The 72089-nt window shown below is 41.8% G+C and overlaps 1 protein-coding gene across 2 annotated transcripts; it reads right to left on the bottom strand.

The window, feature by feature from the left end:
* Positions 1-18175: 18175 nt before the first annotated feature.
* Positions 18176-70194, bottom strand: LOC133213464 (mothers against decapentaplegic homolog 2). Of its 2 annotated transcripts, XM_061355679.1 has the most exons (11): positions 69974-70194; positions 60073-60355; positions 33755-33844; positions 32417-32610; positions 31833-31967; positions 28627-28701; positions 27294-27347; positions 25997-26209; positions 23784-23921; positions 23481-23625; positions 18176-20371 (listed from the first exon to the last, which is right to left on the bottom strand). In XM_061355679.1, exons 2-11 carry the CDS (start codon positions 60303-60305, stop codon positions 20248-20250), a joined length of 1401 nt encoding a protein of 466 aa, XP_061211663.1. In that variant the 5' UTR covers positions 60306-60355; positions 69974-70194; the 3' UTR covers positions 18176-20247. The 2 variants fall into 2 exon arrangements, with proteins under 2 accessions (XP_061211663.1, XP_061211664.1); XM_061355680.1 differs by lacking the exon at positions 33755-33844.
* Between the last annotated feature and the right edge of the window lie 1895 nt (positions 70195-72089).

Genomic DNA, 72089 nt, shown 5'->3' with positions numbered 1-72089 from the left:
GACCATACTCTCTTTTGTTAGGATTCAGAATTATTAGCTAAAGGTTTGCTTTGAATGCAGAATGAGGTTATCTTTGAAATCTACTTGTTTGGATTTCCTTGCTCTTCAAGCAAGGCTGCCCTTTGCTGCTGCGCTCCCTGGGCAGCACTACTGGGGCCAGCAGCTTTCCACCTGACACCAAATCATTGACGTGCTGTTGTTCTGTTCACTTGGTCACTGAAAGGTCATATGGATATAAATACTGTTTCCCAATTATTGTCATAAATGGGCTAGTAATCATGCGAAGACCAGCCAGTTCTTTAAAGCTAACAGTAGTAATGATTACCATCCAAATTTAGTCTTTCAAGTTCATACAACAACTCTGCTACTCTGTCACCATGCAATGGTTTTCAAAATGCTATGCTGGGGTTCTTTTCCTAATTGGTTTTTAATTTTGGTGTTTTGGAAGGCACCAAAAGGAGAGCTCAAGTCATCAGGGCATGAACTTGATCTCATGGGCATCTCTGCCTTTGAGATTATAAGCTTCCAGCCCTGCGTTGATTTTGGAAGGGGCTTTGGCTCACAGCAGCACCCTGTTCATGGAGTTCAAGGCATCCTCTCTCCTGTTTGTTGACCTGATCTGACAGCAACACTGGGGGTATCCTAAACGGACTTAAGGAGGGCAAGGGCAGGATGGGCTTTGCACTGAGCTGTGTGGCACCCACTTGGGTGCTTTTACCTTCCTTATGTCTCTGCACAGTCATTTAAGAGTTTAAGGCACTTAGAGATGAGCACTGTATATAACAGGTTGGAGGAGATGATGCTGATTCCTACTTGAGTCCTCCTGCCATGACTACAGCATGCTGTGTGAGAAGTAATGTGGGAAGGGACTGGGGGGCTTCTTGTAGGGTAGCCCCTGCTCCAGGGCCCTTTCCTATGCTAGAAACAGCTCTGACATCCTCATTGCTGTCCTGATGCCATTTCTGCAAGTGGGACCTGCACAGGGTAAGAGGAGAGAAAAATTGTTCTAAGAAAAAAGAAAAAAAATTACAGAAACTCTTTCTGTGCTCCCCCCATTGTCTTTTTTCACATAAATTCATCTCCCTTCTTGCCACAATATCTGCTTGTGTAGTGTCGGATATGCCACAAAGTCCTACAGACAACACTAATCACTGCAGACATATAGCAGATTTTTCCATTCTTTAGCAATTAAGAGACATAATAGTTGGGGTATAATACCAAAAAGTGTAAGTTTAAGACATAAAATGGGGGTAAATTGTTTTTCCACCTGGTGCACTTTATAATAGATTTTTTTAAATTTAACTTTTTTTTTTTTAATAGAAAGTTATTTCGCTTCAAGAGTGCCCCTTTGAGATGTTCCTTAAAGCTCTTCTTAAACTCCCTCCTGTGACCCAAGCAGTCTGGCAGAACAGCTGCCAAAAATCATATAATTGGGGTTACCTCTGGTTTCCTTCAATGCAACATGCCATGGATAGCCATGGCACCATGGCACACGGGAAGACCCACGTCCTTGCCTGTTCCAGCCAGCCAAGGAATGATGCTGATGATGAGAAAAAGCCATTTGTGCTAAGCAAAAAGGTGCTTGTTCCAAAGCGTGGTCACTGGTAGGTCCCACTCGATTCCCTTTGGCACCAAGACTTCACCTGCTGCTGAGTACTTCTGTCTCTTCCAAAACAGTCCCCCAGTTTTGCTTCTGGAGTTCTTACACTTGAACACCCCTTGGTAAGCTCTCAAATTCTCCATTGCATCCATCCATGTCCCATTCTCACTCTCCTCCTGAGAACCACCACGAGAAGCAGTCGCTGGACTGCAGTTCTATCCAGCACCATTCACAAGGGTAACCATGGACATTCACTCTGCAGCCACACCATCACAGCCCTCACCATGTGGGTTTGGAGATGCTGATGCTTGGCAGAAGCCATCATTCAAGCACACTGGGCACTTCATGCTGCTTATCTCATTGTGGTACCCAAACACTGCACGGCCCCTTCCTCTGCAGGAGGGCACAGAGATGCTGGTGGTGAGCTCACCCCAAGACACGGGGTGTCAGCTTTTGCCATGGGAAAGCCACAGCACCAAACGACATTCCACATTTCGGAAGTACCCAGTGCATGTTGAGCACTGGGCAGCCAGCTTGGCTACTGCTCACCCAGCTTGGGCCCTCACGGCGTGCTTCTGGTTGGAAGTGACCTCTGGAGATCATCTAGTTCTCCCCTCCTGCTAAAGCAGGGTCACCTACAGCAGGTTGTACCAGATCACATGTAGGTGAGTTTGTAATGTCTCTGAAGGAGACCCCACAACCTCTCTGGGCAGCCTGTTCCAGTGCTCTGTCACCCCCAAACTAAAGAGGTTTTTCCTCATTTTCCAATGGAACTTCCTTGTGCTCCTTATTGTACCCGTTGCCCCTTATCCTGCCATTGGGCACCACTGGAAAGAGTCTGGTTTCATCCTCTGGGCTCCCACACTTCAGATATTTACATGCATTGATAAGATCGTCTCATCTCCAGGCTAAACAGGCCCTGCTCCCTCAGCCTCTCCTCCGAAGTGGAATTAATTGCCCATTCCCTGTTCTCTGCTGCCATCAGGTGGTTGTTTGGTTTTATTCAGGTTAAACCTGAAAATCCCAATTTGTTTTCCCTGGCCCCAAGCCGTAGATTCCCTGGCCTTTGGTCACGCAGGCAAAGTCCTGACAGCCTGAAAACATGAAAAGAGCCCTGGTATTTTTGCCCTTCCCAAGAACAAGATGCTTTGGGACGCCACAGAGAGCTGGAATAGACTCAACAGGCAGCACCGTTGGGTCTTGCTGTTGTCTCTAGGTCAGTGCTCTGAATCCAGCCTCACCTGGGAGACCAGAACTATTCATTGCTCCCCTTAGCCAGCATCTCCCTTGCAAATTCCACCACGTGAGAGGCAAGACCTTTAAGCAGTGGTAGGAATTTAACGCTAGCAGCTGCCTTAGCATGACCCCAGGGCCAGGAGATCTCCTTCACATGTTTGGGACAAGGGCCTGTAGGGACAGGCCAAGGGGAATGGCTTGAACCTGCCCGAGGGGAGACTGAGCTGAGCTCTTAGGCAGAAGCTCTTCCCTGTGAGGGTGCTGAGGCGCTGGCACAGGGTGCCCAGAGAAGCTGTGGCTGCCCCATCCCTGGCAGTGCTCAAGGCCAGGTTGGACACAGGGGCTTGGAGCAAGCTGCTCTAGGGGAAGGGGTTCCTGCCTGTGGCAGGGGTTGGAACTGGGTGAGTTTTAAGTTCCCTTCCAACACATTCCATAGGATTCTGTGGTCTTCCTTCTAGATGGCCTTAGGAGATCCAACAAGACTGAGTATTTCTGATAAACACAACCTATAGTGATGAGCAGGTTCAAAAAGGTCATAGGAGGGGAGACCCCAGATGGACAACGTCACAAGAACAATTTTGCAAACTGAAAAACTACAGGAGACATTTTCAAGTTAGGCAGAAAAAGCTCAAAGATGCAAATCAGGATAATCAGGATGCTGGAGAAGGTATCTTCATTTTTCCCAACAGATTTTCGTCATCTGTGTGAGTCATCAAGCACTTTTCTTCCCATGTTGTAGGGAAAAGGAGCTGGGAAACAAAGCAACCACAGTGCAAAACCACCAGTGAAACACCAGCAGCACCTCTGCTGAACCACAAGCAAAGCATGGCAAAAGCAATACGAGAGAGAGAGAAGCAGCCACTGAAACTGGCTTCTTTTTCCAGGTATACAAAGCGCCTGTGGCCTGGAAGTCCTCTGTTAGCTCCTGTTTATCCTCTGTCCTAAAGTAAATGGGATTCTTGGGCATTGACCAAAGGCCATCAGCAAAAGGCAAGGTTAAAAAAGCAATAATTCAGCCAGTTAACTGCCATCGTTGTTCTTCCTATCTCTGCATTCTTGATAAACAGATTCGTAACAAGATTTTACTGCTCTGTTCCCTGGAGCAGTCTATTAGTCTGTCATTCAATACACAATACCAGTCGAAGCCGAACTCCCACAATACAACATCCCTTAAGATGATCTCCTTTGCATGCACTATGATGTAATTATGCTAATTATCCAGCCTGCTTTAATACCCTCATCTTTTCCAGGAGGTTTATGATCAAACCTGTTCCTTTAATTTACTTCCCTGCCATTGGAGCCAGAGTGTTTCAATGCACTCTGCCACACGTACGTGTCTCTATGGGATGTTATGGCTTGTCAAGGCCACAGGGAGCATGGACATAACTTTGGTCCAGCTGACAACTTTAAACATTACTTCTCCTAAGCAGCACTTAGCCAAGGTTTGGTATTTTCTGCTATCCATAACATTATGATGATAACGCCCGCACATCTCAAGGTTTCAGCTTCTTAGTTTGCAGCTTAGTAAATTTCATGGTAAACCCTCATGTATTTACCCTTCCACTTGAAATGAAAGCCTTGTCTCTTAAATTAACACTTATCTGCACAAAAAAAAAAAACCCTCCAAACCCTAAAAATTTTAGGAGATCAGATCTTTACAACTAGTAAAAACTGATGCATAGTATGAATTGATGCAGCAACTAAGAAGATGGCCTTTCGATGTCTGGAATGAACTGCTTTAAGTAATGCATATGAAAAATACAATTCCACATAAAAATCTCCTTATCTTCCAGACTGCCTAAAATACAGTGTGGTTCAAAACCCTGCCCTTGTGGAAGATGGAAGATCCTTCACATTCAATGAGTTTTAATTTACTTAGGAATATTTTCTTTCACATTTATCCAGTTTCAGTGCAAGTGCTCTGCAGGATATGTGTTTTGTAGCTTTTTAGTTGACGTGTTCATGCATGTTTTCTTTTCTTTTTTTAACAAAAAAGTTGAATATAATAAAATTTGAATTTTCATGGCTTGGGGTTACCACAAACCTTTTTCCCCTGTTAAATATGATTTAAATACCAGTTGGCCATAATCATAGTAAAATAACCAAACATGACCCAGATCTCTTTGATAGAGGGTTTTTTGGTGTGCACCATTTCCATAAATCCCTGGGGGGTGTGTGGTGGCCTTTAGTACTGTGTGATTTGAAAGTGTTTTCACAAACTATTTCCTGGGGTTTTTTCCCCCACTCTGTTACTGTTTATCAGAAGGATCTTGTGTCATTGCACAAGAAAAATGATGCTCCTTGTAAATCACTCTACACTTATTCATGGGCTGCACAGAGGGTTTGCACTACAAGTTCTGTGCCTCCCTGCAGCAGCTCTGGAGGCATGGAAATGGTACAGTGACCTCTGCAGAGCATGAGCCAGCACCAGGGCTACCAACAGCTCAGAGCACGGGCGGGTGGAGGTCCATCAGACCCTTTTTGTTTTCCTCTCAGATACAGAAACACAGCTCCAGCAGACTCCACGCAAGGTGGTGGGAATGGAATAACCAGCTTGTTCTTTGTGTACAGTTGCTTTTTGCCCATGCTGGATCTTACCTTCAAGTGACAACCCTCATGTCATCCCAGTAATCCCCCTATATGATTAATGCAAAGGGCAGAGTCTGTCCTCTGTGCCAAAAGCAACTGTGAAGCTGCACAGCTCAATGTTGAGGCTGCCCTCAGGACTTGAGAGACAGGATGATGCTTAGAGGATATTTGGAAGAGGACCCATGATGCACGCCAGAGAAGGAAGCACCTCAGCTTTTTCAGCTTGAACAAGAGCCATGGGGAGCAGGCATCTCAGCAATATGGCTCAATGCATCCCCCTCATCTTTGCTTGGGATTGCTGAGTTCTCATCTTGTAGCAACAGTTGGCAATGATCAATCAGAAAGACCTTAAAATGGGAGAAATTCCCTGGCATGGAAGGTGTGAGAGTGCCTTAGAGGTGTGAGGCTTGGGGAAGGGAACAAGATTAGTCTCTTGGATGAATCAGGCACAGCCGCAGAGAAAAACGTGTGTAAGCTCTGAAGGAAGAGAGCTCAGCTGTGTCAGCCATGAAGAGTCAGGCTTCCTGCATCCTCCCACCACAGGCTAAGGAATCAGAGGAAGGAAACTGATGCCCAAGCAGCAACAAGGCATGGGGACAAAATGGATCTTAGAAGAGACAAAGGGGAAGCCCAGGTCTCCCAAAATAGTCAGAAGCTGTAACAGAAAGAGGGGCAAAGCTGCTCCTACAAGACCTCTCTTCAGGGGAATTGCAGTTAACAAGAAAGACCTTGAGGACATGTCAGCTGTGAGGAACAGTGTTTTAGATCTGGGATGAATCAAGTGGACAAATCTCTGTCTCAGGTCATAGATTGTCCCATATGGATTTCAGGGACCTCAACCTCTTTGCTGGACTGTGATATAAAAACCACCTCCGAATTGCTTCACTGACCACAGCCATTAGAGTGGTCTTCATCATCCTATCTTCTTCACAGAGAAATAGTGAAGCTTTAGGAGAGTTCAGCCATGCAATCTGGAACATCTGTGAAAGACCCTGGGCACAAACCAATTCAAAAGCAGACACATCAATGTTTCCCACTCACATAGGAATTTATTTACATCGGGCTAGCCCCCATCATATATGCCTTTGAAATTGTTTCAGAATAGATCTCCTACCTGGGGGTGGGGAGATGCAAAACTGAACTCATCTCTAGAGCGTTCAAGGGCAAGCAGGAGGGGAGCTGCTAAGACAAGCAAATCCTGTTGTCTTTACACCAAACCCACAGGGAAATTGGGATCGCCTGATGGAGAAAAAGGTAATCTTTTTGATATAGCAAACTGTGGTTGACAGAGCAGAAAGCTTTGCATGAATGCCTTTAGAACAGCCCAGAGCTTTAGGGCATGAATGTGAAATTTCTGTGTCTACCAGCACTAAGGTTCCTGAAGTTGCCTGTATGAGCTACTCCAACCAGAAAATGATGGCGTTTGCTAACACTAACCTGGGGAGAGACAGGCCTTTGTTCCCAACCACGGAACAAGTCTTCCCACAGCATGAATGGTGACCAGGTTGTTGTGGGAAAGTCTGGCAGTCGAGTAAAGGGAGGCAGCTCCATCTGGGAACACCTGAAGCAAAGCTTATATATGAAACGTCATATGAAGAACAAAGACCATGTGCCCAAGAGCAACAGACACGATCTGACCATGGTGGTTGGCTGGGATGCCAACTGCAGAATCAAGTTCCATAGAACAGAATGAAGTTTAGCATAGTGGAAACCTTGCTCACAGGAAGCAGAAGTTTCTTTCTGGGGAGTCACGAGATGCTCTAACAAACTCCATTCTCACAATAATACATGACTTCAATCAAGATTCACACCTACCCGAGACCACAAAATCTTACCTGCAAGCACTGTAGGATGCCTTTGAAACAAGACTTGTAGATTTTTTTCCCAGATTCTAGCTGTCCTAGGCTTTGTGAGACACAGCTCTGCACAAACTGTCTTGAGAGGGGAAAATGATTCCTTTCAATGACACAGATCAAGAGATTGCTTCCCCAGGTTGTAAGGTAATGAGGCTGGAGTATTAAACAATAGCATACCACAGACAACTGTCGGAAGGCAAGATATTCCTGTTGCTAAGAGTCAGGGAGAGAAGCAAAAACCATGAAGGGGGTTAGAAGTGGCCTGAATTCATACAAAAACTTTGAGAAATGCTCACATGGAAAGAGAATTTATTATGCCCTCTGTAACAAAAGCAGGAGGAACGTTAGAATGTCCGTCCTATGTGGAGAGAGTCAGATCATTTCCAGAGAACCACAGAATGAATCATGTTGTGAGGGACCTTAAGGCTCATCCAGTTCCAACCCCTGCCATGGGCAGGGACACCTTCCACTGGAGCAGCTTGCTCCAAGCCCCTGTGTCCAACCTGGCCTTGAGCACTGCCAGGGATGGGGCAGCCACAGCTTCTCTGGGCACCCTGTGCCAGCGCCTCAGCACCCTCACAGGGAAGAGCTTCTCCCTAAGGTCTTATCTATCAGAAATTTTCTCTCAGAAGTGCCTGGCTTTTTCTTTAACCCAAAGCTAATAAAATTTGGTTGTTTCTCTTGTGTAGATTGAAAACTATCATCCAGCACTGTCTAACAAAGGCTTTCTTGATACTTTAAGTTCCTCAAATCACTGTAACCGGAGAAGCCTCTCTTTTTTTATAGTAATTTTCATATAATTGAGTTATTCTCAATACAACACTAAAGCCAAGCTGTTTATCTGTTTCGGGGGTTTTGTTCAAACTTCTTCACTCAAGCACCAGGTCATATTTAAAACCCTGATATCAGTGAAACAGCATGTGTCACTGGTCATTCTCACCCACCTTCTCTGTGAGGTGAGAACTGCACAGATGGTTTATCAGATTGCTCTGGAAATACGCACCGGGTTGGTGCCTAAGTTCAAATGATCCTGACTTACATAAGGAATCAAGGTCAGTGGGGGTCCTTACGCCTTGTGCAAAGCAGCTTTACCCTTATAGCAAGCAAGGGTGGCTTGTAGTAGTGTCACATCTGCAAATTCCAAGACTACTGAGAACAAAAATAGTCGGTCGACTGATGCACAACTAGTTTCATAAATATCAACACCTGTTTCTCATTATTTTGCCTCTTTGAAGAAGATACTTTCCTATTTCAGTTGGTCAGAAGGCCACCCCATCTTGAGTTACAGGCTGGTCACAGTACCTCCACCACCATCTCATTAAGTAAGGCCAGGAGATCCACCCTGATGAACCTCATTGGGCTGAAACCAGACCAACTCCACAAGCCAAAGGAAGGAGGACACAAAGCAAAACACATCTTTGTAGCCATATATGTGCCACTTCAAAGTTTCCATGACTCAGAGATATGGGCTGCCAATGGTGGTACCCTGTCAAAACAAATACTGTGGCTCAGAGAGACCAGCCTGAGGCTGGGAGGCAGGAAGAAGTGGGTTTTAGTGCTGGTTCTGCAGATGCACCTTCGGGTAACGGCAACCATGAAATTCCCCAGGATCTTAAACTCATTTGAAAGCACATAGGGTTGACACAAATGAGAAGTACCTGCGGACTCCAGCAAAACAGGGCCATAAAACACTACCCACTGACTGCACTTATCTGCTTTCCATCTGTACATAGATACTGTTCATCATACTCTAACCCTTGGCACTCCTCCACACAGACTTCTAACAGATCATTTTCCCTCTACTCCTCCACAGCTGTGGAGGTTTGACGCCTGCAAAGACAGAATCTGATGCCTCTGCTGAATAAAACAACCCGTGCAAGAACCTTTTAAGGGAGCGAGGCTGAGAAAAGAGATTTTATTTTAACTTCTCAATTTATGATCATGTTACCTCCATCACATTCAATATCAGCATTTCAGCCCCTTTTAATCTTCGCACTCAATTAGTTCTTTTCGGTGGGAAAGAGACTCTAAGGGACTTGGCTTGTGATATAGCTGGCATTGCCTTGACCACATGGATAACAAGAACACAAAGTACAATCCCACACTGCTCAATGAAAGGCCAGGTTTCATCAGTTCCAGCTATAGCACTGGGCATTTAAGAATATCAGAAGAGGAGGAATAGCTCCTGTACACCTCCAAAGGCACAGCTTAGATATCACTAGGTTTAGAATTAGCTCAGTCGTGGCTGGGGAAAAATCTCACAGCCAGAGCTCCATGGCTGCAGACACAGGAGTATTAGCATCTGATATGTGGACCTGGGGTTGAACTGGAACCAACACTTAAACATTTCACACCATGGGAAGAAGTTCATCCATTTAGTTAGATCATGGGCAGAAGCTCTTCTCTGTGAGGGTGCTGAGGCGCTGGCACAGGTGCCCAGAGAAGCTGTGGCTGCCCCATCCCTGGCAGTATTCAAGGCCAGGTTGGACACAGGGGCTTGGAGCAACCTGCTCTACTGGAAGGTGTCCCTGCCCATGGCAGGGGTTGGAACTTCATGAGCTTTAAGGTCCCTTCCAGCACAAACCAGTCTGGGGTTCAATGAATTCCTCGTTGCTTCCGTGTTGTTCTAATCCACTGACACGTTTTCTTAACTGGATGTCTTTCAATTTTTTGGCCTAATGTTTAGGAATACAAATGTATTTTGACACTTGGCTAACTCATTAAGATGGGTTTTGGCAGGGTCCTAGCAAATTTAGCCTACCAGCAGCCTCTGCAAGCAGACTGGAGCTCCTCAAGCCAGCATCTGAATCAGTGTAAAAAAAAAAAAAAACAAGTCAGTTAATCCATTGCCATCTGTCTTTATTTTGTTAGCCATCCAGTTGGATGCAACAGTCCCATTGTTAGCAATTAGTGTGGCCAGTGCTACCTGCTGCAGCACTAATTAACAGCATATTAGTTCTTCTAAACATACCCCTATCTTTTGACAGCACCAGACACAGAGGATTGGTTGAAGGCAGGAGGGGGAGAAGCATCTTTTGCTTCCCAAAATTATGCTCACCCTCCCAATGTTACGATAAATCATTCATTTGAACAACCTGCTCTAGTGGAAGGTGTCCCTGCCCATGGCACGGGGTTGGAAGTGCATGAGCTTTAATGTCCCTTCCAACTCAAACCATTCTGTGGTTCTATGATTCCTTCTGCTCACTTAAGTATCTCAGCTCACAGAGCACTCCTGGCTACAAACAGGTCCCACAACTTTAAAGTCACCTTTTGGTTCCCTAATAATGATGATGCTCAAGAGGTTTGACTCTAGTGACCACCCATGTGTAATCTTTAGGCCACAAAAAAAAGGCCACAGCTCAGGGAGAATACACAAATTATGGTCATTACCATGTAATTATGGTATTATTACAGCTGCAGGAAAGACTCTTGTTAGTCCACCTTGATTTGATCAGAAATGAGGTCCAAGAGGGTACATTTGAACACATACGCATACACACACACTCGAAATAGGAATTCTGAGTTGTAACTTGCTCCCTTAGGATGGTACCAAGATTAGAACTGCCTTCCCAATGCACCAAGTTCACGTCTTACACCACACATAATCAATTCAACTGGTGGCTGACTTGTTTTCCAGTGTCTTCACTGGAACAGCACAGCTTTGCCATACTGTTTGTCTGCTGAGTGAAACTACACACAACGGTGTCTGCTGACACAGCAAACTAAAAATATAGTAGACATTTGTGGCCAAGTGTCTCACACTTGAAATGAAGCCTCACTGAGCTTAAGTTCAACTAGGCTTTGGTCCATCACCCAGGCAAGTTTCAACCCAGTGCTCTCAATCCAAACAGGACTAAAATATTTAGACCGTTACCTGCACACTAATTCACTTCCTACCTTCCCCCCTTTCTTTCAGTAGATAACCTTCACACTGTTTCTTCCTCCCCTTTTCTAACATGACTTCTGCTATTGGCAAATGAGCATTTTGGGGAAAAGAATCCTCTTTCGTATTCTTCCTCCAGACCAAAAAGAGCAGTGTTTTCTCCATGTTTGATAGGCACGGCTGCTGATTGTGATGCAAAACTCCACAAACTTGGAATTTCAGTGTTTTTCTAATGCAATCAGGAGACAAATTAGTCTCAAAGAGTTTCAGTAGACCAGACTCTCCTGAGTCTCTAGAAAAAAAGTAAATATCTCTCCCCTCAAAAATTACAGAATCCCAGACCAGTTTGGGTTGGAAGGGACCTTAAAGCTCATCCAGTTCCAACCCCTGCCATGGGCAGGGACCCCTTCCACTAGAGCAGCTTGCTCCAAGCCCCTGTGTCCAACCTGGCCTTGAACACTGCCAGCGATGGGGCAGCCACAGCTTCTCTGGGCACCCTGTGCCAGCACCTCAGCACCCTCACAGGGAAGAGCTTCTGCCTAAGAGCTCAGCTCAGTCTCCCCTCAGGAAGGTTCAAGCCATTCCCCTTGGCCTGTCCCTACAGGCCCTTGTCCCAAGCCCCTCTCCAGGTTTCCTGCAGCCCCTTTAGGCACTGGAGCTGCTCTAAGGTCTCCCCTTCAGGAGCCTTCTCTTCAGGGGAAAAAACCCAGAATCAAAACCCACAACAGAACTCCTTCACTCCACAGGATGCAATACACAGTACACCTGCTGGGCAGCACTTGGAACACTCCAAGGATTGTCCAAGCATTCTGATTAAAAGAAAGCAAAATTGCCTTCTTCAAAATCAAAATCAATGGAGATGTTACTGCAAACCTCCTTCCACAGAGGTTCTGTGGGTTTTATCCCTATTTACTTGTAAGAGTGCTTCTTCTCATAGTCAGGTTGTCGACTTTTTCACCCAGGGCCAGGCTGCAGGACAAGTTGCATCAGGTCTTCAGCCTTGAACTCAAGCTACTTCTGAAGGGACTAGGTTGAGCCTGAGCTTTGACAATAAGAGATGCAAAACTAGATTCGTGCTCCCCTCAGCCCAATTTCCATTAAGCTTCCTCCTGTGCTCCAACAACTCTTTTGGTGCTCTAACAAAGGAAAACTAAGTTTGATGATCCTGAACTAGCGGATACGTATGAACAGTGTTCAGGTAGCTAGTAAAGTTGCTTTTGTGAATGTATGCCACGCATCAGAACTCTTTCATTCTTTTTTAGCTCCACCACTTTTCCTGTTCTACTAAACCTCAGCATTTCTCAGCCCTGGCTCTTTGCCCATTTTAATTTCATATGCTGCACAAGCATCAAAGTCTGAGTATGTTATGAAGGTATTTTGCCTCACATCAGTACTAACATCAGTGTTTCTAATAGCTGTGGTTTTTCCTCCCGTTGGACTCAGACTTCTGAAGATGTAAAAGAAAAGATAATGTACTTGTCTAAAGGGGATTATTGTTCCTAAATTAACGTTACCATTTCCAAGGCTTAACTACAGAAGGAGGAGTGGCTCATGTCAGCAGATGAGTGCCCACCACAGTGCTGTGTGTGTCTTCTGCAAAGTAGGATCCTATTGCTATGCTCTCCAGATCCTCTCCAGAGCAACTACACTCGTTCCCACCCCACCACATTCCTCACTGCTCAAGTCTTCCCACACTTCCAAGACAACTTTGCTTTTCAGATGCTTGACAGTCCTTCACCTGAAAGAGGATTTCATTTGCTCCCCACAACAGATCTAGGTTATTCCAGATCTTTCTCTACCAAAGTCAATGTTCTTTGCTATTCAGCACTTACAAAAACACATGGCAACTAGTTCTGAACTCTTTCTTCCACTACTGGACAGCAGTCTGGGCAGTGAGCATCCACCCTATCCTCAGGTGGACCTTGTTGAGCTTTTACCCATCTATGCTTGGAGTAGACACAAGCCCAGTTGCCAAAAGCCAAAGCCAAGCTCTGCAGTCCTTGGCAAGCTTTGGAAGCAAGCATGTGAGGAAGCACAGCGCAGATGGAAAGCACAGCTACCTCCACCTGTACGCAGCTTGGCTCAGGGCTGTAAGACATTTCAGTAGGACCTATACCCAAGCATCCCCTCTGACAGTGCACACTCCTTCTCTGCGTGGTGTCACTCGGATTTCCCCAGCTCACAAATACTGGTGCTGCCTGACACTGTTTTGTGGCGAGATAAATTCTGCTCTTCTCAGAACTTCAGCAGGATCAAATCTGGCTCCTCTCCTGAAAAGCCGGCCTCTGTTGTCTGAGGTGAGGCATGGAACAGGCTGCCCAAAGAAGTGGTAAATGCTCCATCCCTGGCAATGTTCAATGCCAGGTTGGACAGAGCCGTAGCTGACATGGTCTAGCGTGAGGTGTCCCTGCCCATGGCAGGGGGTTGGCTGCACACTCGAGGTTTCAGCCTCCCTTAGTAGCTACTCTTTGATCAAAGGTGACCAACTGCCTAGACATCCCCTGTCAAAGGTTAAGAGCTGAGGGACAGCACCCACTTCTTTATCCAAAGATAAACTCCAACTGCTGAGAACCCAAGTTTAATCACCTTCTACACTTGCTGCCACAACAACTGTTCTTGGAATCTTAGTTCAAAATGAAAAGCCATGTAGGCCAGACTTTAAAGTAAAGGTACATTTTAAAAATCAAATGGAATTTGCAGCCTCAGGTGCACATTGCTCATGAGCTCAATTAATTCATGAGGCATACGTAATTTTTTTACAATACCTTACTACAGCTTTAGATGAGCAAATGGCTAGATGCTGTTAACAGAAAAATCAAGTGATAGCAGCTTTGCTTCAACCTTTCCTGTTGCAAATCAATAGAACAACAGCAGAGCTGGAGCACCTATGTCCACTGCCACTTAGGAACCTATTCCAGAAGGAACAGGACAAGCAACTTGGCTTCACTGAATCCATCCCAACTAGATCTTCTACATGGGGGAAAAGAATCAAGAGCACTGAGGTCTGACATCTTTACATATCCACTACTTGTCATTCATTTTTCTTTTGCCAACTAACTAGATTTAATCCTGATTACAGTTAATGAGACAACAGCTAATGTAACATCAAAGACTGCTCTCAGCTTTGAAGCCTGGATTCCCGTATTCGTAGCTGTGACAATCTAGTACTAGGAACTTACTCCACAAACTCTGCTTTCCCAAGAGAAGGAACAGCAACCTTACTTAGAAAAATTTATACCCAAGAGAGGATGGAAAAGGGGCCAAGATGATTGAGGGTTATTTTTAAGTTGCTTCTTTTAATAAAGTTTATTACGGTCATCTACTAGCCAAGCTTAAGCAGTTGGGAAAAAATACATTTCATTAATAGCTTTGTAACAGCAATCAACTTTCAGACCAGTTGCAACCAAATTCCATTAGCAGACCCTTTTGGAAACACTTCCTAACACAGCTGTCATGTTACTTGCTATACGTGTTATTCTTCTAATGCAGACAGCACCCCATTGACTCTTCAGAGTGAGTATTGATGCTTTGGTTATAGTCAAACTTGTTTTGTTAAGAGCAGCACTGCTTTGTACTCAAGTAAAACATTGTGTGGGTGGAGTATAGTGAAATCCTGTATTTCACAATATTTAAAGTCAAAACCCAGCTGCAGTAAAATTTCAGTTTGCAATGCTAAAAAAAGCCGTAACCACAACGCAGTATGACAAGTTTGAAGGTTAAAACAAAACACAGTTCTCTGTGCCAACAATTTAGAGCTGCAGATGATTATCAAACTCCCAAAATTTCACACTCTCCCACTTCAACAGGAAAAGCCAAGCTGGACAGATGAAAATAAAAACCTTGGTGAAATACAGTAGTTGTGATTTGTGTAAACCAGTTCAAGACAACAGCTTCTCTATCAGAGAGCAATGCAGAGCCTGATATTCAGACTTCACCTCTCCTTGTTGATTCTACAAGGAGTCTGAAGTGAAGCTAGTTAGCACTGCTTGTCTGCAGTGAGTCTCAAGGTGGTTCAGTTCTGACGAAGCACAATGTCCTTAGTAAGAACCAGAAAACACCATAGCTCTCCCCATGTTCTAGATTTGTGTAATAGCATCTGGAAGCTAAAGTACTCCATGCAAGATGCTAAAGTAACAGCAGAGAGTTCTCATTGCACAGAGCTTATCACCCAGGTAGAAAACATGCATAAAAAGGAAGGAGGAAATACAGAGATGATGCTTAACTATCAATTCTCACAGTAAAGGTGAAACAGTCCAGGCATATGATGCTGCTCTCAAAGCCTTAGCCCTAAAACAACGTCCACATTAAGTTGATTTCTTCTGTGGAGGGGGAAGGATTCCGAAACGTTAGCTCAGTTTATCCAAGCTGCTAAAAGGCAACTCAAAAGTAATTTTGGGGCTCAGCTGTTTACATCAACTACCCAATTTTTTACTACTTGACTATGAAAACCAAGCTCAGACAGGGCTGGTGGTGACAAGAGAGAGATGAGAACCCAAGTGCATGGAATCTCACGCCAAACTCAAGGCAACAGTTACATACAGAGCTCTTTCAGCTTCACAATACAGGTAAGCAACTGGCTACCCATACTTAAAAGTATTTCCAGTTGAACACTCCCTGTCTGGTGTTTTATTTAACAAAATCACCTCACAAAACCACCAAGATAATCCACTTTTCATTTGACCTTCAGACATCAGTACTTTGACTGGCAGAGAAGGATGAAGTCGCTCTCCTTATGTCCTACAGGCATTCCGCATTAAGATGCTTGAGTAGGCAGGGGTCAGATTTTGAGGAAGAGCAGAACAGCAATGCGGTAAGTCAGAAAGAAACTTGAAGAAACAGGAGTAGGTTAAAATTACTCAAGAGCTGCCAAAAGGAATCTATATGAAATACAGGCAAACAAACATTCTGAATGCAGGTAAGTTCCCTTGTTCCACTAAGCTGTGGCTGAAACAGTGTCCTGGGTTCAGCAGTAGCAGTCATTTTTCTCCTTCTCAGTAGCTGGTGCAGTGCTGTGGTTTTGACTTTCAGCCTGGGAACAGCGCTGATAAAACCAGTGTTTTTAGCTGCTGCTCAGTAATGTTTGGTCTGACCAAGGACTTTCTGAGTCTCATGCTCTGCCAGGGAGGAGGGGAAACTAGGTGGAAGCAGAGACAGGACACCTGACCCAAACTAGCCAAAGAGGTATTCCATACCACAGCACATCATGCCCAGTATAGAAACTGGGGGGAGTCACCTGGAAGGGTTAGATCACTGCTCGGGTCGGGCTGGGTATCGGTCAGCGAGTGGTGAGCGATTGTATTCTCTTCCCTTGTTATTTCCGTTATCATTATCATTGGTGGCAGCAGTAGTGGTTTGTGTTATACCTTAGTTATTGGACTGTTCTTATCTCAACCCATGGGAGTTACATTCTTTTCATTCTCCTTCCCATCCCTCCAGGAGCAGGGGGAGGAATGGCTGTGTGGTTCTGAGTTACAGGCTGGGCTTAAACCATGACAAACAGTAACGACTGGAGAGGATAATTCAGTGGTTCTAACAGGAGCCAAACCAAGGTGACTCACAGACTGAGATGGCCTTGCAGGCAGGAAGCACCACAGGGCCACAGATAACATCTGCAGCATCCTTGTACACTATTTGGAAGCGTGCACTAAAAAGAGGGGCACAGTCAAGGTTATCACCATTTTCAAGGCAGAGCAAGTAACATTGCCATAACTGAAAGAACCACACAGAAATTTGTACAAGGAGGCTACAGAATTTGGTCACCCAACTGATTTGAGGAAAGAATGCACAAAAGCATAATAAATGCAACTGAGTCTTTCACAACCGCTCCTAAGAGACAAGTGGTTCTTGATCAGTTTCACAGGTGAAAGTACACATTTGAGCTAGTAGGATGCGATTTTGATTGTGGCAGAAAAAAGTAACTGCTTTAACAAATTTGATCTCAGCAAGTCTGCCAATGACACTAAGCTGCACTGTTCATTTGCTATGCTGGAGGGAAAGGATGGGATTCACAGGGACCTTGACATGCTTGAGAGGTGACCAATGTCAACCTCATGAAGTTCAACTAATATAAGGGGAAGGTTCTCCACATAGGTCAGGGCAATTCCAGGCACAGCTACAGGTTGGGCAGAGGTTAAGATGAGCCCTGAGTGGTGTCGAGTGAGGAGAAGCTCCCCATGACCCGGCTTCAGTGAGCACTTGAGCCCAGAACCCCCCTGTGTGCTGGGCTGCACCCCCAGAGCGTGAGCAGCAGCTCAGGGAGGGAATCCTGCCCCTCTGCTGCAGTCTCGTAGGACCCCACTTGCAGCACTGTGTACAGTTCAGGTGGCCTGAACGTAAGGAGGACAAGGAGGTGTTGGACCAAGTCCAGAGGAGGCCATGAGGATGATCAGGGGCTGGAGCACCTCCTGTTTGAAGACAGGCTGAGAAAGTCGGGGCTGTTCAGCCTGGAGAAGAGAAGGCTGCGTGGAGACCTCAGAGCAGCTCCTCCAGTATCTAAAGGGGGCCTACAAGAATGCTGGAGAAGGACTCATCATTAGGGACTGTAGAGATGGGACAGGGGTAATGAGGTCAAATGGAAACAGGGGAAGTTCAGGTTAGATACATAAGTTCTTTACTATGAGAGTCGTGAGAGACTGGAACAGGTGGCCCAAATAAGTGGTAAATGGCGGTGTTCAAGACCAAGTTGGATGGGGCTTGGAGCAACCTGCTCTAGTGGAAGGTGTCTCTGCCCATGGCAGAGTGGAGCTAGGTGAGCTTTAAGGTCCCTTCCAATACAAACCAGTCTGTGATTCTACGACTGGAGTAGAAGTCTGCATCACTGAACACACAAAGATCCAGAACCTCCACTATAGCTGTATAAAGAACTGGTTTTAACATCTAAACTACACTTTTCCAGCCACAACATGCAGGACACTCATGCCATTTATTTAGGTGGATTAGGGTGATTCCTATCCTTCAACAGAAAATATATACAGCAATAATATAAATGCTAATAAAACCCCACAACTATCATTGTGAGAATTAAAACTTTTATTAGTGTGTTCACATATTAGGCAAACGCAACACGCATGAAGCTTATTTCTTAGGTTCACAAGTTCTACCAATACATTAGTCTACTGGTAAAACTAGCACAAACTGCTTTGCCATTATTATTTTTTTTTAAACATATCTGGCCCATATTTTCAAGGTTTGATTTTTGGTATTGCTTCAATGTCCTCATCTTTATGGCATAAACATATCCACCACTATCATCAATTCGGTCAACTGATTAAAAGCTGTAACACTGGCCACATTTTGTTCTCAAAGCTGAAGTTATGACTAGATGTACTTGCAGAGTACAGTGCTAGTGCAATGGATGAAACGATGGGAAAAACAGACAAAGGCAATCCCGCTACTGCCACAATAACAAAAGAATGACAGACAGCTAGATCACAAGATTGTTAGTAAAATGTGTATTTTTCAAGTCAGAATAACCCTTCTATACAGTTTCCCAACCTTCCCCAAAAGACTTATTTGTAGGATATATTTCAGAATATTTTTAGTATGGTGCAGCTGTAGTGTCCAAGGGTTGACAATAACATGCACTGTCATGAGGAACCTGGAGGTCCTCCTTCGCTGCTCATACCTCAGCAACCACTATCCTAGAGGTTTTGCAGAAGCAACTACTTTTAATAACAAGGCCCATTATGACATAATGAATGCGTATGATCTGGTATGCAAGTAAGCTAAACAAAGCCACACGGTTCAAAAATTTAAATTCTATTACTGAAATATGTTAAGAAGCTGCATCTATTTAAAACTTATACGAAAGAGTTTAGTTTACTCTGGGAAAGGATTTTTAAAGGTATTTGGCTTCAAAAACTAAAAATGTTTAATGAAAAAAATACAGATGCAAGGAGTAAGCCAACCACCTTGTGTACTTAATCCAGTGTCCAATGCTACAGTAAAATTCTTATTCTATGAGGAAAACACACACTGATTATAATGAAAGTTTACTGTGAGGGTGGTGAGGCACTGGCACAGTTTGCCCAAAGAGGTGGTAAATGCTGCATCCCTGGCAGGGCTCAAGGCCAGGTTAGACAGAGCCTTGGGCGAACATGATCTAGTGTGAGGCGTCCCTGCCCATGGCAGGCGATCTGAACAACATGATCTTAAGGTCCTTTCCAACCCAAACCATTCTATGATTCTATGATTCTATGACTCTATGATTCAAAGTAGAAAAAAAGTTCCAAGTTACATCAGTACAGCAATACTGTTGGCAATAGATGCATCAATGCAGATGAGTAGAGAGAAGTAGACTCTTAGTGAGATGGACAGTCATAATTTATAGTATGAATTCATTTTAGGCCCCATTAAGTATATAAAGTGTCTTAAGACTTTGCAGATGAATCTCAAGACATTTCTCTTTCCCTTCCAATAGAGGGATTTTATTTTTTTATTTTTTTTATTTTTTAAGAAGGCAGCAAAAAGTTAAGCTTTTCTACAAGGAAAGTCTGTTTTTATGCTTAGGACAACTTGAAAACTTGCTTATATAAAAAATACAAAAGAATAAAGGAATAGAGTGTTGGAATTTCATGAGAGATTTGCCCCCCCCCAGACAAAAAACCCGAACTACTATTTATGAGAACTAAAATGTAGAACAGCACAATAGTGTGATATTTGAGATCATGTATGTATACTTAGCTATTCATGTTATTGATAAACCATTAGGACACTCAATTATATACCCAATAAAAACACCATTAAGAGTCTTTATAACTGTCCCTTCTTTCTGAAGGCATTTCTATACACTAAGTTTTCATCTAGTATCAGAGTATAGGAAACAGAATCCACAAGGTGCTTTACCTGATGAGACCTCAAGTGCTGTTTTTGTTGGGGTTTTTTTTGGCTTTTTTTTTTGTTTGTAGTTTTTTTCCTTTTTTTTGGTTTGTTTTTTCTTTTTTTTCTTTTTTTTTTAGAAACTTTTTTTATGGATAGTAAAGAGTTCATAGGGACCACACACAACTACTATGACAGAAGAGCAGTTATAGTAAGTCTGTTGATTGGACTCAGTATTTAACCCACTGATAAAGGAGGAAGGAGTTTTATGACATGCTGGAGCAGCGTACTGAAGGGGAGCCCATCTGAGTCAACACTTTGTCCAACCATTGCAGAGGTCCATTCAGATGAAGTTCAATCCAGCAGGGAGTGCTTGTTACTGTCTGCCGCCTATAAAATAAAGAATAGGGAAGTCAGGAAGTGTTGGCTGCCACAACTCTATGCTGATCATAAAGGTCTTGCTTTCTGGAGCAATCAACAAGATAAACGTAGAAGTGCTAGATGTTGTCAGAAAACCTATGTCAAAACAGACTCTGTTGTTATACTGCACTAGCTGATGCTATCTCAAAGGAACACCAAACTTTATCTCTGATTTGCTGTGATCTCACACTTCTACATGTGTTCTGTGCAACATGATAACACAAACAAACAACTTCGGTAAAAACTGCTCCCCTTGTCTTCTATATAAACTTGCCCATAATTTTCTCCTAATTAAACACCATATAGCAAGCCTTAGCAAAGATGAAGAGCTGACAACCATAAAAACTTCACTCACTTTGCCATATAAACTTGTTTCAGAGATCTGTTATTCAAAAATCTTCCTTCTCATCTCCAAAGTAAAGAAATCTGTATTTGACATACTCTGCTGAAAAATCCTGTTATTTCACTGTACCCACTCCAGGCATGGGAGTTTTCCCAACGTAGACTGGCAAGACTACTGTTGCTAGGCCAGTTTTTCCTAGTAATTCTAGCCACCCCAAAGTCAAAGCAAGGAGGCATTAAGATTCAGAGGCAGCAGATTAGTCAGACACAAACCCAGCCCCTACATTTTTACTGTTGGCACTGTAACCCTTTGCTTTAAGGAAATCTGTTTGTATAAACAGAGAAACTGAAAAGGCAGAAAGATTAAGGTAGCAAAAGGATGGGTTTCAAAAGTTGTAGTTTCACATTTTCTAGGAGAAGACCTGGGGTCTGTGCTCTCAGCACTCTAAAAAACATTGTTATCTCAGCCCCAAATGCCTATGCCAAAAAAAAGTGATCCAACAGAATAACAACCTAAACCACAGGAAATATAATTCCATTTACTCTCGAATCCTCTCCCAAAGAAGGAAGTTCATTATTCCACTGCTGTCAACTCCCCTACAATGTGTTCCATAACACACTTCCTCCAAATTTTACAACTGGTTCTGTTCAACAACCCTGGCTTTGCACTATGCTGACAAAGGTTGATAAAATAATGACAGTCACTTAGCAGCCAACTCAAAGGTAAAACTAAGCCATTTCTACCCCATGGACTTTCAGTTCATCTACCACTACGTCCCTTTGCTGTGATCACCTCCTACCTAACCTTCTTCAGAAGATGATCCTAGAGCTGGATAGTTTCTGTGCCAACGTGAACACTTGGCAATTAAACACAACTTCTACCATCATCTCCAATTCAAGTAAACATGTACCAAGCGATACAGGCTATTTTGTCCACAAGCTTATACGACGCAACATCTTGCCATACCTGCTCGTTTATGCACATACACCATATGACTTAAATGCCAGCAATGCTTTGACTTTGCCAAGGCCTGCTCAATAAGAAACATGAGGCATGGAAACTGTAATAAGAATGATGGATTATTACAGTGCTTTCTGGTCTGTTGACAACTCAGACTAAATTCATTACAATTCAAGGTTGTGCTTGCAGGAGCAACCTCTTCTTGTTTTAATCCAACTCCAGCATAACTCACAAATATACTGCATCAATAATTTATTAGTATCATCTTAAACAGAGACGCAAAGAAACTAGTTCAGCATTTTGTCAATAATCAATTTCTGTTCTGTTCCAGCAGTGTTTTCACTGCAGCTTTTCCAATCCTATGATCTCTGAATGGTTTATAGACTACTAAGAAGACCATTCTCTCTCCTTAAAAATAACTTTACCAAAAGCCTCGCCACTGTTTTAACCCAGAATTTACACTCCATTCACTTCAAGTTGTCTCCATATAATCTGACTGATTAAGCCTTTCTTCTGTTTGATTTGAATGTTGTATTTAATTATGCCTAAGTGTATACACAGTCTTTTAAGCCAAATCCAACAGTTCTTTAAACTTGAGCCAGACTCTTTCTTGTGTACCTCTTGCTAACAGAGAAGTACCAATTTATTCCATTACTCAAATTTCTGATTTCATCTAATTAGGCTTTTACAAAATTGGCTTCATGTAGCCAGGAAGCCTCCCCATGTACTGACACTACTATTTACATGTTTTATTTCAAGAGCAGACACAAGAATCAAACCCCCAGGATTCACAATGGAGCCAACATGCCATTATTCAACTTCAGAAATGATACAGATTAAACAAAAATTAATTATATATTGCAATAGGGTATTGGTATATCAGACTTCATTCTTTCAGTGGACAGTTTCTAGGGAGGTTTAAGAGATCTGCTTAAAACCACATTTCCAGCTCTCCAAAATAAAGAGATCTTTAATACCACTCAGTTAGAAGTCAATTTCTTTCCTTCCCAAATTCCCAAACTAGATTAAAAACAGGCACTGTCCTCAACTACAGCTCTTAAGTTTGCGCTAATAGAGAATGCAATTTGAACATATTCCAAAGCAGATAAAAGACTTATTTTTTCCACTCAGAAACCTGTTTTTAGCAGTTTTATTGCACAAACAGTCATTTCACTCCTGCAAAGTTTTTTTCCACTATGAGTCTCAAAATATGTCCCACCTCTTAAATGTATGTTCTCCAGCTGTTTTATTCTGCAGCATGCACTCCAAGTGACTCCGTTTCTATTGGGTACTATCAACTACTTCCCACACCAAAACCTGATGAACTTTTTTATAGTCCATATATATATACATACATACATACATATATATATATATATATAACAGGACAGAGGCCAAAATGACTGCACAACCAACAGACAGCAAATAATCTCACAGCACAAACTGTGAAACTCCCAGATGCTGTCAGTGATTTCCCCACAATAAGCAAGCAGGCACAACCAAGTGAGGAAACACAACTTTGATGTCATTCCTTGATCAACAGCCCACTTCGATACAATACTAAAATTAGTTTACCACTCTTTATGACTTCAGAGCAACAAAGCTGAGGGGAAAAAAAGGAAAATACAGGTTCAACTTACAGTAAGCATACCTATAGTAGCAGTGAGAACTCTGTATGTATAGGTTTCAAGCCAGAAAGAAATAGTGTATTAGTGAAAAAAAAGAAAAATTAACAACTCTAAAAGAAAAGGTTTTTTTGTGTTTTTTTCCTCTTACCGGTACTCAGCTCCCCATCCTTTAACAAAACTCATTCTAATAGTACACATTCTAGTAAGCTGATAAACTGCTTCAAATCCCTGATTCACAGATTGAGCCAGAAGAGCAGCAAATTCCTGGTTATTGAAGATCTTCAGATTGCATCCTATAAAGAAAAAAAGTCAAGAATACAATCAATGAATATTTGTGTTTGCTACAGAGAAGCCCAAAACTGTGAACAAGCTATCAACAGGAAATCAAATGTCATCCAGTTGAATGTATTCACTAGATACTTTTACATGAGACCTGTGGTAGGCTACTAACCTGGAGGAATTTTGCACACAGTTGCAGGATGCCAGCCATATCTTTGATTACAGTTGGGGCTCTGAACAAAAATCGCGCTATCACTTAGGCACTCAGCAAAAACTTCTCCACCGATGTAATAGAGACGCACTCCCCGGCCTGGAGAAGAATTTAAAGGAACTCTAATTATGATATGACCCAAGCAGATTAACAAACAAGGGAGTGTTTTCTTCCACAGAAGGCCAAGATTTTCCTTTACAGCAGAAGCAGAAATGTGTTATCTACAGGACCACACTGCTGGGCTCACAGCTGTAGCAGGACCAAAGCACAATTAAACTGGCATTTTCCTCCAATGAATACACAAAGTTTGAAGGAGAAGCAGAATGATTTTTGGTCAAGAGTGAGACAGAGTCTTCTAGCCATATAATGACTTGTAATCAAATCCAAGTTAGGAAGCATTTGTTCCCAAACAACCTTTTCATTTAAAGAAGTGCCAGAATTGAAGTTAAAAGGTTAGATTCAGAATTAAAACCTGTGCTAATATTAAGAAGTGTTACATGTGAAGTGTCACAGGCCACTATGGCAAAAAAAAAAGAAAACAAGCACACCACTTCAACGGTCTCAGCTTACATGCACCCACACTATTTCACAACCCACTGCATACCCCTTTTCTCTGTGCTACTTTAACAAAAACAACATGACTTTATTTAACCCTACTACAAAAATATATCCCTAAAATACCCTATTGTTCAATTTTAAATTGTGATCTTGTTCTCTTTAAGTGGAAAAAAACCCATATGGGTCATTTCTAGCATAATTAAGCAACGTACAACTGATCTTTTGATAAAGCAAACTGTTTATAATTGTCAGGTCTTTTAAAGGCCACAGTTTCTCTTCCTCTTTTTCCCTAAAACTATTTTCAGAACAAAATATGAGCTGCTCTATAAAGAGACAGCTCTCCTTTCATTTTTGCTTTTCCTCATCATTGACCACTTTGATTAGTCAGTACAGCCATAACTTGAACTTCTGCCCATCTAAGAATTTACCAGACAAGCATTTATATTTGGTATCAAGGGAGTCAGAAGGTTCTACTGAAAAGATTTTATTTTATTTTTTTAGTAAAAATAAAAACAAACGAAAATCTTGTGAGTGTGGCTGTCATTAAGCTGATAGTGGATGATTTAGGTTAGATCTTAGGCAGTTCTTCCTTGCGAGGGTGCCAAGCCACTGGCACAGGGTGCCCAGAGAAGCTGTAGCTGCCCCATCCCTGGCAGTGCTCAAGGCCAGGTTGGACACAGGGGCTTGGAGCAAGCTGCTCTAATGGAAGGTGTCCCTGCCTGTGGCAGGAGCTTGGACCTGGATGAGCTCTGGGGTCCCTCCAACACAAACCAATCTGTGGTTCTACTTCAGTGGTTGAACTTTTCTACTAAAAAGCAAAATCAAAAAAGATCTCATCAATTATGTTAAATAAAAGAATCCATGAAAAAATAAAGTAGTTCATTGAGCTTAAAGCTAAATTGCTGCATCGTGGAAAACAATATTCTTTACTAGCCACTACAAGGAAAACCTTTATGATGTTAAAACACATTATCTCAATGGCAGCTTTTCCCATTTCAGAAAAGAATTCAAGAAGTAGAAAGCCCATTCTATATTTCATAAATTAGAATAAACTAAGCAACATGTTAACATTTTATAATTAAAGCTTAAATTTCAATTATGAACAACTCTGAATACAAATGATACCTAGGGCAGTGGTCTAACAAGGAGCCTGAAAGCCAAAAACCTACCCCTCAGGATGCTCTGGTGCACTTTCTTTTTGCAGAACAGCAGCATGAGCAACAGAGATCCCATAGAGCTAAGTGGCTTCCTCTGGTGCTGCTCTCAACCTAAGAGCTCTGTGACTGGTGCTGCCTTAAGTGGCTACTGACTAAGGAAAGGCAGCTCCTTCCAGCTCCAGCCATCGCTGTAACTCTTCCCATTTGCAACTGGCTATGGTAGCAGAAGATGCTACATTTCCCCTCAGTTTCAGAAATGGTGACCTCTGTGTCTTTCCACTACTGTCCTTAGCAAGAGAGATCAAGCTCTCCTTGGAAAGCCATGAGAGAGAAGTTCAATGGCTGGCTGCACAAGGGTGAAAGGATCCCACGACAAAGGTCTACCCATCCTATGTGGATCATTCCTAATAATTCAATGTTAAAATGAAATTAAACAGTTAAAAGATCAGAGATTTTTACCTATATGTCGCCTTGTCATTTCCACCGTAGCATTTCGGTTCACATTGGAAAGCAGACCTAGACAAAATCGCTCTGAATTTGATGGATCTGTAAAGCCATCTACAGTCAGGGAAGGCTGTGATGCATGGAAAGTTTCTCCCACTCTTTGATTCAATTCATAATATGCTATTGAACACCAAAACGCAGGCTCCGAGTAAGTAACCGGCTGCAAGTCTAAAACCAGAAGAAAATTAAGAGACAAGCTTAACATAGAATTTGAGGCTGAAAAGAAGTTTATCTAACCTGCTGTTAGTCTCTTGTAGAAATGACAGCAGTAGTCTCCTCAAACTACTCATATTATGTTCTGATTGCTGTCATTTTCACCTACCCTAGTAAACAGAATGAAATTCAATATTCCACGAAGGAAAGGAGGAAGAACGGATGATCTAATCTGACCACAGCTCATTTCGTTTAGTACTTGCATCTTGCTCGGCAAAATTATTAAGCTAATGTTGCTGTGAGTGCCAGACATTGAGACATTTCTGTTGGCTTTTTATAACTTGCAAACATTTTAGCAATGTTAAAAGATTAAACTATCAGACACTGAACAACACAAAGAAAAAAATATTAATATTAAAATGATGTTCCCTCATATTACACTAGATCTTATACTGCCTCTTTATCTAAAGGCAGTTCTAATCTCCTTTTACTCTCCCCTACTAGAGCTCAGTACCTTCCCTGGGCATCCTCAGCTTTTCCTGTGCTGCTTCTTTTCACCAACCCTAATTACATACACAACTCTCCAAACAGCATTTTCCTATCATATATCCCATCACTATTCCTTAAACAAACTCAAAGGAATCTGATCTTCCTGATGCACTTATATAGACACACAGCAATGGCACCTGATCAAAGCAGGTGGGCAACTAATGTGAGGAAAACAACTGTGTTGTGGTTACAGGTGAAACAGTATGTCAGAGGAGAACACACATACAAGGGAGACAGCAAGTCTAGGCAGCACTATGGATAGGCTAATGTCCTTCAAACTATTTCTTTTATAAATGCTATTCCACACACAACCGTATTATTGTTTCTTCTTTGTTAGAATCTCAACAGTTACAGAATGAGAGTATTTGTTAGCAAGTTGTTAACCCAGCCCTACTATGTTTATTGTGAGGAAGCCAACTCAGTCTCCTCACTATACAGCTCTAATTTTTAAAGCACATTCTCATTTTTAATGTAATTATATATATGTGTACTTTATATATATATAAAGTTACTACACACGGGGAAACAATGAGATGCATTTCCAGCTTACCCAGGCTATGATTAACTGGAGAAAGAGTACTAGGAGACAGCTCTGCTGGAGATCCTGTTGAAGCAATACAGAGCACATGACTTCAGTGCAAATGATTCTTGTTATTTCAGATGGGTAGGCATAACCATTATCTAGATACAGTTTTATACTGCAATTCTTTGGAACTAGAAGCCTCAGAAATCCTACAACCAATTTTCTGGCATGTCTAAATGAAGATTACATTTTATTTTCCAGACTCTTGGGAACCTACACCTCCTCATAAAATTAAGATTTAATTAACATCTTAGTATTTGTTGTATTTGGCAGAGGTCTCGCTTCATGTGCACTCTGTGACCATGACTTTATTTATGCACTTCTCCAGTGAGAATGCAGTGATTTCTTCCAAAATTCAGTGGAAAAAGAAAGGTAAGATTAAGTGGGTAAAGCAAGTGGGAGACTGCCTCTCTGTTCTCAAAGGAGAGGGTTTATCCCTGCAACGGAACAAGCTGGATTTTCTCTTTTGAGGAACTTATCCTTTCTTGGGATGAGGAATGAAAACAATCAGAAAACCACAAACTCTCAAATGTGGTTTCCACACTAGCAGATAAAATAAAGAGAAGCTCTGCACAGAAACATACCTACAACAGCTGCTGTGAGGCTTTTTTAATTAAGGTACCTATTGTCAAATAGTGAGAAAATACTGTAGCTCTTACAGAAACTAGTGCAGTTGATTTCAATTAACTGAAAAAGGCTGATAACATTAGCTAACCAAACACACACAAGTCTGCCAGCACATAGCAGGACATTCTTACCCAGCACATCAACCGTGATTTATCCAAGTCTAAGGACAACCAAATTACATAGAAATCCTTTCATGCAAAGACACAAACACTTAATGTCTCTACTCTTCTTCCAATAGAGCCTTCCATACAAGAACTTATTTAAAACATGGCAGAAGTGGTAAGGTTGTCAGTTAGGAGACAAGTTCTCAAAATGCAGCATTTCTGTAACTTGTTTAGGCCAACGGACCTTTTGCTTCAATGAGCCTCTGTCCAGACAGTAAAATTAGGTATTAAAATCTATTTTAAGCCTTTCTGATGAAGACCTAATTAGACCTGTATGTTCTTATGAAACAACTGAAATGCACTTAATATGGCACAGAATATTTTAAAAGCATTCCCTTAGCAAAAATTACTTTGTTCACAAAATATCGGAAAGTGGTATTTTAAACAGAACACACCTGGTTATACAGAGGGTTATTGCCATCAGCATTCAGGCTGAATTCAGTCTGCCCCACATAGGGTTCACAACTATTAATACTATGTCTTGAAAGCAGCAAAAAATTAAATGTTACCTGTATCCATGCTTTGGTTCAGCTGCTGGTCACTTGTTTCTCCATCTTCACTAATATACCCTGGAGGTGGTGTTTCTGTTGGAAAAAAAACAAACCAACCAAAAAAACCAACAACCAAACAGAAATTCACCTATTTGGTGAATGACTGGGGAAATCTGAGGGATGTAGAATTCAGCACTCTTGTCCTCAAGCCTTCAGGGGCTCCATATCATGCCTGAATACTGAACTGGAATTTCATTTTGCTGTCCCTCTTCCAGTGGGTTAAATGTATTACTTGCCTATGTAAAATGTGACATCTCTTGTATTGCCAGTCAACTGCTCAAACATGTTATATAATTAGCAGATAATCCTTGTTTGTTCCATTACTTTCACTACGGCGAGTAACAATTTTGCTATTGTAATAATCAGATTTCACATTTAGTAGAATTACAAATGAAATGAACACCTATCTGGTGACTTGTAGGAAAAAAAAAAACAACCAACCAACCACCTGAGCTGTCTTTTTGTAGTATAACCATCAGATCAGATGCCCTCCCACACCTTATATAAGTTTCTAGATTTAAGTGTTATTTCTTAGTTCAGTCCCCAATCCATTTTACCTTCACTACAAAACAGTTGATTCTACTGATTCATTCATAACAACTACATTATCTAAGTGGTCACACTACAAAGGCTCTATCATATTCACCATCATTATTATCACCTCATTGCTAAACTCTATGAAAACTACAGCCTAGTCTTTTAACTAGCTTTCTTTAAGATGGAGTTTCACAGACTAAAGTAAGCTCAGTGATAAGTTGGAAGCATTCTGATACTAGAAACTGTGTCTAATTCCACAGAAATACCTTCAAAACCCAGGAGAGAATGGATGTTCCTCTTCTCTATTCAAAATGTACTTTGTAATCCAGACAATGCATTAACCAACTGCCTTTCAGGAAATAATTTTCTTTGAACTGAGCAAATATCTTTTCCTATATATTAAAGGCAAAACCTGGATTTCTTTAGTGAAAGTGTTTGAAGCTAACTATCTCTACTATCACCTCAAAATTGTCTCCAAGACATCTGAGGGATTAAATACATCTAATTACACTATTACCACACAGCAGAACTTTAAAGATGAAGCCTTTTGCTTAAAAATTAAAATCAAATTATATCAAATATTGTGTCTAAGATTTGCAGAAATAGAGTAAGATCAGAAGGAAGTCAGTGAGAGGAAGCCAGATTAAGTCAGTTAAATAAAAATGAACCAGAAGCACAATATCTTTGGGTCATTCTGTAAAACTAGTGTGCTAATTATAGACGTGACAAAATTCGAGTGAGCATTTAAAAGGATGATTTAGGGGAATTTCTGCTACAAAAAAGATTGATGACAAAAATCATACTTGTTCTGAATTATCTTTATAGAATTCGTTGTGACAGACTCCACACATCTCCAAATAATTTGTTATAGTTAAGCTCAGAGCCATGGTAGAAGGTTAATAACCACTTCCAATCCAACCCATGCCTCCTGTTTCCAGTTGCTAATATAGGCACTCTGGCACAGATTATTTTCCGCATGTAGTCTCTGTCTGAACAGGGAATATTTCCTCCACCTAGTATTAATACTATTTCAGGGTCACGGGTTGAGCACCATCACAGCTGGAAATAAATGCTCAAGTGTGGCATTAGGAACTCTTAGCACAGCTTGAACACTGCCAGAACTCTGAACAACTCAGGGCATCCATAACCTGAAAGGGAGCATACAGCCCCAAAGGGTCGCATCTTCATGACCACCATCTTCCCAGCTGTAGACAAAATCACCCTCACTGCAGACCAAGTTCTGAGAGAGTGCTGGGGTGAGAAACTACCACAGTTGTGGCAACCTACAACTAAGGAAAACAGTTCTCTGAAGAAGGCTGTCAAGACACACAAGAGTTACCAAAACTCAGCTAAGTACTCAAGATTAAGTTAGGGAAGTCAAATAAAATTAAGATGCCATGATATAACAGGAGGGTGTCAGTGACAAAGGGAAGGAGGCAAGGTTTGGTTAGCTGCATAAACATTGCAAGATCACACGAATACCTGCAATCACCTTGAACAGACTTCCTGCAAGTAACTACCTAGTTGCTTGAGCTCATTTCCACTGAAATGGATTTTCAAATGGTGGCTTTCCCACAAGCTGTTTGCAAATGCTAGCAAAAGCTCTCACACTGATTCAAAAAAGTATACATAAGTTAGGAAAGCAACACCAGCTTCTAGCACCTTAACGTCCCCGGGTGGCAACGAATGTGGCACCAACTAAACAGGTAAGATCAAATTAACTGATTTTTTTTGGTGCCATTTCAATTCTTGGATACACTTAACACAAGCAACATCCCAAGATGTTTAGATACATCTCAAACGTGTACACTGCATGTATTTGAATTTCAAGGCAGCCATCCTATCCTTGAAGAGTCCAGATTTGAATTCTGAGCTTGTTCATAACATAGCAGCAATAAGCATTTATGAGTAAACTTCACATTTGCTTGGTTTTACACTTCAGACAACTTCCTGTAGAGACAGGAAACAGGAAGCTGGGCAAGAAAAAAAGGTCACTGTTTTTATGTTTCAATAATGGTATAGACTTTCGGGTGCACTGTAACAGATTAGCCTGGCTATTTGTTTTGGGGTGGAGAACAGGGAATTCTTTAAGAGTTCAATATTGTTAGGTTGTCCTTTCATACTGAAAGGACAAGACTCCACACAAGAGAAACAAATACACAAAGCAGACCCTGATCGACTGTGAACTACAGGTAAAAACATTTTTAAGTCACTGTTTTGCAACTTAATGTTTTCTCCACATACTTACTATATGTGACAAGATCAAGCAGCACTTTGCTACTCAATCTCCAATAGACAGCATTTGGCAACCCCTATGTGGTTGTAAAACAGGCTTAAAGCATAAAGTGAAGGTCTACTTTGCACTCATTAGAATTCTGAATCTTAATTAAGCTATTGAAACCAATTAAGCTATTGTGAAACCACAGCAATACGGTTTCACACAGAACTGTGTCCTGCAAGCAACACTCTGTTCAGGTATTTCCATTGGAATTAATACACGCAATCTAATTGATTTAATTTACTGGTGCATCTTTCACGTAATTTGATCACTTAGAAGGATTAAATTATCTTTGTATCAGTGACACAATGTTAAACATACTGTGTACAGTTGGAAGTAGAAAACATACCTGGTATGTAATTGCTCTGTGGCTCAATTCCAGCTGGAAAGTTAGTGTTTTCAGGAATGGAATGGGTATAGTCGTCAAGAGGTGGAAGCTCCGTCAGAATCTCAGTGTGCCGTGGCACTAGCACAGGAGGCAAAACTGAAAAAGCAAATTTCAAAGCATCCGTGAGACCCTCAAAATACACACTTCTGTGAGCTAAAAGGGAAAAAAAAAATCCCCCAAACCAACTAAAACCTCTAAAGTTTCTTCAGATATTTTTAGATTTTCTAAATCTCAGTTCTGCTATTACTATAATTGTATGCTAGTTACTGGAAGAAATAAGTTTCTGAGGTGCATCCTTTTTAATACTTAGCCAGCTGGAAACTGCTAGCAGTATTGGAAGGGTTTATCTGGAGTATCCAAATTTGTAGAGATTTTTCAGTAACTTTGCTATTAAAAACTTTCAGGTGGATAGTATTCTCAAAAGTTGCATCTTTAAGAATATTGTACCTTTGGCAAGAGAAAGCATCATCTTCCTTTATTTGTCATCTAAAACATCATGCTGAACGAGTATAGGTGCTGCTACAGAAAGTCAGAAGTGTTCCTACCTGGTGTCTCCACTCTCTGGTAGTGATAAGGGTTTACACATACTTCATCCTTTTTAAGATTAAAAGCATATTCACAGTTTTCAATTGCTTTAAGTTCATGGTGGCTGTGAAGATCTGGCCAGCGCCACAAACGACAGTAAATAACATGCGGTAATCCTTTACGATGAGATACCTGCAGACGGCCATCGAGGGATCTATAGGGCAAAAATATTGAGAAGTATTTACAGACTGTATGCTGACTCTTGATTGCTTAAGCAACACTGTACACACACAGAGCATAGGTTGTTTAGTTATTCTGAGAATTCAGCGGGTTGACACTGCTAGTGACATTTATACTCTTATTAAAAGGCTTCAAATGGGATAGAAATGATGGTATCAAGCAGTGTTTTAACTTATTTTTGAGCTGCTCAAATTACTGCCAGTGAATTTAGACTTCATTAAAAGCCACTTTACCTCCAACCAAGTATTTAGGATGATCACTTCATACACTTTTTTTTAATTCAGAAGACAGTTGTTAAAAAAAACAATCACACATTTTAACAGTCCCTTCCACTGCTAAACCTCAAGGCTTTGCTGTGGCATGGATGTTTTACGTCTTTAAGCATAAGAATTCCCACAGTATTGCAAATAAGCCTATAAGCAGTCAGCTGCCCAAGTGATCCACATGACAGTATAACACACAAGCATGAAAGCACATCTTGTAAGGGCTGTACAGTTTATCTTCTTGACTTCATCTGCCTTGCTACCAGCTGAAAATGTTTTGCTAGTTTTAAGACAGACTGCATATGCTTACACAAATGCAGATGTTTATGATTGTTATGGGATGGGAGACAAACCTCAATACACAAATCAAGTAATGTGACATGAAAAAAATAAAGACCCTGTTTAGAATTTGCCCACCATTAACTACTGAAGAACTTACAAACAATGTTTTAGTAGCTTGTATCTGAGCCAATTAGCAAGATTTAACTGAAAGCTTGTGGCATACAAAGAAGTTTAAACACTTTGTAAGATTAGACCTAAAGAATTAAGTTTCCCAATTTTGTTAATATAAATACCAGATCACATTAGAGCTTGCATTTAACAAGTCTTCCCATTCTTTCCATAGCACTGGTATGAAACAGGAATATTGAGAATTAAGAGTTTCATTGGTCAAAACATCAGCTGAGAACACTTGGATTTCTATACTGGCAAGCAAGTATTTTAAAATGCTGTACCATGAGAGGCCCTAGGAAGCATTTTTGTCTTATTTTACAACTAGATCATCCCATTACAGACCCTCCAAAGCGAATCCCTCCCACAAGATTTCTATGATGCGAGAGAGGGCAGAATATTCACCTGGTTTGTTCACAGAAGCTGTAAAGGCCTGCTGTATCCCACTGATCTATCGTGTTTGGTGTACTCAGTCCCCAAATTTCAGAGCAAGTGCTGTGCATAAATTGAAAACAAAAACAAAAATTTGATATGAATATGGAACATGGTTATTCAAAACACCATGATGTCAAACATGGAAAAATGTACAGAACACTTCCTTTCACATAGAAGATAGAGCATTGCTAGGCTTACATTTAAACTGACATCTCATGCTATATTTTCTATATGAAGGAGGCTATCAAAATGGAACACATGATTCAAGGTAAATGATAATGTTTTAAGAGGTGAACAAGTTCTCTGTTTTCAAGTAGTAAATACAGTTGTAATGCTCCTTAAAACAGGCAAAACTTCCTCAGCCCAGGTCTTAACAAAATTCAGTTTTAAAGGGTAGTTTCTGGGCTTTTTTTTTTTTTTTTTTTTTTTTTTTTTTTTTTTTGGTTTTAAACATAAGTCTCCCTAAGACTTCAAACAAAGGCCATCCAAAACTGAGTGTCACAGTCTAACTCTCAGATACCACCAACTTAAGCATTACTCTCCTTCTCCATGCACATACCCATTTGCTGCTTTTCCCAAAACAGGAAAACTTGGGACTCCACCATTTTCTGTAGTCTGCTTAGTTGAAGAACTACATATCCTCTTCCACAGTATACAAAACACAGTGTTTAACACAAGTTTACAGCATAGTATTTTAAGACTCAACTGTAGAATAATAAAACTTTAATCGCTAAATCAAACAGGAGGAAAGGAGAGAAAACTAATTCTTTCCCAAACTGATTCAATGACAAGATCACAACAGGAAACAAAAAGGAGCCTTCAGTCACAGGCACAAAATAAAAGCAACAGCAGATTTAAGCAAAGCAGGAAAACAGCATGGGCTTATAAATGGGCAGCAGACTTTCAGAAGCATAAATCAAGCTCAGCTCTAATGTATACTTGCTCTGCAACCATTGAAAACTGACAGCTTATATAAGTAATACACAACTAGACTTTGCACCTCAAAGAGAAGCTGGTTTGCAAGTGATTTCCATCTCCACTTTGTTATTACAAAGCCTGAAGTCTGACTGGCTGCTACACTGCCTTCAAAATAAATAACCTCTTTAAAGAGAAGGCAACAGAAAGAAAAGACTCCAAGTTCACCAAACTCCTAGTTTTAAATATAGGCATTGTGATTTAAATTTAAACTCCTAAGCTTGGCAAATACACTTACAAGTTTGAATTGAGTCCTTAAGAGAAGAGGGGTGAGGTAGGTCTTCTTATTTCTCCTCCCTGCACAGGGAGGATTTATTAGTGTTATGAAAGAAAAGACCAGACAGCACAGCACTGTACTTAAGACAACATTCAGGGCTGACACCCATCTCAATTCCACTGTCACTTTAACAAAACAGAAGTGTGGGCTATTGATGAAGAGAATCAATGGTTCTTATTCCCTTCTCGCCTGCCCGTGAGAGGCCTCATTTCTAATACCATCCCCAGGAGGATGAAGTGTCCGTACAGTTGAGCAGCAACCCAAACCAGTAAATTGGCTAGCTGATCACAGAACATACCTGATGAAAATTTACCTTTTGAGAGCTAGGTTTCAGCCACATCAGTTCTTCTGTGAACAGTGGAACTACACAAGCACTACAAAGGTGGAGCGAGAGTGTAATTCTGAGCAGCAGCTTGCATTTATCACAAATACAAGTATTTCATATAATATGGCCTTTGATATTTTACTGATTATGTACACAAGCAAAATTTCATACTAGATGCCTTTTTGCCTAGAGAGCAATAGAGAGCCACAAGCAGGCCCATTCGCTAACATATATTCAGTGCTTCAAAAAGCCAACTCTCCTGAACAAGCTACATCTTATCTCAGACACAGGCACCACCACAGCTCTCCAAGAAGAGTGGGATAAAGAAGGATACTGACCCTCACTGTATCACCAAAGCCTGTAACCTCTTTTTTTATATTCCCAAAATGCTTCCATAACAGTGGGCTGCATGAAAGATTGAAATAGTTGCCCTGAAGGCATGCAGACAGCCTGTGGGACACAGGGGAGCATCCCTGCACTGTATTGTCTTTATATATGCACCACTACTGGTGGTAAGACAGATCATCATGTACATTAAATAAGAAGAACAATTAGCAGACACAAAGCCTCCTGCATATTAATTGATATAGTCAGCTCTGGCAGGATACTACCTTTGAACAACAGATCCTTCATACAAAGCAGCACTCCAAAGCTGATGCTGTCACTCAGATTACACGTTCCCCAAATTGTGGGGTGCATCACTGGTGCAAGCATGACATGCCACGCATTCGCTTCACAAGACTTTTAAGATAGCACGTGCAAAAGTAAAATTTCACAGCCCCTGAGAAAGCATAATGAACAGGAACAGTATTTTATATTGCTAACTTCTTCTCTCTATAAATATTCAAACTATTAACATTGACAGCAGATTCTACAACCTATGGAAAGAAAACCATACTGAAGTGGCTGTGTGATGAAGCTGCAGCTTGCAACTAAACTAGGACACCGCAAAGGGAGGGCAGGCCAGGAGGTACAGAAAAAGATAATCAGTTAGAGCAAAACTGCTCGTATAATCAGCAGCTTCTATGATACGCTGTCTTGCAGGATGTTTGTCTCCTTTGAGCTCGGATAAATACCAGTGTTTTACTAGCTCATCTACTCCAGGACTACACTCAAACCAAAATAACCTGCAACCAAATACTGAAAAGCATGCACAAAATCATCCAACATGATCAATAAATCAGCTGAACACAGCTTTTACTGTTCACTGGAAAAAACACTGGAGGAAATAAAGTGGTCTCCCCACTTCCCTGCTCACATAAAAGATTCACTGCCTAAAAGATGCAAGACCGTTCCCCCCACGTCACCCAGACCGTAAAGTAGGGCTCTGAATATTCACACGCACACCAAATCAAAATTAAATGCCTCACAACTGTGAAAAGCGTATTTCATACACAGCACTCCCATGAAAGGCCACAGTATGCTCATTCATACACAAGCAAAAGGCTGATAGAGGGCACACTAGTCTACTCATCCCTGGCAGCTAGAAAGGTGAGTGCATTCTGAATGATGTTCAAACAATCTAAAAGGGAGGTACAGACTTTTCAGTAGTACAGAATTACTGCCCCAAAATAACTAGGAGGCATTCTCTCCTAAACCTCCCTTTCTGAAGCACACTAGACCCCTTGTGATATGATGAGTCCTTCTATGCCTTAGTTCATAAAGAACTCAGAAGATTCAAGGACTAACATCTGCACTCATAAGTTAAGTCTTGTCTGGAAACATTCCCAGGCCCTGGGAACATGATCATGTATGCTAGAAAGCAGCTAGGACATTCCCCCAACACTGGGCTGTGCCAAGTCCTGTTCTCCCACACAATTCCCAGGTTTGTGAGTCGCACTCCATCGGGATTCACACAGGGCAGTTCAGATGCAGCCACCCTGCCCTGGCACCTAAGAGTTTAAAGATACAGACACGGCAGTCCTGAGCCAGTTGCCTACAGTGCCTGGGAACATTTCCAGGCACGTTTAATTTATTAGGAGGGAGGCAGCCAAGACGCATCACCATTTCACCTTTACTAAGAAGACTGCCCTCAAACTGAAGTCTAGAAGTACCCTTCAGGCTTTTTATTTTACCAAACAGGGGTGTTTGGCTTTGAACTCTCTGTATACCACAGCACTGGTAAGGCACCACTGTTTCCAAAACGTAAACTGGCTCCTGCATCCAACCTGTACTTAAATCTTTCCTGTGTAGACAGCACTTAAATGTACTCCAAAATACAAGTTTAAAGCTAGTATCTTCCCTCTCACCAGAGCAGACACTTTCATTCCAAGGAGCATTATCACTGTTGTTCTCAAAACAATTTGTCTGTTGACAGAAATGAAGTTAATTATACAAAAGCTAATATTTTCATCCTTTTGACACTAGCTCAGATTAGCAAAACACCATGTCCTGTGGCCTCTAGCAGTCTAAGAGCAAGCCATCAGATTGCCGCTTTTGCAGACCCCACAAAATTAGTAAGTTTATTATCAGGCACTTCAGGGACACAAAGCATCACACTGGTTCAGCTTCCCAGGTGTTCTGAAGTTCTAACAAGGGAAAACTATTTCCTGAAGAAAGAAGAGATGCTCAAAGGATACTTGCAAGGAGTAACAACTGCCCTTTGAGACCCAGGGAGAAGTCAAAGTCTAGCAGATATCTGGTTTACCTGCTACACACTAAACCTGGTGCAACTCAGTCCCGCTATTCCTATCTCAGAATCTCCTAGAACGAGTCATACAACCTATTACTGGGTTGAACCAGAGATGCTTCTGTTAGAGACCTTCTCTAAGTGGAGAAGGTTGCAAGAGCTGGTGTATCAACCTGAATTTTCATCTTCTTCTAAGGAGCAGCATCTCAGATGACCCTGTATAGTTCTGGCAAGAATAATCTTTAATGTGCAGCAGCACACAGTATGCCTTCAATTCTTCCATCATTTCCTTTAACAGGAAAATCTGAGTTGCAAAAAAAACCCCTTGAATGGCAGCATTCAAGGCAAGGTTGGACAGGGCCTTGGGCAACATGGTCTAGTATGAGGTGCCTCTGCCCATGGCAGGTGAGGGTTGGAACTACATGATCTTAAGATCCTTTCCAGCAGAAACCATTCTATGATAAAACTGGACTATCAAGTCCCTATTCAAATACAGATGAATTCTTGATCTGCACATGAAGAATAAACATGAACAAACATGGTCTGCATCACACTCCTAAGTGAACAATTTGATTTGCTTTGCTTTAGTGTATCATATTCCTCTGAAAGGAATGAAAGTCCATATCAAAATCTGTAATAACCAGATATAAACTACATGGGATGATAAGAGTCTAAAGTAACATGCTATAGTCACGTTCAAGAGTAAAAAAATACAGATGGACTCATCTCAACTGGAACACACTGCCCAAAAATAGATTCTTGTGTTTGCAATATGATTAGGTGGCAAAGGAGACTGACCATCTAGATGAAAAAAGGAACAGGGTAAGATGACCATTGCTAACCAGCATATTAATTAATGTTAGTCTGTGACAACATGACCTCATCTTACTGAATATAGAAAACCACTTGCATCCTGGCTTCCAGTGGTAGCAATTCTGAATTAGAAACTTCAGTAGCTGGAGATGCAACTACACAGAACAAACCATAATCCCCACACTGATGTCCAGATGCCAACTAGTAAAGCCACCTGAGGTTGGTACTCAACCTAGAGTGCTTAATCAGGTTCAGTTTCTCAGCATGGTTAAAAGCCAAATGTACAATTTGCAGATCCAAGCAAGTATGGGCAAGTACTGTCCAAACAGTCATAATAGCCACAGCATAAAATAAGATGGTGCTTACTTGCACATACTCCAAGACATCCAAGATATCCCTGCAATTTCTCCCAGTGTATTTGCAAAACAGAAGAAATACCAGAGATAAAAGTGATAGGTCTCATCAGTAATGCCCAGTTTTATAGAGATGTTTTTTTTATTTGGGACTATAGCTGAAAGAACCTGAAGCCAGCAGAGTTTAAAACTGTACCCTATGTGCACTAGAACTGACACACACACACTTAGGCTGGTATCTGTTGGCCTGGTATGTTACTGGTTGTTGTTACTATTAATATATTACCAGCTTTTACTGAGACACAGAATGAACAAAGCAACTATCCTACCACTAATGCTATTTACAGTACTGGCAGTGCTCATTGTTCTAGGTACTTTTTGTACTAAATGAAGTGCTTGCAACAAGTACAACATCAGATGAAAGTAGGCAGAACCGCTTCAAAGATATTTACATATGAAGTGCCAGAAACTCTATACAGAATGTGTTAATATTGCCACAATTCATGCATATCTGCAATTCCACTTTCTTCTTCAAAGTCTTGCAAAGTGGAACAGCTTTTAAAAGAGCTAAAAGGCAGAGTTCAGTTGACAGCCTCCTCAAATGAAGTGGTAGCACTAGAAAGATGACAAATAAAACCTGAAATGCAAAGAGCATCATGCTATTCAAAGCCTCTATTATACAGGAATCGTTATGGAATGGTCCTGGACATTTAACTTGCTTATTTCTGAAGTATTACACAGAACTCCTAACACCTTTCCTGAATCCTTCACATCTTTCAGAATCTACAGCCACTAACACATTTGCAAGTCCATGTTCAAGGCAATCTTCTCCATTTGTCTTTCTCCTGCATCTTAAAATCATGAGGCTTTCATCCACCGAATCTAGTTTGTCTGCCCCTACATTTTCTGAGGCATTTACAGTGCTGGAGCTGGGACTGAAATGAAAAGTAATTTCAGTAAACTGATAGTACAACATTTATCCATTTTAAAGTGGGAGATGCGAACAGAATTTTCAAAATCTAGACTTCTCATGCAAAGCCTTCCCTATAGACGTGAGCCTAACATTTGTTTTCAATCACATTTCACTCAAAAGATTAAACAAGAAAAAAAACACAACAGAAGAAATGATTGGGTTTTCACTTGAACTAGAGAAATTATTTATCACAGACACACAAACACCTTTATAGGAGTTTAACATTTACAGGACTAACTACCTTGACTGATATTGTGTCAAGAGGGTGGAAAAAAAGTGCGGAATTTGCTTCAAGATCTACACCAAGCTGTCCAAAACGCAGTTAGAGTAGTAAGAAATGGCCACTAGATTTCTGCAATCCAATTTCCTATTTTGGACAAATGCCATTGTTTTAACATTGCTCATAGCTGCTTCTGTTAAATTTGCCTGAGAAAACAGGTTAAAATCTACACAATGAAGATGTGATGGCTGGGGTAGAGCAGTTGATGTCATCTACCTGGATTTGTGTAAATCGTTCGACACTGTCCCACACGACATCCTTGTCTAAATTGGAGAGACATCAATTTGATGAATGGACCACTCAGTGGATAAAGAACTGGCTGGACGGCCGCACACAAAGAGTTGTGGTCAATGGCTCAATGTCCGGCTGGAGACCAGTAACGAGTGGTGTCCCTCAGGGATCAGTGTTGGGACTGGTCTTGTTCAACATCTTCGTCGCTGACATGGACAGTGGGATTGAGTGCGCCCTCAGCAAGTTTGCTGATGACACCAAGCTGTGTGGTTCGGTTGATACGCTGGAGGGAAGGAATGCCATCCAGAGGGACCTTGACACGCTTGTGAGGTGGGCTGATGCCAACCTCATGAAGTTTAACCATGCCAAGTGCAAGGTCCTACACCTGGGTCGGAGCAGTCCCAGGCACAGCTACAGGCTGGGCAGAGAAGAGATTCAGAGCAGCCCTGTGGAGAAGGACTTGAGGGTGCTGGTCAATGAGAAAATGAACATGAGCCGGCAGTGTGCGACTGCAGCTCAGAAATCCAACCGTATCCTGGGCTGCATCAAAAGGAGCGTGACCAGCAGGTTGAAGGAGGTGATCCTGCCCCTTTATTCTGCTCTCCTGAGACCTCACCTGGAGTACTGTGTGCAGTTCTGGTGTCCTCAGCATAAAAAGGACATGGAACTGTTGGAACAAGTCCAGAGGAGGACCGTGAGGATGATCGGGGGTTGGAACACCTCCTGTATAGAGACAAGCTGAGAAAGTTGGGGCTGTTCAGCCTGGAGAAGAGAAGGCTGCGTGGAGACTTCATAGCAGCTTTCCAGTATCTGAAGGGGGCCTGTAGGGATGCTGGAGAGGGACTCTTCATTAGTGTGATAGGACAAGGGGTAACGGGTTAAAACTTAAACAGGGGAAGTTTAGATTGTATATAAGGAGGAAATCCTTTCCTGTTAGGGTGGTGAGGCACTGGAATGGGTTGCCCAGGGAGGTTGTGAATGCTCCATCCCTGGCAGTGTTCAAGACCAGGTTGGATGAGGCCTTGTGTGACATGGTTTAGAGTGAGGTGTCCCTGCCCATGGCAGGGGGGTTGGAACTTGATGATCTTAAGGTCCTTTCTGACCCTAACGTGTCTGTGATTCTGTGATTCTGCAATTCTGCGATCTGAACCTTGCATACTAACTTTTTTTACACACAGTATCGTATTCAGCACAAACAGTTCCTACCTAATCTGCCTGACCACGGTTTCATCAAGTCTGGGTTTCAAATGAAAACACATTAGCTGCTTTTCTATTCTAATTTGACAGTTCTTGCTATATGCTGGCAGTTAACATTTCTCCCTAATACAGCCTGAAATGCCTATATACCAGCTAGCAGCAATGCTAATTATATTACCTGCCTTTGCAAACAGTATCTCATCTAGCTGTACAGCAGGCTGTCTGAACAAAATCTTACTGTAAAATGTAATTTGGCTCAGTTACTGAAATGTATGTTGCTCGTGGTTTCTTTTCCCTGTGCTGGGGGTGGCAGGGGAAAGGTTATTTTCACTGAGTTTACTTAGAAAACATTAAAGAGATCTGCAATAACAATGCTAATGTTAAATTACTCCCATATCTGCCATACTACTTTTTGACTCTTAATCACTTTGCACCGCTGCAGAATTGACCAACTTTTTTACTTGCACCTCCATCATCTGGTATTACAGTGGCAAAATGTTGTCTATTCATTTATATCCTTAACCAGGAATACACATTTTATCAAATGGTGTGACTCAAAGCTACAGCAGTTCATCCCTGCTTGTCAACAATGTGAAGTAACACAAAGGTCCTGATCTTGTTTACTTGCATTAGAAAACATAAAGATTCTGTAATTCAGTAGGAAATAATTACTCTTTTTCTGAGTACTGCTAGAGGGATGAGCTAGTATCTTACCCAATGCCAAATATAAAAGCACAAGTGTAAATTCTTCTTAAGAATGATTTACACAGATCCACTGAGTCACTCATCCTTAAAAGGAGCTGGACAAGATTCCTCTGTGGGGAATTTCTGCTAAAAGGTAGTATCAGCAATCAGAGTAAATGGGTATTTACACGTGTTGTAAGTTCAGGTGGGCTAGTCTGTTAACAGATTCTTTCTTTCTTCAAAGGAGAAACAGACCCTGTTAAGTCTAGGAATATAATATTAAGTAACATCTAAAAGAGCTCTAAACTCCAAGAATCTTACAGAACTGAAAGCACAGGTTTCTCTTTCAGAACAAGAACAGTAGTAAACCTGGCAGCTAGGGCATTTGGATCCCACAGTTGAGTTCTCCCCCAGTTGTCTCCAACCCTAGATTTAGGCTTATCTAAGCAAAAAAGCTTGGTTTTCCCTCTTTCCCCAAATCCAAAAGCAAACCTTTTCTTCTTTGAGCATATGCAATACAAAGATTACTGCTGAAAACAGTAACCTTACCTTATCTCCCTGCCTCCTCCCCACACAGATATTCAGGACACGCTACATCCAAGAGAGAAATGTTTATGTATGTGCATATTTAGTGGAATATAAATCAGGAGCCATTACACAACTTATCATCAGAACCTTTTCAGGAATAAAGTTTACATAGAATTTTATACAGTATATTCAGTATCATTACATCAAACACAAAATATAGCATTTGAACTGAGGAAAATGACTTAACAACCTTCCTTATAAATGAATGCATGCTAAAAAATTAACACATCAAAATAGCCAGAAAAGCAGGAGGCACAGGATACAATTAACCTCTCTAACACTGTGGGAAAGAAAAAAAGTCATTGAACAACTGCCATTTACTTCAGCTTAAACTTTAAGAATGTCCACAGGGGATGCAAAAGTGGAACCTGAGGTACAAAAGACACTCTGTCACAGTCTAACATCTTAGCTGCCCATAGCTCATTTCAGGGACAGTAGCTAGTTTCTTCCAGTTTTGAAGAGTGCCAGGCCAACAAGTCATCCTGATGAACATTATAATCTTCTGTTGCCCTTTCTAAAAGACCCGCTTCTTCCTGGCTGCATGTGTGACAAGCTGCCTACAAAAGCAGGAACACAGATACAAGGTAGGCCCCTTCAAAGCACTTTATCCTCCTCTTCGATATATCCTGATGTGCTAGCCCCATGCTGTCAGACAAAATAAAACAGCCAACATCAGTATTACCTTTATTCTTCTCTCAATGCTAGGAAGTGCCAGAAGAATAGTACTTCAAAGTTCAAGAGCAATTTTTCCAGGATGCCATGGAAACCAAGCAGAAGTAAAATATTTATTTCTTTTCTCGTTGTCCGTATGGTCTGTCCAGATGCAGATTCTATCAAAGAGCCTTTACTTCCTGTTCAAAGTCAGGTGGACAGCAGCCTGCAAACTTGTAGGTTTCTAAATTGCAAAGGTCAAGCAGCACAGAGATGGCGACTGAGAAGTAACAGGTATGCAGTACAGCTCAGCCTCGCTCAGGAGTCGGCAGGGAGCTGGCCACAAGTCTCATGCTCAGAGACAGAAGGTAGGGAGCATGCAAAAACAGCCTATGGAAATGATGAGCTAACAGCTTCCCTGGGAAACGTGCCCTACAATTCCCTACTCTCAATGTAACACCACAGCCTTCAGCAGCTACAACTTGTACATCTCAAACTCTGAAGCAGCCTTACTGGAGACAAGATGAACCACAATACAGATTTACTCTCCCTAATCACATGTTAAAAAACAAAGCCATCAAAACCAGTGGCTTCTAGATACCCTGCATCTAGTGAGGATGACAAGTGTACAATAGGATTCACAATGGCAGCTCCCCAGACACAAACCAGGCGGTGGTAAGGGAAACCCCAAACAAAAAACAGGGAGAAAAAAAATAAGATCAAGTGGACCCACGAGCTCTCAGGACAGATTCTCGTATTTAAGATGACACGCTTGAAATAATAACTTGGAATCCCTAAACTGCTTTCATTGGTTATGCTATTATATCCAATAAAGGTTGTCTGATTGATGTATTTGTTTTTCCTATCTTTAGAAATGTAAACACTTCAAACAGCATTCAAGTTTGGAAGTTTGAAACTCCCATAGCCAGAAGTACCATGTTCATTACCTATCTTTAACATTAATTAGCTCAGTCATATCTGTATTTCACCTGAGAGCACGACATTGGAAAATGTCTTTGGACTTTCTGACAAAAGCTTTCCAGAGAAGTCCAATACCTCTTATTAGAGATAAAGGATCAAAACTGTATTATCAGAGTAAAGGAAGCATAATTGGAACACATACTCCAAAAGCACCCATGTAGGAAAAGAATCAGAGCTCCACATAGCTAGTGAGATGCTGCACCACTTCAGGTAGAAGGCAGCTATGAAGCAACTGTGTTCGGCAACTCACTCCAGCTGAGAAATCGCCATCTAGTCCTCTGCTCTCATTGTATGAGAGCCTATGAAAACAGTTGATCAAGCAATTCCTTTCTAGTGCTTAAATTACCACCAAAATGATCCCACTCAACAGACAGATGACTAGCATGGTCTTTCACACTGGGAGCAATGTCAAGCTGTTAAATACCTTTCTTTTACTTACAAATTACATAAGAAATGAAGAACTCAACAGATTCATCTCAATTTCATCTCACACCATATGTGATTACTTTTTTTCTGTTTTGCATTAGTAAGCAATACTACGTGGTGGGTTTCAGATGACACCCAATGCAATTTCACAGATTAATGCTCTGTATCATCCTTAACGCACCTCAACAGAATCAGAAGTATCAAAGGACAAAGTGTTTTTACAGGAAGGCATACCTATCAGAATACTGACTGATCTATCAACTACAAATTGGTTTGTTAAGAGCAGATAGCAATCTCCTAGAAGATCATACTTTCAAAAAGACGTAACCATGGCTCAGTGCACACATTTCAGGATGAGCACAAGACAGACATTAGAAAAAAAATTACCTTTACCTCAAGTTCTCTGGCCACTATTAGTCATAGTAGGTGCGGTGAAAGCTCTTCCCACAAGCACACACGTACAGCTACCAAGGGCTAAATCAAATAATTTGTCTTAAGCAGTCCATCATTCTCCAAGTGGGTGAGCAGCTGATGCTAATGCATGAGTGGGCTGTTTTGCAACTGATGGACAGCTGAGAAAACGTGTGATTTTTTTTATTAACCTTCTCAAGCTACTGGGTATTCGATTTAGTGAGGGGGAAGGATTAGCACTGCAAGACATTCATCTTGTCCACGTTCCTTCAAAATACGCTGACATGGCAAAATAATAGTTACAGGAACTTTTAACACCTCATTTCAAACTGAAGCTGCCTGTGGACAGCTTCCCCTATACACCCATCCCGAGAATCCCAGGAAGACAAATAAACACAGTATATATAAAGTACTCAATCTATGGAATCCTCTACACCCAGAATGACCCAACTGCAGCCTAAGCCATTCATACCCAGCAGAAAATTGGTGAATTAGAACACATTACACTTGATCCACAGCCAAAAAAACAGACTATCTCTAAAGAGGATAGATACAAAACCTCAAAGAAACAGGAGGTATTATACTACAAAGATGTGCAGTGTTTCCTGTAAGGTATTTCAAATGAAGTTAAGGGTTGAGCCATAGAGAAAGCTTCCCAAACAACACACCAGAGAAGAGAACTGGATGGTACCTTGTGCCATGACTGTTGTATTATTTTTCTAAATAACAGAATCACAGAATAGTTTGGGTTGGAAGTGATCTTAAGATCATGGGCAGGGGCACTTTACAGTAGACCATGCCACCCAAGGCTCTCTCCAACCTGGCCCTGAACACTGCCGGGGTGGAGCATTTACCACTCCTCTGGGGAACCTGTTCCAGTGCCTCACCACCCTCACTGTAAAGAGCTTCTTCCTTATATCCCACCTGAACTTCCCCTGTTTCAGTTTAAGCCCCCTGTCCTATCACTGTGGTCCATGATGAAGAGTCCCTCTGCAACATTCAAATACAAAAATTAAATCAGACAATGACATTATCATCATCCACAGCAATGTCCATATTTTATGACAACTATTAAAGAAAGTTCACAATTAGAAAGGCAGCCATACAGGCATGAATAGTTTAAATGTTCTGATACAAGAACACAGTATCTTATTTTCAGAATTAACTTACTGCATTTGCTGGGATATATTGTCTTGTGTGTTTTACAAAGGCAACAATCAAGAAAGCAACTTAATAATAAGGTGTGTCCTGCTGTGCCTCTGCTCTCCTCAGGCTCAGAACAAAATACAGGACCCCATATTAGACACTGTTGACAGAGAATGTGCATGCAGGGGACAACTTCTGAACAAGAATTAAAATCTATTCCTTGCTGCCTAGAGGGAGACAGAAAGGATGTGTTAAGATCACAAACAAGTCCTAAAGTCTTCAGTATCTTGCTCATGATCCACACCCAGAACACACAACCGAAGACAATGCCCACAAATGCTCTTGCCTCACATGCAATTGCTTAACAGTTAAAGCACTTTCCCAGGACATCCAATAGTTCCTTACCCCACCTAACACGAGTCAACCCTGATCTACCACCATCAGCCCACTGCTAAGGTGGCAGCTGCCCTGCTCTGTGTCCTATTCATGGATACCCTTCATCCTTTGTCAAGGCAAGGTTGGATGGGCCTTGGAGCAACCTGCTCTAGTGGAAGGTGTCCCTGCCCATGACAAGGGGTTGGAACTGGATGAGCTGTAAGGTCCCTTCCAACACAAACCAGTCTGTGATTCCACTGTAGCCAGAAAGATGAGAGTTTCAAAGGCTTGAGGAACATTACCACTCAAGTAAAGAGCTATGTGGCTTCTTGCTGCAAAGAGAACTGCTTAAATCCTTCTTGGAATGTTTGTCGTTATTGGCCAAGATGTTGAAGTGGTCCCACATAATGAACAAACACACTGACACTTTTTTTTACTGTTTGTAAAAACATCTTCCTAACATGGAACAGACTATTACAGCCATTTTAAATTTAAAAAGAAATAAAATTAACATGGTTGCCAGCAATGCAGCTTGCAACAGACACAACCACTTAAGTGAGCCTTTTGTCCTCCTACTATATTTCATCTAATTGAGAGACAAAGGCAACAGCAAAACATTGATTTTTTTTTTTTTTTTGTTACTAACTACGCTCAGACAAGGCATCAGTCTTCATAGAATTACAGAATCGTTAGGGTTGGAAAGGACCGTAAGACCATCTTGTTCCAATCCCCCTTCCATGGGCAGGGACACCTCACTCTAAACCATGTCACACAAGGCCTCATCCAACCTGGTCTTGAACACTGCCAGGGATGGAGCATTCACAACCTCCCTGGGCAACCCATTCCAGTGCCTCACCACCCTAACAGGAAAGAGCTTCTTCCTTATATCCAATCTAAACTTCCCCTGTTTAAGTTTTAACCCGTTACCCCTTGTCCTATCACTACAGTCCCTAATGAAGAGTCCCTCTCCAGCATCCCTATAGGCCCCCTTCAGATACAGGAAGGCTGCTATGAGGTCTCCACACAACCTTCTCTTCTCCAGGCTGAACAGCCCCAACTTTCTCAGCTTGTCTCTATACAGGAGGTGTTCCAACCCCCTGATCATCCTCACGGTCCTTCTCTGGACTGCTTCCAACAGTTCCATGTCCATATGTTGAGGACACCAGAATTGTATGCAATACTCCACATGAGGTCTCACAAGGGCGTGGTTGAAGTCCCCCATGAGGACAAGGACCTGTGAGCATGAGGCTCTTCCTATCTGTCTATATTTTACCATGCTACAAAGCTGCAGCAGTCCACATCAGCTGGTATCAGCCTTTCTTCATATTCAAAATGAGGCTACAGCATGAACTAATTTTATATATTAGAGGAACTTGACTTGAAGCCTCCCACGAAAGAGGAAGTGGAGACCAGTTCTAGGATTTAAGTCACCAATTCATGTAACAGCAACTTTAAAATTCTGCATTAAAGCAAAACTCAGTTTGCTGCCTTTGCATCAGGCTTTTCTCTATCCAGTACCAAATAAAAGATAACTTAAGCACCCAAAGAAGTAGCCAGTTTATCTACAATTTCAGGCAAAACCTCTGAAAGTAAGCTTTAAATTCCTGACCTACTGAAACCTGCTTGTACATTTCAGATTCAACAGCTACAATTTGGGGAATCTCTTCTGAACAAACGCTGAAGCCAGATCACTGGGTAGCACTTGTTCAAGGGGATTTTCCCAATCTCATTGTTCTTTTGCCAATTTTGAAGCATATGCAGTGAGATGTGAACTCACTCCAGCTGCCGATTGTTCTCTTGTATCCTGCCGGTCTGCTTCAAACAATGCAGCATGACAGAAGCCAACGAAAGCTGTTCATGATGAGACTACAGCATTGTATACTGTAAATTTTAGGAGTTTTCCACCAACCAGCACTGTAACCAAGTCAGAGTAAATGAACAGAAACAAGTAGTAAACAAGACACGGGAAACTGCTTTTATTAAATTAGCAGGTGTAGATTACAAACAGGATTAAATCAGTAGGGAGCCCATTAACTAGCTATTTGTGTTCAAAGCTGCAGCTGTAAAAGAACTGCAGCATGTTGTTTATCCTATAAATTCTTCTTAGACTAACAGCCTGAACTACACAATTGGGAAGTTTCTCCTGTAAAATTGCTCTGGTTGTCATAAAACATCCACACTAGTAAGAAGAGCTCTCAGGTGTTTTATTATAGAACCAAGAAAACTAAATTGGCTGACTTCTACAAAAAGAATATAATAAGGAGAGAAATCTTCATCACACTGAATAGCTAGCCTGATACAAAGATGCTAATTACTACAGTAAGCCAGGGAACAGTTTAGCATTGACTTGGGCTGACTAAAGCACTGATTCTTTATTGGAAGAAAAATAAGTACTATTTACAAGATAACTTGGGACTCAATAACTGACAATAAAGCACAGTCAACATTTTTCTTGAGTGACCAACATGACTTCTTCATGTGTCAGACACAGGTATTATTCTTCCTGGTTATAGCTTTTTACCAGGATCCACCAAGCAGGTTAAGTTACTAAAGTAATCACAAGTAGCTGTTTTTTAATTTGCTTAAAATTCAACAGCCCCAGTATCAGTTGTAACCTGACAAACAATTAATGGCATGTAAGAAGCAAGCTTTAAGACTTCTTGTTCTGACTCTTCTTGCTTCTTACCTAAGGCAATCCTAATGAGGAGTAACAGCAACTTGAAGATAAAGAGCTTTCATAAATTCCAACAACTCATCACCCCCAAATTTGCCTTCCACATCACTCCAATGGGAACGATGCCTTAAACTTACATTCCCTAACCAAATAATGCAGCTTATACCGGTGAGGTGAAGAAGCAGCATTACATACACTTTACAAAAATTAGTCTCAGTTTATAGACTGAAAAATGACAGCAAATTAAAAATTTGTAAGGTTACCTGGGAGAAAGCAGCAGAGGCAAAGCCAGAATCCATATCCCCCAAGCCTCTACCCAGTGCTCCAGTTAGTATACAATACAGTCCCCAGAATTCAACAGGTTTACCTCGTGACTCAAGAGGAAAGCTTCTTTTGAACTATGCAGCATTTTGGTATTGGCTAAGTATCTTGCTCAATTTCTGTTTTCACATGCTGGCCTGCCTGAAATGACATGCCAATACTCTTTGCTTGGCACACCATTTCTGTAACAAATTATGTGGGTAAGTCACATGGCTTCCTGAATTGCACGAGCTTAAATCTGGCAGCCCTAAGAGTCTTTAATACTCTAAGACTTCCTTTTTCAGGATGACATCAATATTATAAGATGCTATAACCTGAACTATGTCTACACTAAAGCTTAACCTTAGTAACTGCAATGCAGCCCTCCACATCAGCCACAGCTATGCAACAAACCAAGCTAACAGTTATGATTTAGTACTTTCAATAAAAACCCACTCAATTACACTTGAACACAATCACTACTCTTAATTTCAATCAGCACTGCATTAGAATACTAGTCTTCAAATTAATTTTTAAATCCAACTAAAGAAAGGTCTCAGCTGCTGTTATATGCAGCATCTGGGCAATGCCTTCTCACTGATGCACATGTATTGTTCTGTAAACATCAGGAATAGGGTCTTGCTGCTTAGTGGTCATTCAAGTAGGAAGCGTTGGTAAAAGAAAAACATGCTAGTAGGGAAAAAAAAAAGGCATTATCTTGCACTCATACTAATCCTTCATCCTACTCTACCTACAACATACACTAATGCTATGAATCAAATAGGAGAAAGCAAAAACAAAAAATAAATCTACTCTTAGGCTTTACTGTGGAAATTATGTAGAAAGGGTTAAGGAAAGAAGGAATGACAATATTTAACTTCTTGGCTTACTCTGCTTTGACCATTCACCATACTCTGTCACACCCCCATCCACAACAGTTCATCCTAGTGAACAGGACCTCATGACAGCATTGACCAGTCCACAAAACCTTTTATCAAGAAATGCTCCAAATACTGTTTTCACAACCAAACGTCAAAAGGCATTTGTTTCCTAAGACAAGTACAATGGAAGCTGCACAGCTGTCCAGCTCCTTCCTTACACATAATTCAGTAATATTAACACCAGACAGGCTGGTATCTCCACATAGTTAGTTTGCATAAACAGACTTATTTTTCTTTAATCAGCTTAAAAGAAATTGAGAATGTTGAGACCACCACTTACCTCATCATTACATTTAGTTTTGCAATAAAACACCAGTTAGAACTATTTCTAAGATAGCTTTGTAGTTAAAGAAAATACCTAACAGTAGTTTTCAGATGCAGGTAATGTCACCAGTACTGTCTTACTGACTGCTAACCTCAAGTTCTGAAATTTAAGTTTGAGACCCGAAGTCAAATTTGGCATGAACTTCCATCTCCCATTATATGTCCATGCAGTATCTAAAGGCTGCATAAGCCTCAAGAGAACCAAACTCTGCAACCTAGAGTGAGTCTGCACACTGTACTTTACACACAGAGAATTAGGGCCAGTATCCTTCTGTCTATAACCACATTATCCTAAACTTTCAGAAACAAAGAAGAGCTGGATCCATTTGTCTTGGGGCATGATATGGTCTTGGAAAACCAGGTGCCACCTTCTGCCACATCAGCTGTAATAAAGGCTCGAAGGAAATTAGTGCAGTCTCTCACAGCTCTCTTGCTTTCCCTGCACATGCTAATTCTGATTGTGCAATACAGCACTACAGAACACATACCAGGTGAAAGCTGTCATTGTAACAGTTGAGTAACTCTGAATACAGGTTAAAAACACTGCAAAAGGTCAGAAAAACACCCCTAAAGTCAACTGTTTTGCACTTGACACTTTGAGCAACAACAGAAAAGGTGTAGAATCACCTTTACACAATTTATATTCAGGCAATGCAGGTGGAGTCTACTCACCTGGCAAGCAGCTGCTTGGCTGTTAATGTTCAAGCAATGCAGGTAGACTCTATTCACCTGGTAAGCAGCTGCCTGGCTGATGATGTTCAGGCAGTGCAGGTAGACTTCTATTCAACTGGAAAGCAGCTGCTTGGCTGTTGATGTTCAGCCAATGCAGGTGGACTCTATTCACCTAGCAAGCAGCTGCTTGGCTGTTAATATTCAGGCTGCACAACACCATTTATGAAGAGGAGGCTACATTGCAAGCTGCCAGAGGATTATGTACACAAAGCACCAACTGAGGTAAAGAGATGCCATACACAACACAAAGCTAGTGCAAAATACACCACTGCTTTGCCCCCATCACCCTGTGGTATGCAGCCTCTCACATGCAGAAAGGACCAAGAACTTCCTCTACTCTGAGAGAATGCAGAGACAACATCCCAGTCCCCCCCACAATTAGGGGACTGAGAAGAGCAAGGGCAACTTGATCCTACTACTAGGTCTCTCCAGTTAACACATCCAAAACCTTCACAGCACCAGCTATCACAAGGAACATCAGAGGATTTCAAAGCTAATCTTGGCCAGCAGTCTCTGAAATCTCAGCCATCTCTTGTCATACTTTCAGGAAGAAAACTCTTCAGGTTTGTTTTAAAGCAGTATTTTTTTGTGAAATTTCAGCAAGAGGGAAGCAGAGGGGGCTCTCTACTTTATCCTCAGTAATCCTATATTGAGAAAAAGGAGTCAGTTTATCAACAAACAATTTAGAAGCACACTCTTCCTGTAATCTCAGCAATAAAAATGGTGCTTTAGTGTATTCAGATGTACTGTCTTAAATATCTATACTTATTTTAGAAAGCTTACAGTGTTCCACTATTGTCTTCAAACGTTTATAGAACCAATTTAGGTCTAAATGAATGCATCAAGACTGAAATACAGTGTCTGGTTCGAAAACATTCTTTGTACATAATAGTTCTCAACTTGTGAGCTATGATTAAGAATCAATGTTCATCCCCAATTTGAATAGTGAATTATTGCAGCTATGCTACAAACTAACAGTGCCAAGTCCTGTTTCTGCAAAAACAGGCTTCACCTTTGTCTGGATTCTAATGTTATTTTAGGATCTACTGTGCCAACCAAACTGCCTGCTGTTGTCCTCTTTGCTAACCCACTCATAGCTTAGCAGCAAATATTGGGAACTCTCCTACAACAGTTTCCAGAGGAACCTCCCTGCCCTCAATGGGTGACTGTTGAAACCACCCATCTCCTAGAGCTTTAACCTGAGAAGGAACAAAGGAATTTATGTATTGTTATCCTCTGAAATCACTTATTTTGAGGAAAGTTCTTAAAGTTTGAAAACAGTCTATTCCAGATGCCACATTAACTTGACATCTCTACTTGTGATCAAAAGCATCCTTAAAACTAGGCTACTGCATACAGCTATGCGATCACTTACCTGACAAATATTCCCAAGGAATAAAAAACCAACCAAACAAACAAACGATAACTGGTAGCATACATTATATTCCAGAAAAGCTGTGTCCTTTATACCTAAGAGTCACTCTCCAGCACCCTTTAGGTCCTTCAGATACTGGAAGGCTGCTGCTATGAGGCCTTGAAAGAGAGCCAACGCTCAGGAAAACAAACTTCAGTTCTCAGAAAGCAATTTAAACATCTGTTGTAAGCTATGCTACTTATTTATCCATAGTGCTAAGTCACCGCAGAGTTTAGAGAATTCTGACCCCATCAAATAACCCTAACCCTTCACATGCTCGATGAACTTTCACCAGATTCTGCAGTTTTAAGTATCTGAATCCTTGCAGAATATGTAAGAAATGAGACAAAATTAAGGTGTACTGGACTTCCTGGACACCATAAGCAAGTGCAAGAAAAGTGTCAATATCATTAGTCACTTTAACACCCAGAGAAGTCTTTTAAGCTCAGAAGTCTCAGCCTTCCATATTCCCAAAACCACAGAACCCACTGTAGGGTTTCTTCTTTGCCTCTGGATGGTACAGAAGTTCAGAATGAACCTTGTTATCTGAAGCAGAAGCAAGGTGCTTAAGCAGTCTAATTGCTGATTGCAAATTCCACAAATAGCTACATTCTGCAAAAACCTACTGTCTGTCTCACTTAAGTCAGTACTGAGAGGCTGCAGAATACAAAGCAAAAATAAGCCTCTAAAAAACCAACGGATATAGCACAAGCATGCTATTCTCATGTTAAGCAAGGACAGAGGGCACATTTTCTGCATACATACTGAACTGTTAAGAAAGGAAAAACCTTTTTCAGATAATACCTTCTAAAACTCCAATGGCACAGCAGGCTGGGAAGCAAGGGTTTGACAGGAATATTAGCCTTCTCTCCACACTAGAAGCAGATGCTGCATTTCACCTAAGACTCGAAAGCACTTGCATGGTACTAGCACCACAGCAAAGCATCTCTGAACCAGCATTTACCCAGCCAGTAATCTTCCAGGTCACTCTTTATCAGCATTTAACATCACTCTGCTTTTGCGCTGTTGTTTCCTCTAATACTTGAGTAGTGATAAAATTTAACTCCTCTGCAGAAACTCAGGACTTCCCATTAAAGCTAAGATTCAAGGATTTCATAGAGTTCCACATATGGTATCAAAAGCCACTTTACATGATAACTGTAATATACTACTAATACCATCAATGAAAAAAATCATCTGCTAAAGAAGAAAGTTTGCTAGGTATAATCAGGAAGTTAGCTGATGCTGTATTAAACCCTTTTACAGCATTGAGATGAGCACATGAACATCTTGGAAAAAAATGCTAAAATGAATAAAAAGCTAGAGATGCTGAGACTGATGGGAGGCACCTGTATCTCCTTAATCCTCTTGTATATACTGAAAGGGAAAAAGAAACAAAACAGTGGTCTCATACAGCTCAGTTCAGCACTGCATCATGCAGACCACGTCAGCGGCAGAACAGGGAAACTGCCAGCAAGGAAATGAGGTACAGCAGTGCTCTATGGTTTCAGCAACAGCTAAGCAAAAGCACAGTGCAAGACACAATCTTCTGGGGAAGAGTGAATGGATTACCACATGCAACAAATGAGGACTACAGTTGTACCTGGGGATTACTCCCATATAGGCAGATTATATCCATTAGTACTCACACTTTGTATAAGATAAAACCCTACTACAGTAGTCACACTACTCAAATGTCAACATATAATCTGAATTCAGCATGAGAAACGGATGCACCCAGTTACAACTCAGGAAGAACAGCTTTGCATTAACTTTCAGCTACCACAGAATGCCAGACTGGTTTGGGTTGGAGGGAGCTTAAAGCTCATCCAGTTCAAACCCCTGCCACAGGCAGGGACACCTTCCACTAGAGCAGGTTGCTCCAAGCCCGTGTCCAACCTGGCCTTGAACACTACCAGAGATGGGGCAGCCACAGCTTCTCTGGGCACCCTGTGCCAGCGCCTCAGCACCCTCACAGGGAAGAGCTTCTGCCTTATGTCCGACCTGAACTTCACCTGTTCCAGTTTGAACCCATCACCCCTTGTCCTACCACTTCAGTCCCTGATGAAGAGACACTCTCCAGGTTTCCTGCAGCCCCTTTAGGCACTGGAGCTGCTCTAAGGTCTCCCCTTCAGGAGCCTTCTCTTCTCCAGGCTGACCCAGCCCAGCTCTCTCAGCCTGGCTCCAGAGCAGAGCTGCTCCAGTCCTTCAGAGCTTTTGTTTTTTTTCTGAAAACTTAAAAAAAAGAAAAACAAAACAGGAGCTACAACAACCTAGGTCAACATTATCCCAAACCTGCCCCCATGTAACTCTTATTAATTGTTCATTATCAGGCATTTTACAAAAGCAACTCCATTTTGCCAAGTCTTGCTTAAGAAGCATGAAGAAAGCATGAAGAAAGCATGGAGCTATACTCTTTTTAAGCCAGAAACACTACACAACTGATGACACCAAAATACTGGGACACTGAAACTACTGATTTTTGTTTCCCTATTTCCAGTTCCAACACCTCACTGCCACCAATGAAATGACTTTTTAAATGACAAAGACAGTGAACATGCCAGTTGACTACTCACTATGTGGCATGGTTTTATTTGTTAAAGATTGCTTGGATTTTAGCTATCACTAGTTGTAAAGTATTTGTTTCAACAGAGCAATTCATATTCATAAGGAATAAACTGCTCCAGTGGAAGATAAATTGTATAAATGAATGCTTAGGCTTTTTTTCTTCACTGAGTGCTTCCTGCCCCCCGTTTGTGTCAAAACTGCAAGGGAGAGCATAAAGACAGGATCTTAAATTCTACCAAGTTCATTATATATTTTAGAAAAGTGAACTCACGTGCCAACATTTCATTTCAGAATACACAGGGATTATGTGATTAGAATCCTACTGGTTGGCTGGGAGGATTCAGCAAGATAACTACAAATTACTCAGAGGGCTAGTGTCAAAAGGACCTCTGTACTTATTTAGCCCCTGCTCTAGATTACTGACCCACTTATGAAGAGCTAAGCACCCCTGCTGTGCAATGCCAACACCAACCCACTCCATCTGTTTGCTTCTGCTTTCTCAGAACCTCTATTAGTCTGTGTAAGAAGTCATGTTAATTACCACATGAGCAGCTTTGGCATACTACACAGCATCAGCCTCACTTCATATGTAGTCACCTTGACAGACAGAACAGAAACACAACAATGCTAATCTCAGCACGACTGTCAAGGACATACAGTAAATACATGCATATTTCTGAAGGGGCACTGTAACTTAACTCTTGTCCAAGCTGCTCTCAGTTTTGAGAAAAGCTTGTAGGTGTCTAGCTGCTTTGCATTTCAACGATGAAAGAGTACATTACAGTTAAGTATCACACTCTCTGGAAAACTCCAAGGGGACTAGAACCATAATTGAAGCTTCTGTTGAGGCAACAGTGGCAAACAGAAGCATCCGACAACACTTGTCAGTATCTATGCTGAGTTAAACAGTATTAGTAAGTAAATCTAAGCTAGTTAAATAAAACCAAACGCAACCAAACAAAAAGCCCAGCTGTCACATCAGAACTGCATCTCAGTCTGCAGCTTAGAACCTCAAACTTCCTGCTGACTGAGATTCAAATTCAGCATTTTATTATTTATCCCTGCTGATCAGCAGATCTTCATGACATTCATTCAAGTGGGTCTCAAGCAGCAGTTTCATTAACTTACTAAATCCAAGAACAAGAAACTCCAAAAGTCATTACAGTACTGAGATGACATTTGTTCTCTCTTGGGAATCCAGCCTACTGCTGTCAAAGTGAAATAATATCAACAGTCCAAGAGCCAACTATGAAGCTCAAGAATTCTGTGCTGCTGGCAACCCTGGTACCATCTTACCCCTTAAAGCCACTTCTTATTTTAAAATTAAACCTTGTATAATAGCCACCATTACTCGAAGAGCTATCTAGCTACCTACTTAGTACTAAGGCAGTCAAGAAATGTAAAACCAAGGTCTACTCCTTCTTACAGCTGACAGAAAGAGAGAACCATAGAATCAACTAGGTTGGAAAAGCCCCTAAACATCCAGTCCAACCATTGCCCAGCACTGCCAAGGCCACCACTAACCCATGGCACCAAGGGCCTCGTCTCCACAGAGTGTGAACACTTGCAGGGACGGTGCCTGCAGCCCTGCCCTGGGCAGCCTGTTCCAATGCCTGAGCACCCTCTGAGGAAGGAATTGTTCCTCAGCTCCTTCTAAACCTCCCCTGGTGCAGCTTGAGGCCGTTTCCTCTTGTCCCATCCCTTGTTCCTTGAGAGCAGAGCCCAGCCCCTCCTGGCTCCATCCTCCGGTCAGGCAGTTGTAGGGAGCTGTAAGGTCCCCCCTGAGCATTCTCTTCTCCAGACTGAACACCTCAAGTCCCTCAGCCATTTCTCATCACACTTGTGCTCCAGGCCCTGCACCAGCTCCTTCTCTGGAGCCCTCCAGTAATAAAATACCTCTCTTGTAATGATTGGTGAAAAATTGAACTCAAACAAATGAGAACAGTACATCAAGAACTGCAGGTCACAAGAGTTCTACAGGGTGTAACAAAGGCTACACAGAGTATAACAAAGTATTTGTATATTTAACTTCATATTGTTTAAAGAATTATTTTCTACTTGACATGACATTTCCTACATGACAAGAGGTCATGCAAACAGAAGGACAAAACAGACCAGGAAAACAAAGATACACAATCATAGAACAGTTAAGGCTGGAAAAGACCCTAAGATCCCCCAGTTCCAACTCCCATGCCATGGCAGGGACACCTTGCACTAAAACATGTTACCCAAAACTGCATCCAACCTGGCCCTGAACACTCCCAGAGATGAAGCTTTCACAACTTCCTTGGACAACCCATTCCAGTGCCTCACCACCCTCACAGTAAACACCTTTTTCCTTATATGCAACCTAAATTTCCTGTGTTTAAGTTTTAACCTGTCACCCCCTGTCTTAACCACTACAGTCCCTACTGAAGAGTCCATCCCCAGCATCCTTATAGGCCCCCTTCAGATACTGGAATATTAGAATACTGTTTCTATCTTCTAACATCATCTCTGAAATTAAATTTAGACAACTATTTTTCTGAACTAGCAGTATTTACTGTCCCAGTAGCCCTAAAAGGGAGCTCTTGGAATTCTTTTAAGAGCTTGAGCTCTAAAAATTAGATGCACAAAGTGAATCTCCACATGACATATTCAGTTTCTGCTTTACAAAGCGTTTTTCAGTTAAGCATTTGGTCTTTTTCATGGTAAAGCCTTGCTAAATACATAGAGTCATCTCATGTCAAGTCAAATATTATCCCTAATCTTTAGTCTACCGATACACATTAAGACAAGAATGCTCTAATGTTTTATTTCTGATTGTGTTCCAGCTGGCAAAGGAAAAAAGCAGAAGGAAAACTCAGAATCTGGGGACTGCCCTAGGGAAGAAAATATAAGCAGAGGGCAGCATTAGAAACAAAAGGTGAACAGAAAAGATAAGGAACAGAATTAAGGTAGTCATTCATTCACAGCATACTCATAGTTTTCCCAGAAAGCAGTGTCAAATCTAAAAGAGAATGCTAAAACCATTATCAAATAACAGCCATAACACATTTAATATATGGAAATCATTACCAACACCAGTCCAATCTAGTATGTGCTATGATTAATACAAAGTCTAAAAGTAGCTGGATCAATGTGCTAATTCAGATATTAAGGTCATAAACCAGATGCAGGTCCACTCCCCTAGAGATTAAGTGTCCCGGGGCAAAATGCCCACAATACTCCTGTGCCACCAGATCTTTTACTTTTGCAAAGACAAGCACTCCTGTGAAGTGGTGTGATACTTGTATGTCATGTAATGCGCTTATACAGGCACCCTTGTGGGATTTCTGTACATGAATTGAGAGCAGACTTCATCATACTTACAAACGTAACCCTTGCCTCTCGCACAGCAGTTGCTATGAATTAAGTTGAGAAAGTCAAAGGGGTAGAATGCAAGTCATTCACCTACATGTAAATATGTATCAGGAGTAGAATTGCAGCACTAGAAATTTTCCAAGTTATTAAATAAAAAGCACTTCCATTAACCAGTAACATATTACAATAAACAAACTGGTCTTCAGGAAACCTGCCTCCAAAGATACAATTCCCCTTCAAAAGGGAGAATGCACGCAGCTTATACAACTTAAATGAAACTAGCAGACATAACTGAAAATAATTAGATGACTGAAGTGTTGACCAAGGAAAAACAAGTCTTTTGTGTTTTTTTTTCAGTGGAAGTGTAGGTTCCATTATGCCCCTCCGATCATAGACAGGGTTATTAAGTAAAAGCATAAGGCAGTGCTAGGCACCAGCAGAGCACATACAATCTGGAATCTACTTAGTAATGAAAATTTAAATGTAAATATCTTATTACAAATTGTGACTTCACAAAGCATTGATTCAGTTGTAAGCAATCATTATATAAAACTAAAAGAATCTAACGAATCAAATGCACGGAATTGATTTTTTTAGCCATTTTTTAAAGGAAAGCCTAAACATCCATTTAATCATCTCTGAAGGGGTTGCAACAATTTCGAACATGACAGCACTTACCTTGGTATTGTCACACATTTTGTATTGCAATTCTGGGTGGTAATGGCCTTCTCCAGCTCATCCAGCTGTCCTGTTTTCTTGAGCTTCTTGACCAAGCTTTTCACTGCTTTTTCACACCACTTTTCCTCCTGACCATTCTGCTCACCACCACCAGCCCCTCCAGAGCTACCAGCAGATTTTTTCCATCCCAGAAGTCTCTTCACAACTGGTGGAGTGAATGGCAAAATGGACATGACTTTCACCAGACAGGACACTCAGCAAGCAAGAGACTCCCGTTCGATCCCTAAAAACACAAACCAAAGCAGACATTAACACTGAGGTTTCACACGAAACAAATACCTTGCTTAGGACCTTTAATTACCAAATGCCATAGGACACTGCACCCTAGAGCACAAGTCAGATAACAGTTCAGAAGTAGTCTGAATCATGGTTAGGTTCTTCTTCAGGAAGGTTCAAACACAAGTTTGCTGCAGACTCCTCAACACTTAGGACAGACTAAGGTAACTGTCGGATTAAACACTGAATTTGTCCTCAAGACTTCCCTGGCTAAAGTCAACTCCAGAAAATACAGAAGTTAACTAGAATCTAACTTTGCATCTAGGCTGGCTGGTTTTAAGCACTAAAATTTTCCACAAGTGACTGACAAACCACATACACATATATACACATTCTGCCTATCTCCAAATTAACTTAGCAGGCAAAATTGTGTTTGGAATGTCATTAGTTTGACAGAAGTCTTCCAGCAGCCAGCCATTTCACAAGCTTTTTCTCATTTTGTTTGTCATGTTTTCAACAGCTACCAATTTTTGTTCCATGGGGGACAGCGATTTGAAATTCACTAAAGTCTGGTAATAAGGTTATTTCCATCTTTCAATCTTGAGTTCAGTACCCTACTGAAAATGAATCTTATCAACTAGCAGTATTTAAAATCATTAAATCTTTCAAAATTCATTAAAGGATATTTAAAGCCTTAGTTTGTAGTTACCCAAGTAGTAGAACTGTCTGTTTTCAATTTTAATAGCCTTCATTCAGTATCAATTACCTGAATGAGGATGTTTATACAAAATGAAAGATTAGAATGGATGCTGAAATTTGGGCTATGTTTAGCATTCGCTGTAATTTGCACTTCAAATCAGTTTAAAGAGGAAATGATATCCATTTAGAAAAAAAAAAGTTTTGGTTTTGCAGCTTCTATTAGGCTAGTTTTAGGTATTAAAACATAAGACCCAAATCAACCAGATCATTTCAGGCAGACAGCTGTCACAAATAGCCTGAGCACATAATACTCCTATGGATAGAAATAAGGTTGTGGCTTTGGTTTTTGGGGGCTTTCTTTTGTTCTTCTTCTATGTGTGTGTGTTTTGGTTGGTTGTTTTGGGTTTTGTTCTTTTTTCTTTTTCCATTACAATGCCGTATTTCCAGGAAGCAAATAGGTATTTGAACTCCAGGAAATCACCTTATTTCCAAGCTGCTCAAGTTCAGTTCAGTCAGTTGAAAATACCTTGTTTTAGCTAAGACTACCATGAGGCTACTCAGTTCTAGCTTTCAAGGCAGCCTGCCTGACTGCTCATGCTGGATAGGCACATCCCTTGCTTCTATCCAAAATACACCAACTTCATCTTACTGAAATTTCCAATCTGCAAAACAACATGGTTGATCTGGGATACTGCAGGCTACAGCAATCATGGCTAATTTATGCCTTGTCATGTCTCTGCAGTCTGAGAGGACCAACAAGTCAATAAACACTGTATTCTATGGGTAACTTTAAATCATAAATTTTCAACTTCCACAGAACAGAATATTCAGTAGGAATGGTATTTCAGTTTCAACTAAATTATACCTCCATATACCAGCTTCTGAAAGCACCTAAAACCAGGACTGAAGTAAGAATGGTAGGTTTGGGGGTCAAGGAGTCAGGGGTTCCAATAAACAGGGACTGAACTGTTCTGAACATGTTCTGAACTGTGCAGGCCTGGGAGTGAAACACATTAGACCCCCGCTACGTCCACTGAGTGGCTCCAGGGATAAAACAGGAGGCTTGTACTCCCTCTGCTGTTTTAAGGTGTCCAAAATGGGGAAGAGCAACAGTCACTCTGAGCTTAAAAAAAAAGAAGAAAGAATTCAGCTTTTGAGCAAGGTCACTAGATGTTTCAGAGGCATACAAAAATTAAAAAACCAAACCCCTCTTTTGATTCGAAGACCATGTTTCAAATGGTAGCAGTTGATGCAGTATCTAAACATGAAATTCAATGCTAACAGATGTAGGCAACCAAGTACCACCATCATTGCTTATCCACACCAATTCTTCTCCCATTTACAGAGCTCACCAGCACGTAAGTATTACCTGTTCTTCAGCTTCATATTTGATAACTTTCAATGCCCCAGAATTCTCCTTTGATTGTCAGCCTTATAAAACAAACACTTCAGCAGGGTTTCATTTACCAGCAAGGTAAATCGCTTATTCTTCCAGGCCCTCACTGCTTTTATCTAATTCTTCAGCTTTACAATACTCCTCATGATGAGGTGTCCAATTTTGCAGTATTCTCTCCCTTAAGACATAACACTGATCTATATATCACTTTCTGTACCCTTCGGTGTTTTTTCCTCATTTTTAACTATGATTTGCCTTTCTGTTTCACATGCACGCTGAGAGATTTAAGTCTGGCAGGAGGAAAGAAATCAGATACATTTCAGTTTTCTTTACATTTGAACTCTCATACAATTTTGACAGAGGCAAAAAACTACAACAACAAAAAAAAATCCTTTTTTTTCCTCATTTCCAAAATATTATGAGCTCAGTCTGAGCTAATCAGAAATTTCCAGGTATTATCCTTAGTTTTGACCAGTTCCTTTACAGACGTGCTCATCTGTACCTGTAAAATCACAGGTTGATCCCCTATCCCCATGAAGATTAGCTTTTTCCAAAATACAAAATAAAACATAAAGGCACACATTTAAAGAGCCCTTTATGACAATTACTGCAGCTTAGGAGCTATTTAAAGGAAAAATACAACACACCACAGCTGCAGATGAAGAGTCTGGGAGGCTTAAATTACCCTTTTCCTTCTAGCTACTGTTTTGCCACATCATGGATTTGCCAGAAGTATCAATAAAAATTTCACCAGTTATTTCAGTAGTGGCCCCATATCTTTTAACAAATGAGCAGAGAGATTGTGACACAAGTAGGACAGAAATTCACTCAGCTTAATACTTCAGCCAATTGTGGCAAGTACTCATTGAAGAATATTTCAGACACCCTGATTTATGGAGAAACGGCACTCTGCTCCAAGCCTAGAGGAGGCATCTACAAAAAGCAAGGCATGGTTAGGTTGAATTATGAGCAAATTGGATAAATGCAAAGTATGCAAGGAAAAAGCCTTGAAATACCCTACTAGGTCAGAATAGTACTGCATACAGCCTGGTGCTCCATCACCTTAGGTGGCAAAAGGACATGCTACTCAAGGACATCACAAACTTGGCTAATTTACGTGGCCCACTCTCCCCATACTTATTCAGCATCTTAAACTGTTAGCCACATTCCCACCTACTGCTTCAAGAGCCACTTATGGACCTGTTGCTCACAAATTCATCTAACCACTTTCTGAACCTGCCTCCCACAATCTCTTGTGCCAGACAGCACCACAATTTAACTGCTCAATGTTGTAAGGAAGTACTTTTAGCTATTTTAATTTATTCTCTTCCTAGTTTCAGAAAGTGCCTCTTGTTCTACCACTGCAAGCTTTGCTGAAGAACTGTTTCTACTCATCTTGTCTGCAAGCTTCATGATTCTGTACATTTGAATCACATCCCCCCCTCAAACAGAGGGCTATCGGCCTTTTGTCACAAAGAAGTATCTGAATGAACATAGCTCATACAGTTTGAGGTCTTCTGGGCAGATGCCAAGCCTGAAAGCTTTACTACTTCAATTAAATTACAAATATTCTTAAGTACTGCATAAGGACTAATCCAAAGACTACAGGAAAACCGTATCAGCCTATGGTCATCTTTTCATTTTTCTTTTTGCTCGTAGTACCCTAACATTCTCCATATTGTAATTAAAACAGAAATGTACACCTCACAAGGTATTTGGAGATGGAAGGCTGACACCCCGTCTGAACACCTGGCAGGAGCTCAAACAAAAATGAGGAGCCCTACACCTGCATTGGATCCTGACTAGATCCACCTAGACAGACTCAGATCAAACGTTTTACACTAGCAGGTTTAGGAGTCACTGTTGCAGCTCATTTTTGACCAGCAAATCCTGATTTCCACTCTAACACTCCAACACACTGGGACTCTGAGTAATTGCAGGGAGAACCCCCTTCTGGGCTCAACTATAGCTGAACTATTAGTATCAAGGCAGCAGTGCAATACAAAGCAGAAAGCTTCCATTATTTTTTATCCCTTTCCATGTTCTCTGTATTGTGCCTTAAAACTGTAGCTCTGAATGCTCAAGGAGTACTTACTGCTGCTCAGAGAAATACGACTGCTTCTTTAGATAGCTGGAACACACAGAGCACATGCTGTTACTCCCAACAGATTAATACTGGAAGACTAACAAATTGCCTAACTTTGGTAGTATTTGTTTCATCTCTGCCCCCGTAGTATCTCCCTGCTTCTTGATGCACACGTTTCTATAGTTGGTCAAACAGTGTCATAGTTGGCAACTTCCAAAGTCACAGTTTGAGTCATGTCTGCTATTATTCAATTCTACTGTGGTTCTCTGGAACAAGTATTAAATATTAAGTCCATGATCCCAGCAATAACTAAGCATAAAAGATGAAGAAAACCTTAAGGGCACCATGCTAGCAGAGTAAAATCTTCAAGGGAAATTTTTCTTTCCAGAGTGTCTGGAACATGCTATAAACACATCGGTGCTACCAAAAATACCAAGTGATTTCTGGCTAATTTATTCTAAAGCATTATGCATCATATATCAGCCTGACTATTCATCTTAAACTTGAAATAAAGAAACCTGATCTTTCCTGGTTTTACTACAAGTATTCTGGCTTAGAGGAATTTCATTTGCGAGAGCTCTTCTCGAATAAAGAGGACAGAAGTTAAGCTTCTGAGGAAAGAAGACAGAGGAAAATAATTTGTGGTATTTGAGAGAGTCTACGAGTTCATTTCCTCCCTATTTTATCCCCATTTTCATGACTTTTTTTTAAAAAAACAATGTTTTTTTCATTAATCCTGGAATTCTGACAACATTCTTTATCAATTTCACCAAGCGCACAATGTTTCAGGATATTTTAGAAGATGGGAGAATATCCACCCCTTCTCTTCACATGCAGCCCTGTAACATTATTGGCTTCAAGATAAGGTAACATTAATTGAAGCCTAATCTATTTAAGGCAGCATAATAAATTAATTATTTTAGAAGACCTTAAATTAGTCTAGACAGTAGTGAGATTTGAAGTTTTAAAAGGCATAGCTTGTGCAGTACTGCATGTCCCCTATATTAAGCCAAAATCATTAATACTTAAAGAAACAATAAAACAAGTATTTCATATTGCATTGAGCCAGTCTTTCCCCTTTCAGGCAGAACACACTCTAAAGCACTTGGTGAAACAGACAAGAGATTTCACTTCCATTGCACCCACAACCCCTCCAAAAACTGCCTTTGGAGATTCCAGAAGGGCTAACTCCTTCCCTACAAATGCATCTTAGAGACACCTGGTTCGGCCACATTGCAGGAGCTCAAACCTACTGCAACATACAAGACTTTTCTGAAGAAAACACCACCATGAGATATTAAGATGGTGCCCATTTTTCTCCGCTTATATTCAGGTCAAGGTAGGTCAGCTTTAGGTATTCCCTTACTGGATTTCAGGTGTTAGCAGCTTTCTGTTTGGAGAAGATGGGGTGTAGACCTGGGGGAAGGGGAATTCTGCCCTACTGAGCAATGCCCTCAGATCCACCTCAGTTCAGCTTTTTAGCCAATTAGGCCAGTAGTGGGGAGAGGCTCTACAGAGCTCCCTCCCAAGGGGCTCCATCTGTCCCACAGCTCCATCTGGCCAGCTCACAGGCCAAAGCTCAAAGATATGAAGCCAAGGTCCTGGTTCAGCTTTGACACCAGCCAATGAAGTTCAAGGCAGGCTGCTTGTGATCTGCAGGCACAAGAGCAAAGAAAATTCTTCCTCTGGGTCAGCCCTGGAATAGGAATTTGAAACATGCCTATATAGAGACTCAATGTACACATTAATTGTTATTACTCTTGAGTATTGCCATGCATTTTGAAACTCTGAATAACTGTACTATCTTTACATGGCTCACTGAAAACAGAATTACCCACTCCGAAAGTAGACCTTTTTTTTTTTTTGCTCTTGCTCAATTAATGAAGTTTGATTATGAATCAAACAAGAAAACTGATTTCTCATACATGGAACTAAACTAAGGAGGATCATAATGTTACGAAAGCTTCAGAAGCTGAGGTTTTCTCCAATTACTACAAATTACAGGCAAATGTAGTAATGAAAAGCTATACTGCTACTAGAAAATTTGCACACTGTATATAACTCATTCATGGTACACTAAAATCGCATGCAACTGAAGAGAAAGAAGAAATGTTCACTTTACTGGCCTTTGATTAAGCTACTAATGGGACTGATTATTTTAGCAACTTTTCTAGAACTGCAAAAGAGGAAAATAACCACAACTGCAGTCAGCCAATCCACCTGCCCCTGCAAAGCAGCAGAATTCTTCCACTTAGTATTATAAACTTTGCAGCACTGATCCTTAAAACTGAAAGACCTTTTTTAGACCTACAAAAGCACAGAATAAACACTCCAAACCACAGCAGTTTAAGCCCTTTTTACATCCTTTGCTTTGACTAAAATTTTCCATGTGCAGAATGCAAGTATCAGTTTCACTATTTTAGAAAATAAATACTCCTGGGCTAAATTGGACAGGAACATTCACAGAACTGATTATCAGGTACCCAGTTTTGATCTGCATAGCTTAGCAGCTTCTCCACTTCCCTAAACCACAAACAATTGCATTTAACAATTAGTTAATGCAAATTCACTTTCAAGATAGGCCTTACCTAAATGTTCAACAGGCCAGTCCCCCACAGGCCCTTGATATGAAAGAGCTCTCTCTACAATGCCTTAGGTTAACCTCTATACCTCCAGTGTAGTTAAATCTAGCCTGAGCTAGACTAACCTGACAGGAGACTCAGGAACTGCTCTCTCATAGTCTCCTCTTGGCCTTACTTCACACAATGGCTGTCAAACACACAATCATCATAAAATGTCATCTGGAATGAAGCCTTACTGTTTGTACTACGGATTCTCTGCTGGGAGTGGAGAGCAGCATTTTAGGAACGTTTTCTGCAGTAGCCAATTTCTTCTAGCCCAGAGAGTATTGAACACAGGGCTGCCTGTACTATTCTATTACAAAAAACCTAATCCCATCGCATGACCTGCAGCAATTCAGTTTAACAAATCAACAATTACAAATATTTTGGCAAAGTAAGCTTAGGTATTGTTTGCCTCTCAGCACAGTTCACAACCAGTTTATGGCTTTATGATAAAAGTCATTAAATCCAATCTGAAAAGCAGAATTTACAGCTCACTTAGCAAGTCAGGCCCATAAATGGACGCTTTCAATTACAGGGCATTTATGTGCACAATCATTAAGGCAGTGCTGAGTACATTTGGAAACTCTAGAATACTTTTTATAGTAATTAAAACTTTGCGTACTATTCTTTATATAAACAAAACTTAAGAATTCTCTTCAGTCTCAAGCAGAGCTCAGATTCATTGTTATCCAGAACCTACTACAAAGCCTGTTCTCCCAGTGCTTTTGTGGGAAAGGGATTAGAGAGGTGGAAACAAGTTTTGTTTTTTAAAGTTGCTTTTAGTAGCACGGATTTTGCTGAGCTCCAATAAACTCAATTATATCAACTGGTGCTCAACACTTCTGAGAGATCAAGTGGAACAGGAAGATGGAGGAGGACCCAGGAGGGCCTTTCATTTGGAGATTTACTGAGCAATTCTAGCCTATTTGATTTTGTTTGTGAATCTACCCTCTAGGTGAAAGAGGAGATCACTTACAAGACAAATTTTAACCTCCTTTTTTTACAATTGTGTTGTTCTTTTTACCATCAAACAGAACCTCAGGGAAGTTGACATATTCTTCAAGATGTATTACTCACACCCAGCTTCTTCCAGAAAGAAAACTGGATCTTCAAACACTTGCTCTCTTTGATGACAGCCAGGGTAGTCGGGGTCTGACCCACACAACTGCAGGACAACAATCAACTACCAGGTTACTCTGTTAAACATCCCAACATATTGTTAAATATGCACTTAGACTCAGCTTTGAGATAAGTTTAAACCACCTTAAACGGGATCCTCCCCTTCCTCTTTCTAACGGCATTTGTAACCAACGTTATCTTTCATCATGATAGTGCTAAGCAAACGGGGGAAGGGACTTCAAAAACCTCCCCTTTACCTACATTCCCACTCCCCTCTAATTCACTAGAGATTGTAAATGTTAACATTTTAAAGCTACAACTTAGACAAATAACCTGCACCAATACTGCAAAAGTCTAAATAGCAACCTCGTTCTGCTAAAAGAAGCTTCTCACCTTAACAAGAGGTGAAAAGCTGCTTTTTTTTTTCAGCCTGAACAGCGCAGAGACTGATCAGTCTCTCACTACAGAGTTCAACCCCCACAGAAATAATGTCATGAATCAGTCTTGAAAGTACAGTTCTCCAGGCTAGGAGAGGAACACTTCAGAACAGACTAACCTGCTGTTATGTGCAGTCTCCTAATAAGCTGTCATTATAAGCTCCGTGCTACAGATGGAATCTGGCTCTTTTATAACTGTGATAACATGAGCTCTGCACACAACATTCACAGGTTGCAGCATTTACTAAGAGCGCTTTCAGCAATACTCCTTTGGTAAATTCACTTTTTCTTACCGCTGTGCGTTTGTAAAGACTACAGCACACATGTGTTTGAATCTTGGGGCTGTCTGGTCAAAAACTGACAGACAACCAAACCACAGGACAAGGGTGCAGTCAATCCCAGCTGCTCAATTAACAGCTCTCCAGGACTATCACACTGGCTCTTCATTCACCCATTTGTGGGGGGTTTTCTTCCTGTCCTTTTTTACTTCCCCAGAGTAAAGAATAAAAACTAAAGTCACACTTTTCCTCTTCCCTTCCACTCCACACGAGCAAATTACACATAGTAGCCCTACAGCTCTGCAGTACCCCCAACTACTTGCATTTTTCATGCACAGCCTCTCCCATGCGCTTATCTAGCTAGATGAAGCACTCAACAGACTACGTTTGTTTACATCTCCCAGCATACAGATAACTACAGCATTAAAACTAGTGCCATGAAGAAAACCACTAATCTTAACTCGCTCGTGTACACGTCTCGTGTAGGTAGCGCTTATTTCACGTCCGTGGCTCTGCACCTAGAAGGGGAACAGACAAAAGGGCATTGGCTGAAGCGGAGCCTAAACACTTCTTTTGCAACTTGCGCTTAACTTTCTCCACCACCCCGACGCGGAGTACTGCACACTTAATCTCTGCAAGAGAAAAAACACTGGACAGAGAGGGAGAGGAAGGAGCAGCACAGCTTTGACTGATAACCCCCTCCTCCCCTCGCCCCCCGTACACACACCCTTCACATCTCTCACCGAGGTACACCCCGGCGTGCGGCCGGTGCTACGGTGACAGCGACCCCCGCACCCCCCGCCCCGCTCCCCCTCACACGCCACCACCGAGCAGCTCCCCGCGGTACCGGCAGCTCCCCCAACCCCGTCCCGCTACCGCCGGGGCCCTCCGCAGCCGCCCGCCGCGTCCCACCACAACAAAGGGGGAGGAGGGCGTGGAGCGGCGCCCCCGGCCCCCGCCGCCACCAGGCCCAGCCCGGCTCTCACCCAAATCCGCAGGCAGGTGGCGGGACCCCGCTTCCCGAGCCGCGGCCGAGCGGTGCTCCCCGTCCCGCGGCGAGGTCGAGCCGGGCTGCGAGAGCACCCGGAGACCGACCTCTTCTGTAGACAGGCTTAAGCCCGCTCGGTGCCTCAGCGCCGACTGCCCCGTTCGCCGCCTCGCCGCTTCCCTTTACCTCTCTCGGCGCCCCGCCCCGGCGCTGGGCGGGGAGGCGGAGCACTGGTTCCTCCGCCCGTCTCTTAGGAATGGCGAGCGATGATTGGCCACAGAGCTCCGAGGCCTGGCCCGAGAAGCCAATCGAGTGCCCGCAGAGGGGCGGGGGGAGACGGAGCCGGGGAGGAGGGGCTTGCGTGCCCCGAGCGCCGGGGGCGGAGCGGCGCCGCTGATTGGCTGGGCTCTCTATCACTCCTTGCCACCAGCACCCGCCGGGGGCGGTTGACCGCGATAGGAGAGGCGGAGCGGAGGTTTGACTGACCCGCAGGCGCGCAGCCGCGCTGGCGGAGTGATATGCGCGTACACCTGAATGCGTACCGTAACCTGCCGCGATAGGGAGCGGGTGGGAGCTGAGAAAAAGTAGTGCGCGCCATCCCGCCGGCAATTGTCACCCCCCCCGCCCTTGTGCGGCCAATAAAACCGTAATTAAATCGAAGTTTAAATGCACCTTGCACAGGGGAGGGCAAAATCTCTTCCCTCAGGCACGGACCCGCTCCCCACCCTTCCCTGCTTCCCTCATCTCATCTCAAAATGGGTTTAAACTGCCCGAGGCTTCATCCCCACGCACCGCCGGCTGGAATGGGCACTGCGATGCTGACACAAGGCTGAAGAAAGGCTGCCCCTCGTCCTAAGTGGCTCCTCAATGTGGTCTTCCCCTCATGTCATTGTCTTGTCTTGATTTCAGCCACTGCCTTCAGTGGAGCTCACAGTGCAGACCACCCGTGGTGTGGTCATGGTGCAATACAACCGAATTCCTAAACCGGAGCGCCCAGGCTCACCACAGGTAAATTAAGAGCCTGTTGCCCCACAACAATGTGACCAGGACCCATCAGCACTGAAAAGCCATTGCTTTTCCTTATCCCACCGCCTTCCATATGTCCCAACTGCAGACCATTTCTCTTATACAGAGTCACAGAGGGGTTTGTATTGGAAGGGATCTTAAGGCTCATCCAGCTCACCCAGCCAGTGGAAGGGACCCGTTCCACTAGAGCAGCTTGCTCCAAGCCCCTGTGTCCAACCTGGCCTTGAACACTGCCAGGGATGGGGCAGCCACAGCTTCTCTGGGCACCCTGTGCCAGCGCCTCAGCACCCTCACAGGGAAGAGCTTCTGCCTAAGAGCTCATCTAAGCCTCTTAGGTCCCATCTCACAACACAAGAGGTTGCTTTCACTGCCGTGCTCCTCTCCCAGCCTGAAACGCTTTCTGGGTTGGAACTGGGTGATCTGAAGGTCCTTTCCAGCCTTAACTATTCTATGACTCTGTGTAGGTGCTGTGATTCAGTGTCTTGGGAATATGTCCCATCTCAACAGGTTTGGTGCTGTCAGGAGCCAGGTGAGGCACCTCTCCCATCATCTATCCCTGCTGACAGGATGATAGATGTCAACTCACATAAATCTCCCTTTTTCTTCTATTATGCTTGGAATTTCACAGCCTGAAGCACGCATGCAGCTTTATTCCATGTTTTTCTTGCAATTTTTTTCACCAGTTTGAGTTTCAAACTGGTCATAAAATAAATATAAAAGTAAAATGGAGGAGATTTTGCCTGAATGCAAATGGCGTTTTCCAAGGCCAGTTTGAATGCGCTTTGGGAGACATGGTCTAGTCTGAGGCGTCCCTGCCCGCAGCAGGGGGTTAGGACTGGTAAGCTTTAAGGTCTCTTCCAACCCAAACCATTTTGTGATTCTATCATTCTAAGATACCCACTGCAGACAACGCGGAGCTGCTAACAGATTATCATCATGGTTTTGAAAGATAAGGACGTGTTCCAGTCACATTGTACCTCAAAACAGAGACAGCGCAGCACTCGCTTTTGTGAAGGACTCACTGTGTGCAGAGATGCTTTATTTTTCTATGATCACCAAGTTAATTAAGCTCAGTTTTCCTATGGATT

Source organism: Neopsephotus bourkii, unplaced genomic scaffold, assembly GCF_033783945.1.
Source record: "Neopsephotus bourkii isolate Nb327-2 ecotype Australia unplaced genomic scaffold, CSIRO-AGI_Nbou_v1 NB_827, whole genome shotgun sequence".
Classification (NCBI taxonomy): domain Eukaryota; kingdom Metazoa; phylum Chordata; class Aves; order Psittaciformes; family Psittacidae; genus Neopsephotus; species Neopsephotus bourkii.
Note: the sequence above shows the minus strand (reverse complement) of the source record. Positions and strands in the feature narration are given on the sequence as shown.

Excerpts from the sequence above, each read along its gene's own strand:
- LOC133213464 (XM_061355679.1), bottom strand. The coding sequence starts at position 60,305 with ATGTCCATTTTGCCATTCACTCCACCAGTTGTGAAGAGACTTCTGGGA. Across the intron at positions 32,611-33,754 it reads AGCTTCTGTGAACAAACCAG|ATCCCTCGATGGCCGTCTGC; the intron begins GTGAATATTCTG and ends TTTGCCCTATAG. Across the intron at positions 31,968-32,416 it reads CCAGAGAGTGGAGACACCAG|TTTTGCCTCCTGTGCTAGTG; the intron begins GTAGGAACACTT and ends TTGCTTTTTCAG.